At 33.9% G+C, this 66,542-nt stretch overlaps 3 protein-coding genes across 6 annotated transcripts; all 3 read right to left on the bottom strand.

Moving 5' to 3' along the window:
- Window positions 1–6,022: 6,022 nt before the first annotated feature.
- LOC100245256 (probable xyloglucan glycosyltransferase 5-like) lies at window positions 6,023–10,548 on the bottom strand. 2 transcript variants are annotated; one of them, XM_010650535.3, is made up of 7 exons: window positions 10,085–10,548; window positions 9,908–9,972; window positions 8,694–9,758; window positions 7,833–8,141; window positions 7,448–7,738; window positions 7,090–7,203; window positions 6,023–7,013 (listed from the first exon to the last, which is right to left on the bottom strand). In XM_010650535.3, exons 3-7 carry the CDS (start codon window positions 9,414–9,416, stop codon window positions 6,366–6,368), a joined length of 2,085 nt encoding a protein of 694 aa, XP_010648837.1. In that variant the 5' UTR covers window positions 9,417–9,758; window positions 9,908–9,972; window positions 10,085–10,548; the 3' UTR covers window positions 6,023–6,365. The 2 variants fall into 2 exon arrangements, with proteins under 2 accessions (XP_010648837.1, XP_002271933.1); XM_002271897.4 differs by having other exon boundaries at window positions 8,694–9,748.
- Window positions 10,549–21,114: 10,566 nt separating this feature from the next.
- Window positions 21,115–31,993, bottom strand: LOC100250381 (UDP-galactose/UDP-glucose transporter 7). 2 transcript variants are annotated; one of them, XM_010650534.3, is made up of 8 exons: window positions 31,345–31,891; window positions 30,845–30,950; window positions 30,465–30,710; window positions 25,953–26,063; window positions 25,700–25,858; window positions 22,398–22,541; window positions 21,968–22,154; window positions 21,115–21,758 (listed from the first exon to the last, which is right to left on the bottom strand). In XM_010650534.3, exons 1-7 carry the CDS (start codon window positions 31,386–31,388, stop codon window positions 21,990–21,992), a joined length of 975 nt encoding a protein of 324 aa, XP_010648836.1. In that variant the 5' UTR covers window positions 31,389–31,891; the 3' UTR covers window positions 21,115–21,758; window positions 21,968–21,989. The 2 variants fall into 2 exon arrangements, with proteins under 2 accessions (XP_010648836.1, XP_002271869.1); XM_002271833.5 differs by lacking the exon at window positions 21,115–21,758 and having other exon boundaries at window positions 21,820–22,154; window positions 31,345–31,993.
- A 6,072-nt stretch (window positions 31,994–38,065) lies between these two features.
- LOC100246913 (ubiquitin carboxyl-terminal hydrolase 18) lies at window positions 38,066–56,849 on the bottom strand. 2 transcript variants are annotated; one of them, XM_002271804.4, is made up of 11 exons: window positions 56,311–56,849; window positions 47,971–48,172; window positions 47,801–47,889; window positions 47,537–47,622; window positions 47,271–47,433; window positions 47,058–47,181; window positions 45,152–45,309; window positions 43,942–44,026; window positions 43,461–43,673; window positions 42,615–42,676; window positions 38,066–39,935 (listed from the first exon to the last, which is right to left on the bottom strand). In XM_002271804.4, exons 1-11 carry the CDS (start codon window positions 56,628–56,630, stop codon window positions 38,615–38,617), a joined length of 2,823 nt encoding a protein of 940 aa, XP_002271840.2. In that variant the 5' UTR covers window positions 56,631–56,849; the 3' UTR covers window positions 38,066–38,614. The 2 variants fall into 2 exon arrangements, with proteins under 2 accessions (XP_002271840.2, XP_059592284.1); XM_059736301.1 differs by lacking the exon at window positions 43,461–43,673.
- Between the last annotated feature and the right edge of the window lie 9,693 nt (window positions 56,850–66,542).

Below are 66,542 nucleotides of genomic sequence, written 5' to 3'. Positions count from 1 at the left end.
TTATTGAAAAACTTTTTCAAACACAACAATTTTAAACAAAATAAGGAACAAATGTAAAGAGATTGAGTTAGTGAGAGAAAACACAATTTTATAATATACTTGTCACTTAACTTGATTTTAAACCATTAGCAAAATTAACCATGATTTGTTATTATCAAAATTTTACTTAAGGGTACCCTTGAGCTAACATTATCAACTTCTCAAGATTACCTCTATAATGTTTGAGTCTTTGATCCTCTTATTATGTGATCAACTAACATGCTCTAACTCACAAGAAGCATATCCCAAATTCCATGAAAGGAATTATTACTGCCACATATTATATGATTACACGTTCCTTAGGATCACCTTAGGGGATATACTATCTTAAACCTATGAGATATCATGGTGCTTATCTTTAGAATATCTATTGCTATCTGTCTTAATCAATAGTGACCTATAGTCCATAAGAAATATATGACCATCCAAGGTCTCACCTAGTAGGTCAAAGCTACTATAGACCTTATCACTACCTCAATATTCTCTCAAGGTTGACAACTTATACAACATGGTAGCTTGGTGAGATCATGACTACCTAATAGCCATTGTCATAACCCTGTTATGATAGTCTTTAAAAATATGATATGATAAAATAGATTTGAAATTCATTATTTATTAAATGATATTCTAGTTTCACTTTTATTTATCCTTATTCCATATATTGTACTTTATAGCATTCTTGCATAGCATCTTTTGTATTGTACATGACTTGGGTGTATTAGGAGTTGCACGAAAGACCTAAGTCATGGGTTACTTGCAAGTAGACGATTTGTTCACAACCAATTCATGAACTTAGACAATTCATTAGAGGTTGTAATGCACTACCTCCGAATTAGAGGAATAATTGGTCTTGACCATCATAATGAGTTTCTCATAGTGAGTGCACTAGTGTGTATGGTTACACATTGGAATGACTTATAGTGAGTTATAACATAAGATTATCAAGTAGTTATGACTTCATCAAGTTATTTCATTATGTTGTTTCTCAATTATCAGAGAAAAAATTGAGGTTGTGATAAAGTTAATATTGGCTTTTACCTATAGGTGAGATCGTAAACTGATCACATATTCCCTATGAATTGGGTCACTATTGATGGAAGCAGGTAGTAATAAGTATTCTTAATAAAGACACCATAATATTTCACAGAATTGAGACAGAGTGTCCCATTGGGTGATCCTAAGGAGGAGTGTTCATGTAAACTATGACTATAGTAGTTCGTTAAGTGGAACTTGACATAAGTTCTTTAAGAGCTAAGATATGTTTGCGAAACACACAATAGGAGGATCTATAAAAGAATAGTAAAAGTAGTCTGGAAAGATTGATAAATTTCACCTTGTTAAACTACGGACACTAGTTCATGGAGAGATTAAACACAATGGATAGCAGGTCATGGACCTAAGCACTTAGTGTTTCATTGTTATTTATATAAGATATTAAAGTTTAGTTGATTTTTTGTAGTGCGATATTGAATCAAATTTATAATTGAATTTTGAGGAAACTAGTACTCCTATGGGCTACAATGGTCCCTATTATGAGCTTATATACCTTATTAGCATGAGTTATGAGGGTTGGATTAATTCTAGGTTCACTTTTGCGCATAAGGGCATTTAGGTAATTAAGTAAGGTTACACAAGGGTAAGTAAATAAAGTCTCGAAATTGAGCTAATTGATTAATTAATAGGCCTTATTAAGTTAATTAATCAATTATGACCCACATTAGGTTAGATTAAGTGACTCAAATCCTTAGTATACTTCAGTCACTTAAGCCTAGTGAGGAACCCTATAAATATCCCCTTGGGGGTTAGGGTTTTTATAACTTTTTCTTGAGAGTTGTCTTCCACCTCCACAAAGAAAGAGAGTCATAGCTTCTTCACTCTCTTCCATCCCCATTGGAATTGTGTCAAGATCAAGGTTCGAGTCATTGGGTGGAAGACTCCGGGTATACGAGACTTTTGTGACTTTGTTCTCTACACCGCATGGATTCGGTTTGGGAACATCTGAATTTAAGGTATGTTTTTCATTAGCACTTTTTGAATCCATTTTAAATTTGAATATGCAATTTTTCCATTATGCATAGGATTTAGAAACGCCTAGGATAGTCAAACATGTTCCTAACCCGATATGGGCTTGGGAAATATAGATATCTAAGTTTTTCCTATCAATAAGTGCCCAAACCTTCTCAATCTTTGGAATGCCTCTAAGTGTGGCATCGAAATGTATTCCTTTGTATCGAGACTTATAGAATTTCATTTCAATAATAGCCCAAACTTTCTAAACCTTTAGCTAGATGCAAAGGGTGTGTTAATTTACATTCAATAAAAGGCATCAAGAAGCTCTATTTACAATCATATATAAAAAAAAAATGATACCATGTAGTGCTCATATTGAATTGAAAATCAATAAAAGCCCAAACTTTTTATACTTAATCCAACATTGACTCTTGTAGTAGATGATGTATCAAAATAGGTTTGAATAAGGGGTTAAACCTTCTGTATATCATGGATGTTGAGTTCTTTTGTTGGATTGTTCTATTGAAAATTATGATAATGCAACTTGATGTATCAAATGCCTTTTTTTCCTTGCTTTCTTCATCTTTTCTTATGAATTCAGGCTTCTCAACCTTGTTTCCATCATTCTTAAATCTTCGGGTTGCTATGCATTCATCTTTATGCACATTTTCTCATTTTTTTTGTTGTATTATTTACTAGATTTAAACATCAGTCCTCTAATAAGAACTTAGCATATATTTAAGTTAAAAGATAATTACTTGCACTCAAATGTTATTCAAAAACCTATTTTTATATATGAAAAAACACCAATTTTAAGTGTTAATTATAGACCATCATGGCTCATAAGAAAATACTAATTCCTTTAAAATCAAATTCTGAAGTTGACTCAATACTTTATTAGAGTAAGTCAATTGCACTCTAATACCCTATAAAATTACATTTGGATGAATACTGACTAAATCTAATTTAATCAATTTCACAAACCAATGATGTACTCTCTATTGCATGCAGACTCCCAAAGACTAATATGTTTTATAAGTAAGCCTTTAATATTTCTCATGTGAACCTAATCTTACCAAAGAATTGAGTTAGGATCATCAAAAGGTTGGGATTTGTAGTAATGTGGTTTATATCTCTCGAGTTTGGATACTCATTGGTATCGCATGCAATTTCTGGTATAGCTGGCATAATAGATAATTGAGAAAACTAAGAAGAATCTTGTCTAAGATTGTACCAAAAATGAGTGAGATTACCTTAAAAGGAGAATTGCCTTGAAATTGTCCTTTAAGTTAGGAAGGCCTTGCAAAAGACCAGCCAAAATGATAGTAGTATTGAATTATATAGTCAATCTTGCCACATAGTTAACATTGAGGTTTGTTTCCATCCTAAAAACCTTTTTCTACAGCCACCAAAATGACCTCAACCACTACTATTAAAGCCCCTACAATTTTGAAAGTTTCCTTAGCTATTGAAACTCAAGACTTACCTTAACCAGAAAAACCATTAAATCTTGTTGAACCCAGATAGAAATTCTTGTTGTCACCATAGTTTCCAAAGTAGCTATGTTTTCCATGCTAGAACCAACAAATCCAAATATTTTAGATTTTGTGCAATATGAATTTCTTGAGCTAAAAGAAGGGCTTTAATATCATCTATGGAATATGGTTCAATTCAAGAGTTGACAGAGATAATAAATGTCTCATATTTAAAGGGTAAACCTTCAAAGATTACATCTATATGGTCTTTTGCAAAAAGACTATTACCAACTAAAGGAAAAAAAATCAACTAAACCTCTAATTTTGATCAAGTAATCACTGACAGACAAAGAGCTCTTCTTATTGTACCATAATTATATCTTAAATTAGGTCACATACATATTTGGGTGGCAAAATATACCTCCATTGTAATAGATAAAATAAATAATTTAGATATTTATCCTTAATATTAGTATTTATCTATTTATTATTAGTTTGAATTAAGGTAAAATATAAAGTTTGAATCAGTGTAGAAGTCTACTAAAATAGAATATAGAGTTTGAATTAGAGTAGAAGTTTACTATTAGTTTGAATTAGAGTATGAGATACAATTTGAATTATAATAGAACTCAATTGTATTTGTATATAAATATTCATCTTTGATGAAAATAATGTCATATTTTATTTCTCTACTCTATATTTGAGCCGAAGAATCACAATTGACCATGTGATTAAGGACCATCTAACATGGAAGCAAGAAGCCAAGAAATGAACAACTAATCTTGCCACTCCCAATCCATAAAATTTGGATTTACTTTGCCTAGAGCTTCATCAACTTGAGAAAGAAACTTCCATGGATATTATTATTTTTAAATTTTTAAGAAGTGAAAGAAAATAATGTTTATCTAAATAGTTTTAATAATAATATTTAAATTTTCATGCTGAAATTATTTTAATTTATGTTATTGAATAAATTAAGAATGAAAATTTAAATTATGATAATTTTTTTAAATAAAATTAAAAATAATGGATATCTGTTAATTTTTTATTTTTAAAAATGAAAGTAAATAATGTTTATTTAAATAGTATTGATAGTAATATTAAACTTTTATGATGTTTTTGTCCAATAAATTAATATTTTATGACATTTTTAAATTTTAATTTTTTTTAAAATTTTTCTCACTTTTTCTTTTCTTCTACTTATTCTCTCTATTTTTTTCTCTCTCAATTTTTTGGAAAACCAAACATAGCCTTAGGTTATGTTTGGTTCCCGAAAAGTGCTAAAGAAAGAAAAAAAATACTAAAAAAAAAAGGAAACTATTTTTCTCATACTTTGGATGTATTATTAAAATGTGAAAGAAAGTAAATAAAATTGAAATTAGTGAAAAGTTTACACATTTTTTAAATATAGAAGGGTTAAAAAAATGTGAAAAGTGGTCGAAGTAATATATAAAAATAATTTATTACTTTTAAATCTATTTTTTTATTTTTTTTTTCACGTATTCTTTTCTTTAACTTTTCTTTCCTTTACATTTTCTTTTAAACTTTCGGATAACCAATCATAACCTTAAGGAAAACTCATAATAGAATTTTCTAAAAATCAAATTTTAGAAAATGACATTTTTCTTAGAAACAAATTTGGAAGTGTTTTCAAATTGACTCAACGTGCTTAATTTATACTCTCATTAGGATTTTGATTCCTCTTTTCTACAATTACGATTCACCACCATTCTTATCATGTTCTTATTAGGTGCATCCATTGCTGCTAGGCTAATAGGGCACCCTTGCATGAGCCCTTAAATTAATTGGGGTCCTGTACAGCTTTGGCATTATCTTTAAGGGACTGTGAGAAAGATGTCCATGTGATACTGCTGGTGGCTTGTCAAGATCGTATTCATACCAAAATTTTCTTCATACCCTTAACCATGACAAATTTTTAATGCAGTGGACCCATTCAAAACAGAGAAAGGGCAAAGGCCCAAACCCTAAATCCATCTACTCTCCACTGACCACACAATAACAAATGAAAGTACTGTGACCCACAATTGATTTTATGGCCCCTCAATTATCTCCAACAGATTTCTAATTGGAACAATGAGATCCAGGCCTCACTCCATTCCACATTCCACTCCATTGCTCTCTTGTCTTCTTCCTCTTTCCTTCGTTCTGCCTGCCGACACTTTCTTTTCTTCCAAACACCAAGTAAATTTGCACAAGAAATAATGGGCAACACAGGTTATTTGTTGCATTGGATGAAAGGAAAAAAAAAAAACAATTGCAAATGTAAAGACGAGGCATTATACATGTTCACATCTAGGCCTTTTTTGGAATCTGAAAAACCAGAAAGCAAGCTCACATTTGGGCCTCATTCAAACTTTGGGATTGGAGTAATACAATATGGCCTTGAGTCTAATACCAAATCACACCAAGCAAGAAGAGGAAGCCATCTATAAAAGGTAAAACAAAAAAAAAAAGGAAGTAAATGAAGACTCTGAGGCTGATTCTAACTATATAACAACCAACTGCATTCAAGACCTGAGGTAGATTACAATGAGAAATCCTATGTGCTTAAAAAAAAAATGCTATCTGGTATGGAGAATGATCAATAAATAGAGAAAATCCTATTGGACACTTCAAATAAGATATTTAAAGGGAAAAAAAAATGTAAATTTATTGAACTAAACTCAGGCACCCCTTTGCTGCCATTGGCCAAGGATAAAAGGATTGTGACTTCCTCAACTGCACCACCACCACAATCTTTTGCTGCAATCATTCACTTCAGCAGAGTTTAAACAGGTGGGTATGTCTGGTGTCCTCTTCCTTTGCTTCCAATTCAATGCATCACTGACTCATCTGCTCTCCAATTAAGTCAAGACCCACAAGAAGAAAGGTCACCCCTTGAAAGAGCAGGAAGTAGAAATGGACTCCCTGGGATGCTAATAGGCTCCTCACAGAGGCAGTGAGTAGGAGGAAGGCCAGTGTGAGCTCTTTCCTATATATCTTGTTGATTTTTTTAACGGCTGGAGGAGTTGATTCTTTCTGCTCCTTCAAACGGTTCAGCTCAGAGAGTTCACTCTCAGAAGCTCCTCTGTGAATCAGGGGTTGGTTCACTGTCTTTGAGTCCCTCTCTGCAGCAGCTAATAAGTCAGATTCTGATGCTCGGCCGGCCTTCTTAGTGACAATCCACTCATATGAGCTACCCAACTGGAACAGTCCAGAGACCATCGCATTGAATTTGGTCACTGACATGGTGTTTTCAAAGAGGAGGTAGGGAACAATGAAAGGGAAGGATTTTGGGGCAGGGAGAATGTTGAGGAATGACATAAAAACAGGCACATAACAGATGACCCACACAGGAAGTTCTGCTTCAGGAACAAACATGGTTAAAGGGAGAATTATGCAAAACAATGTAAAAGAATAGAAGGGAAGGATAAGTTTTCTCAATAGGAAGAACAGTAGTAGCATGTTGGCTTTCTTCCATATTGATATCTGCAACAGTTTGGCAATACAAAGCAGCATTAGAAATACACAACTTGATTAAAAGGATGGTGATTTTTTAATGTACCTTAGAAGTTATGACAGCTGGGAGACACAATCGGAAAAGTTGCATAGGCCCAGAATGCCATCGATGTTGCTGCTTCCTGTAAGCTTCATAAGATTCAGGAACTTCACAGAGGACCTGAAATTCATTTCCATGCACAGTAGGGTAAAAAACACATAAGAACAAAAACAATGGGACTTTTCTAAACAAATGGAAATGAAATTCATCAACAAATTCACTAATTCGATAAAACAGAAAAGCATGGAGTAGATTACTACTAAAGTGACCTTATCTGGAAAACAAAGAATCATTTCAAATACAAAACAAGAAATTGAGTGAATAGTTTTCATCTTGCGTCAACCAACTGCCTAGGAAAGATTACCTTAACATCATTGAGGAATATGAATTTCCAACCATTCAGATGGGCTCGAACAGCGATGTCCATATCCTCTACAGTAGTCCTTTCAAGCCAACCTCCAGAATCCTCCAAAGCCTTGATTCTCCAAACACCAGCAGTTCCATTAAAGCCAAAAAAATTTAGGAATACCCCATTAACCTGCTGTTCCACTTCAAAATGGAAACACAAATTAATGTTTTGAAGCCGAGTCAACAAGTTCTCATCCTTGTTAACAAAAGCCCATCTAGCTTGAACCAACCCCAAGTCTGGATTGCCCTGCAATACAGGATCCAAGAGGGAAATAAAGTAAATTTCTGGATCTTCTCCCACTTTGGGACTTTATTAAAATAAGCTGTTTATTCTTGTTCACCTGAAAGTGTGGAACCGTCTGCTTAAGGAAATCTGGGTTTGGCTGGAAATCTGCATCAAAAATCGCAACAAACTCATAATTCTTCACATAGTCACAGCTCATGGCAGACTTCAGATTCCCGGCTTTGTAACCGGTTCTAACCAAACGATGCCGATAGACTATGTTGATACCCTGCTGACTCCAGTTATAGACTTCTGCTTTAATTAGACACTGAATGCTCTCATCATCAGAGTCATCAAGAACTTGGATCAGCAAGCGATCTTTTGGCCAATCAATTTGGCAGACAGCAGAGATGGACTGCTCATACACCTGCATGAAACCATTGCAGCAAACCTTATCAGGGTTGAAAAAAACCAACAACAATTGACATATAAGTATCTAAAAAATTGTGACGTCCATATTACGCTGTATTTGAATTGGGGGCTTTATTTTCAATGGTGTGCTAAATTGACAGATCTGAAAATCTTGACTTATTTCTTCAAATTTTCTATGAAATTACGTAATCTACCTTGCTATCTAAAATTTGATAATAACTGAGCAATGCACTTATATTATGAATACTGCAATGCTTCCTACATCACTCACAAAATACTAAATCTTTTGACGTATTTTTCTCCTTTTCTAGCATGCATCTTTCTCCAATCCACTGAGAAAGTCATCCTTGAATTTTTATTTTCCAGATTAATTCTCAAAGCTCTGTTGAATGGTACTTCTCTTTTCCAATTCAATTCTAAATTATTCCTAGCACCAAATAATTCCAAAATGCAGAGCCTGACAACGGTAGGAGCCATGTGCCCGAATCTATGAAAGAAAGGGGGAAAGGGGAAAAAAAATGACGAAAGGTAAAGTTCAGTTTGTTACCTCCCTCTCATTACACATTGGGATTTGAACAAGAACCATGGGGTACTCATAGCCAGATCCCTCAACATCTTCCAATTTGAATGGATCCCCATCAATCCTTGGTTTAATCTTCTTGTATTTGATCCATAAACAACCTAAGCAGAGCACCATTCGATCCGCAGACTGGATTAGGAAGAGAGCAACACAGAATTTAGAGAGAGCTTGAATTAGGGGGGCAATGTAATCAGCCCGAAGAGTCAACCAAGCAACATAAACCATGTGGAGCAAGCCCTGGAAATCTGAGGTCCGAGGAATGTGTAAATTAGGATTCCGGAAATAATGCCACCCCTTCAAATAAGCAACCACCTCAAAAGAAAGAATTGCCAAGGAAGTGACTAAGAAGACTTTGATGATTCTAAACAGCAGTTTTCCCTTCCCCGTCTTCTCACTCTCCATAGCTACTCCTTGCCTAAAAATCAACCTCTTCTTAATGGTTCCCAGCAATGCCCAGAGAACTGTAGCAAGCCAAGCAACACAACCCACGGCACGATGAGCCTTTAGAAGCAAGACCCATGTAACCTGCTTGGCATTCTTGCCCCTGCTCTTTTCGACCGGCCGGAATGCAGAGTCTGGGCCATCGATTTCTACAACTGAGTAGTTGGGGTTCTCCATTGTCACTACCACCGGCGTGCCCTTCCTTGTATCCTTTCCCCACAAATCCGAAAAATCCAATCTTGGAGCCATTTCCTCTTATGGTGAACTAGTATCAAACGCACAAGAACTAACCAAAAGTATCCCCAACCCACCACGCAAAACCTCAAAAACTCGAATATTCTCAACAAATCTTCACAACCCAGATCACAAAATCAAGAAATGAACTCCCATTTGAGAAGCAACCGCAAAAAAACTAGATCACCACAATCAGAGTTTCAGCTCTCCATTGAACCCCAAATGCAGCAAGGAAAAAGGCAGGGAAAAGGAGAGTGGGTGGGAGGTTCTTTGCACTCTCTCAAAGGCTCCCCACGAGACATTCAACATGGGAAAGCACCATTATGAGGAAAGGTATCTGTCCGCTACTGTAAAACCCTAACAACAACATGTGGGTATTAGTCAAAAAATCTAGACAAGCACAACCATCATTTTTTTAACTTCCCAAAACTTACCGTTTAATGGATTTCAGCTCATAGATTTGTTAACAACATCATAAAATAAATAAATAAACCAAATTGGACTACCTGAGCAAACACAGTACAGGCTTGTTGACTGGAAATGGACACTCCATTCTTTAGTGGCGAACGATCTAGAAAAAGAGTTCAGGTGTTGACCGAGTTAGTAGAAAGTTGAGACTCACGAAGATGAGAAGAAACAACAGCCAACCAGGTGATTAGAATAAAAAAAAAAACATCACTAACCCAGGCGACAATATTTATTAACAAGAACTGACTAAATGAGGCTGAACACATAGCCACAAAAAACGGAGATCCCAATGCTCAAGGGGTCCTTGATCTCCCCAACTGAGCCCTACAATGGTGGAAAAGTCCCATCATCACCTTCATAGATTCTACACTCGGATTGCTTCAAAGGGAGAGGGACAACCAATCCACTTTCACTTTACACAAACAAATACATAAAATAATGCAGGATGGGTAAGAATTTTTCTTATTTTCTTCCTCAAATCCAAAGGGAAAGAACTGGGATTGAAGGAAAATTGTTAAAAAATGAATCAAAAGTACATATTTATATTATAACTCTGGTTCCTTCACAAAGATGAAGTAAATTGAAAAGGCGCCAATGGCCCAAAGAAGAAGACATTTGGAAGATGAAATCATAACTTTGTTTAGAAATAAATCAAAGAATTTTATTAGCTCGATCACTTGAATGGGTTGGGTGCCATTTTTGTTAGTGGTAATTATTGTGTAATTAATGATAGAAAGATGGTCAAAACGAGGAGATTGGGAGGGTTGAATTTGAAGACTTTTTCTTTCCATAAAGGGTTACTATAATTAGAGCTTATCCCTTTCCATAAGCCTAAAATAAGTAATAAATTGCCACCCCTTATTTAAGATATTTTTTATGTAATAGATGAATTCAATGTCAAAGAAATCATTTTTAATTAAATATTAAAAAAATGTATTTTTCTTTTTGTATAAATTAAAAATGTTTCTCTCTTAAAAGTAAATTTTTCTAATTTTTATATTAATAAATTATTTTTATTTCTTTTTAGTTTATTGGTTAGAGAATTTTACCTATAAAATTTTATTCAATGTTATTGATTGTGGATTAATTCATTCTTAATAGAGAGTATTTTGTAAAGTTTTTCGATTAATTCCCGCGGTGAGACTAAAGAAATAATTGGTTTTTGGAATAAAAATAATCCTATAACAGTGACAAAGAGAATTGGTGAAACACGTTATTGGCGAGTAATTGACGAGCGATTGACGAGGAGATGAGAAGTCGCTCACCGACAGTCCAAGTGTCTGACCGACACTTTGACTCCATAGGTGTCTCATTTAAAATTTCTGGAGGAGCATTCTACTACATCCGTCAATCTCTTTAATCTTTCCAATCGGTTAGCTGTCATATTCTGATTAGCTTACATTGCTAGATATATAAATATATAAGACATGCTATTTTTTAAATTATAAAACAAGTAATTACATCTAGTAATCATATATAAAATATTTATAAATTAATTCATTTTCCTAGTATTCATGAAATATAAGTCTTATAAATTAAAAAAAAATCAAAATTTAATAATTAGGTGTGTTGCTTAAAGACTTTTTATTTTTGAAAAAAAAAATATATATGAAAGTATTGTCTAGATTATTAAAATAATAATAATAACTGTCCTATAAGCATAAAAGGAAATTTTGAGCTTATTTATGAGGGTGGGGGTGCATCATTTGGGAGGTTATGTGATTTTGGAATTTATTGAGAGCCCATGGGCATTCATCATCCTTATTATTTGTTGACTTAAAACTCATTATTTAATTTTTATTCTAAGCGTTAAGATTATTTTAATAAAATTAATTTAAAATTTATTCTACATTATCAAATTAACATATCTATAAATTATAATTAAGGTAAAGAAGATTAAATAATAATGGAGATTATGAAGTAACAAAAAAAAATGAAGATAATTAAAATAAATTAAGATAAAAATGTAAAATAAAGATAAGTTAATTATTTATGTTTATTACTTAAAAGTTATTTTTTATTTGATATATCGTTAAGTTATTTTATCAAATATATTTAATTTATTGAATAATTTAAATTAAATTATTAAATTAGTTTACTAATACTCAATTAATTTCAAATAATTTCCTTATTAAGATATGTAATTAAAGATATTGCTTATGAATATATAAAAAAAAAAATAGAAAAACAAAAAAAATCAACTTCAACCCTCGTCTTCTCCCCTATATTATTTTCTCCACTCATATACACAACTCAGGACTAAATTAATGCTATGTAATCTACTGCATTGTTGGTTAAAATAAAAAAAATCCCTTGAGTTGCTTTGGATCTGTGGTTGGCTTTCAATTATTTTTGGAATGTGTTCCTTGCACGTGGCATCATATTGACGATGACCTCAAACTCAACTCCACCCACTTGTCATCCTAAAGTTGGGTTTTACGGCTCTCTCTTTCTCATTATTATGTCTTTCTTCATTAGAATCATTACCATAATTTTTTTTTTTTTTTTTTACTAAAGTATAGAATATAATACTGTGCACAGTTGCACTATGAATAAAGAAACAAAGTGGATTCGATCTTGGGAGGATACACGTACTCTCCTACTCATGAGTAGCAGCTCAGAGATGCTTGATTTGCATCTCCGACCCTTTTTTTAGTCATTTAAATATACAATTATAATATCTTATATATATATATATATATATATATAAGATATTTGTAAATTTTTTAAAATCATCTTTAAATATTTAAGGAATTATACTTTGAGTGATTCTTGAACAAAAAAAAATCATTTTTATCAAAACATTTTCCGTTTTAGTTTATACTTGAACAATAAGTGCTTCTTTTTAAAAGTGTTTATAATAAAGTGTTGATGATGTATTAGTTAAAATTAAGGAATTAGTTATAATTATGACATTGTATCACTATCACAATCAGGACACCAATTTGTCTTATGCTTTCCATATCGTCTGAGTCATTGCTTTGTAGCTACCATAATTAGCATTTAAGGGCTTTTAACTCTCTTGTAACACCTCTTCATGTATGTATGTAGATACTTGTTTACTAAATTGAAAAAGAACATACTACCATTCTATTTTTCATTCCCTTGTCGATTGTCATTATTATTAGAAAAATTAAGCTAATCCAAACATATGATAATCACCCTAAAGGGGAGTGAATAGGATAATGGTCTTTTTTTATAAATTTAAACTATGTGAATGTAAAAAGACAAATATATAATAAAATAATGTAAAGACAATTGCATATAAAGTAAAGAAGTAGGGAAGAGAGAATGCAAACACAAGATTTTTATAGTGGTTTGACGCAACCCGACCTACATCCACTTTCCTCTACCTTCAATTCCAAGTTTGAAGTTCCACTAATTCAAGGCTTCCAAACCAAGCCTTCAAGCAATACAATTGGATTATGGTTCCAATCCACCTTCTTGGACTTTTAGCTCCAAGCACCCTTTACACTTCTGAAGAGATACTCCACTCTTGAACAACCCCTCAAGTGATACTCCACACTTGATAATCCCTAAGTGATACCTCACACTTAGATTCTTCTTCTCAAAGATATACAAATAATTTCACAAACTTCTAGTACAAAACTTTAGCTCAAATGATACAAGTAAACTAGGATTGAATGGTGCACTAATAATATGCAAGTTTTAGAACAATGGTGCACTCAAAACACTCTCCCAATGCTCAAATATATTCAAAAAATGTTTAGGAAGATTAAACTCATGAAACAATGAAGATTGAAGCATTTTTATAGAGGAAAAAAACCAAACTAGCCATTAGGGGTTCGACCAGTCAAGTTGGGGGTCGACCCGTTGACTAGCCGTTAACATTTAATGTTTGGCAGGTGACCGTTGGACCTTGACTGCCCCTTGACCGGACCTCGACCGGTTGAGGTGGGGGTCGACCGATTGAGGTATAACCTTGATCGGTTGAACAACCGTTCCAAAAGAGAGAGAAAGTTTTTTTGCACCTCTTGACCAGTTAAGGTGGAGGTCAACTGGTTCCTCATCCGGTTCAACAACTAATTTTTTCAACTTAAAACCTTTTAAACAAGTTTGGAAAACATTTGACACAAGGTTTTAGTTGAAAACATGAAATCGTCAAATTTTAAAATATTTAAAACAAAATAACTCTTGGATGATTTTGGTGCATAAGTAAATAATGTAACGCATGAAAATCCTAGTGCACCAACAACCATACAAATAGATCTTATGAAGCTTAGGTCTTGAAAAACACTTCTCTTTGAGGTCTTCTTCTTCTTAATGATTTCTCTTTGGCTTGATTTGTCTTTGTAATTGTCATTTTGGAAATCATCTTGCCTAATCACACTTGAAATATAATCATTAGTTCAAAACCTTATTTTGTTATCATCAAAACCGAGATTAACCAAACATTGGTTTCACAATTATGTTATATGGTATTAAAATGTATTCTCCAACGAAAATACAATCCTCTCAACACCTATGGCCTTTGAAAGTGCAAAAAGCATAATTCAAACATCCATTATCGTTCCTTCTATAAGCAACCAAAATAATTAATCCAACCTTATATCCATAAATGTAATCACTCAAACACTATTAAAACTCACATTCTCAAATTATAGTTCATGGAAAGTCAAATTCCATTTGCTCCTCATCAGCTATGATTTACTAGGTTACATAAATGGGACCTTACCTTGTTTTGAGCCCTTTCTCACTAAAAATAGCACCACCAAACTGTTAGAATGAAGTCCTTAAAAGTATGACATGATGTAATAAATTTAACTTTATTTCAATTTCACTTTTATTTATCCTTATTTCATGCATTATATCTTATGAGCATTTTGATCTAACATCTCTTGTATTATACATGATTTGAGTGTGTTAAGAGTTGTACAAAAAATTCAAGTCATAGGTTCTTTGCAAGAAAATAATTTGTTTATAACTAGTTCATAGACTTAGACAATCCATTTGAGGTTATAGTACATTATATCCTAATTTCAAGGATAACTGATCTTGGCTATCAGGATAAAGTTTTTATGGTAAGTGCACTAGTGTGTATAATTACACATTAGAAAAAACTTACAATGAGTCATGACGTAAGACTATCGAATAGTCATGACTTCACCAAGTTGCTAGGTTTGTATTGTCTCTCAACTTTGAGAGAATATTAGTTTGTGCCAAAATTTTCAATAACTTTGACATGCGGGTGAGATCTTAAAGTAATCATATATTCTCTATAGATTGGATAATTGTTGATAGAAGTTGATAGCGACATATATTTTCAATAAAGGTACAATGATATTTCATGAATTTTGAGATAACGTGTCACCTTAGGTGATCCTAAGGAAGTGTGTTAAGGTAAACTATGGTAAAGGTAACAAACATAATTTGTAACTCAAGGACTATAAAGGTAATCTTAAGAGACTAATAGCCTTCACCTTACTAAATTATAAACATCAACTTATGAGGAGATTATATGAAATGATAGCAAGTCACGGACCTAAGCACTTTGTGTCTCGTTGTTATTTACATAGGGTACTGAAGTACAATTAGCTCTCGATAGTAGGATATTGAGTCAACTTTATAATTGGATTTTGAGGGAACGAGTATTATCTTATCAGTTCCAATGGTCCCCACCCAAACTCATATACCTTAATGTGGTTTATGAGGTTCAATTGGTTTTTGGTTTACCTATGTGCATAAAGTCATTTTGGTAAATACGTAAGGTTGCACATGGGTTAGTGAATGGTATCTTTAGATTGAATTAATTGATTAATTAGGACTCTTTTTTCGACTAGATTAAATGAAATAAGCCCCAGGTGAGCTCAAGTCACTTAAGCCCATGGGAGACTTACAAATACCCTTTTAGGGTTTAGGACTTTAGACTTTTGTCATTCTCCTTTGTGTTCCAATGAGAGAACCCCAATCTCTATCTTCCAAATCTCCATTATTCATGTACCAAGATTCCAAAAGGAGTCAACAGGTGGAAGATAGTCTATAAGATCTTCTACAACTTTAAGGTTTTCTACACCAATAGGAAATGATATGGTAACAAGCAAATCTTGGTAAACACATCTATACCTGATTTTCTAGATCTAAAATTGTTTTTAATAGCAATTGTTTCCATTATGCATAGATCTAGAAAAGCCTTTGAAGATATACATACACCTAACTAATCTAAGGCTAAGGAATAGAGTAATATAGGATTCCCATCACAAACCAAATCCCTTTTATATTTCTAGAAAAGGAAAACTCATTTTTCATGTCATTTCTGCATCAATGTCCAAATATGTTGTTTCCTTTGTGTCCCCTACAATAACTTGTCAAGACACTTGGGATTGGTTAGTAATATGTTCCATAAATTGCTTTCGTTCAAGGATCATATATTTGAAAGGAAGATTTACCTCATTAACTCACGGATCAAAACTTATTGTTGGTCATCAATAAGACCTTCTTACAAAGTTCTTTCTTAGAAAAGTTGTTTGTAGGGAATACTTAGATTGCTTCATTCTCTATACCAAGACTAGTTAGGCGCATGTATAAACTTCCTTAGCTTCTTGATCTATACACAACGAAAAACATAGGTATAAAAAACAACTTAAATTTAAAGAATAGTGTCACCTTAGATTTGGATATTCTTAAATCAATTTGTCTATGTAGAATTCGTTAAATCCATAAAAGATCTCGTAAACTCAGAATCTTCTGCCTAATGACTTTTTCCAAATCTTGTCATGAAGGGTTGGTGGTTAGGTTTCTCCCTCTTTGAGTGAATGGAAGGCAAGAATAAAACCCTAACCCGTAAGGAGGGTATTTATAGGCTTTTAATGAGCTTAAGTGACTTGAGCCCATCTTGGGCTTAGGTCACTTAAACCAGTCCACATAAGTCATAATTGATTAATTAATTTAATTGAACTCCAATTAATCAATTAACCCAGTCCAAAAAGACTATTCATAAGATCTTATGCAATCTTGCATATTTACCAAAATGTCCTTTATGCACACAAGTGAACTAAGAACACAACTAACCCTCGTAAATTGTGTCATCATGGAAATCGAGAGGGCACCATTAGGACCCATAGGCAAATAGTGACTCATTTTTTAAATTGACTCAATATCCCACTATAGAGTCAACTCACTTTAGTTTCCTATATAAATTACAATTAGACTAAAATTGCTCAAGTTTGTGATCTATTATCCATTGTATGCAAATTCCCTATGAACTGATATCCATAATCTAACAAATTAAATATTATTAGCCTTTCAAGATTACCTCTACAGTCCTTAAGTCTCAAATTCTCTTATTGTGTGATAAACTAATATACTCCAACTCATAAAGAATTTATCACAAGTTCCAATTAAGGGACTACTATGACCATAAATTCTCTAAACACACTTCCTTAAGATCACCCAAGGAGATATATTGTCTTAATCTTCATGAGATATCATAGTGTCCTTATCAAGAATACCTATTGTTACTAAATTCTATCAATAGGAAATATATTACCACCTTAGGATCTCACTCGTAAGTCAAAGTCATTACATACTTCAACACAAACTCAATATTTTCTTAAGATTGAGAAATCATACAATATAACAGCTTGGTAAGATCATGACTACCTAATAATTTTATGTCATGACTCACTATAAGTCTATCCAATGTGTAACTATACACACTAGTACACTCACATAGGAAACTCATCTTGATGACTGAGATAGTCATTCCTCCAATTAGGACGTAGTACACTAGAGTCTAAAATGGATTGCCTAAGTCCATGAACCAATTATCAATAAATTATCTACTTGTAAGAAACCCATGATTTGGATCTTCTATGCAACCCCTAATACACCCAAATCACATACAATGCAAAAAATGTCAAGTTCAAATGCTCATAAGTGTTAATGCATGAAATAGGATAGGTAGAAAAAGGAAACTGGAATCTTATTATTAAATAATAAATATAAATAAATGTTACATCATGTGATGCTTTTAAAGTCTCTATCCTAAAAATATTCATGACTCAACCCCTTGGTTTTGTTGATTATTCTAATTCATTTCATGTTTATCATCTCAAAAAGTGTTATATGGCTTAGAATGGGCTCTAAGAGTCTAATATAAGGAACTCAAATAGTTTCTTCTAGTCTACAAATTTCTTAATTCTTGATTTCACACTTCCCTATTTGTATATCGTAGCAACTCTACCACCATTTATTTCCTTATTTATGTGGATAACCTTCTAGTAACTAAAAGTGATTTGAAATTTGTCGTCACCTTTTTAATTGCTCTCTATGACCGATTCTTACTGAAAAGCTTGGGTGCTCTCCATTACTTCTTAGATGTTGAAGTTACTATTATATTTCATAGGCTTCTACTCACTCAACATAAAATATATTTGGGATCTTCTCACCTAAATGAACATGTATGTTGCTAAAGAAGTTCATACTCTTCTCTCCACATCTTAGCCCCTTGTACTTATAATGGTGCCCTTTTAGCCCCTTGTGCTTGATAATGGTTCCCTTTAGTATCTCTCTCAGTTGCTTGGATATAGCCTACTCCATGAATAAATTGTCTCAGTTTATGCACCATCCAATTTCTTGCCATTGGATTGTTGCTAAACAATTATTGCATTATCTCAAACACAACATTGATCATGGTATTCTTTTTTTCTCCAAGCAACCTCTCTTGTTATATGCATATTTCAATGCCAATTAGGCTAGTAATAGAGATGATCGAACTTCTACTACAACATATAATGTTTTTCTTGGTGGAAATTCTCTTTTGTGGTCATCTTGAAAAAAAAATAAAAAATTCATTACACACTCATCCATAGAGAAATTGAGTATCAAACAATGTCCACCAATGTCGTTGAACTATCTTAGGTTCGATCCTTGTTAAGAGAACATGGAATCTTTGTGCTTAAGCGTCCAATTATTAACTATGATAATGTGGGTGCCACTGTCTTTCATTCACATATGAAACATATCTTAATTGACTTCCATTTTGTGTAAGACATGGTTGAGCAAGGTTCCCTAAATATCTCCTACATCAATACTAATGGTCAACTTGTAGATGCTCTTATAAAACCATCATGAAGCACCAAATTTAAGCTACTTTGTTCCAAGGTTGGAGTCTTTGACGAGGGCTCCATCTTGTAGGGGCATGATAAGCAACTATAATTCTTTCTTATCTATCCACTAAATATCTGCTAAAATCAATGAATTAGCTATAACTGTGACGTTGTATCTCCATCACAACCAAACCAACTCACTCATTTTTCTTATTATGTCCACATAGTTAAGAGTCATTACTTTGTGATTATCATATATAGCATTTAAGGGTCTTTGACTTCTCTTATCACATTTCTTCATATACGTGTATAAAATACTTGTTTACTAAATAAATTAAAAATAATAAGTTGTCATTCCATTTTCATTCCCTTGTGATGGTGTTATAAGCCTTGCTAACAAAAACGCTTTTATTTAACAAAAAGCACTTTTAAACGAGCTCTAAGTGAATACAAAAAAGAAATTAGAATTGAAAGGTCAATTCTTTTTGGCATAGTAATAATGTGGCAGCCGCTTTAGTTGAATTTATTTGTTTTTGTGCTGTTGCCAACACATAATAAATAGTAGATTTTTCAAAAAGTTAAAAAGAGGCTAAAGGGCCTTATCTAAACCCATGAATCTTCCTACTATATTCCATATCAGTTTGCCTCCCACTATATTCCACTATGTGATAATCCAATGAAGTTTTATTTATTTATTTATTTATTTGTTTTTACACATGCAATAAATGATTTCTTTACATATTTCTAAATTTATTATGAAAATTTTAAAAATGTCAAATTGTTATAGTAAAAATGTACAAATATGAGTACACATTACCTATTTAAGTTACTTAACACATGTATCAATCAATATATGAAACAAAAAAGCAACTCATGTCGCCTCATAAACAATATTATATAAGAATATCTTACTCACAGTTACAATTAAAAATGGAAATTAATAATAAATATTTGAGTCAAATGTCACGATCTATTCAACGTGAGCTTAAGAAAAGCCTAAATTCATCTGACTGTGGGAGATGAGGGGAAAAAGAGAGACACATCAAGACCAAAAGGCAAAAGAGAGGTGTGGGCAAAGGTATAAATTGTTGACACAAGTACTTTGATTATTCCGACGGTGTTTTCAAAAATAAAAATTAAAAAAAACAATGAAAGAAATTGTGGGATGGAGGTAGACAGAGAATCAGCTGATTGTTTTATAAATATTAAAAGGACAAACAACCCATGTGAAATTATGCATTCAAACTTGCTCTAAAATTACGTCTCTTCCTTTGCTTTTTCCATTTCCATATATATATATATCTCCATAGGTGTTCTCATTGTGTTTGAGAGCCTCAAAAATGAAAATAATAAAAGGGTGAGAGAAAAAATCCTGGAGAAACTAATTTGTTGAGGTTTTAATGGAGTGGGCCAAGCATCCAAAAGGAAAAGGACTGTTGAGGGGCAAGCGTGGGTGTTCCAACAGCGACTTGCCCACATTCTCATATTTCAAATGAGATGGCGAGTGTCGGCAAAACCACCCAGGTTTGATACTTGGGAATAAAAATGAAAATAGAATGTGAATGGAAGAATAGGAGAAGAAATGCGTCCCCATTCCTATGCTTTGTTCCAGCATTTCAAATTTGACTTTTTAAGTTTTAAGGTACACGACTTATTCAGACAACTTCATCTCTCCCCTTTCTGAATGCTGAGGAATTGTTTCCAAAAAGAAGTTTCCATTGGCTTTCACGATTTGAAGGTCATCTGAAAATGACACGTGAGTCAAGTTTACTAGTTACTGGTTGGTCGAAGCCAAGTTATGAGATGAAGTAGGGGGATGCTGAAAATAAAGGTGGGAGGTGGGCAGTGGGCAGTGGGCAGTGGGCAGTGGGCAGTGGCCACACGTAACATGATGAAGAATGTTGGACAAGCACAGCCTGAGGCAGTCAGCCACGGAAGGCAGCCTTTCATTTTCAGTCAAAGTAGGAGACAGATGCACAAGGGCTAAGTAGTTAGAGCCCAACCCTTTCTTGTCCTTCGCCCCTCTCACACATTATGGGCACCCTGTCCCACCCACCCATTTCCTGTTGCCTCTTCTTCCGCTAACCACCCCATCACTCTCCAAGACACAACCATCATCCCCACCACCCCAATTTTAGCTCGCCCCATCTATCCATATATATATAGAGAGAGAGAGATACATAATTTAATGCCACAACACCCAAAATTTGATAGTCACAGAAGCTTGTTATAAGCCTCAGAAGAAGCCCAGAGTAATTTTAATACAAAGTAAGTAGGCACATGGGAATGAACAGTAGGAGTCTATCAATACCCAAGCTACCTCATGTCTTTTGTGCCAAAAACCTACATATCTACCTAAATTTCCAGCTGCCTCATGACATCCCCAAATCCAGGTACCATGCATGCAAATAGAATGGTTTGGTAAATGTCAGTCTTAAATAATTTTGAAAGGCAATGGCCTCTACTCAGGGCACACAACAAAACAAACCCCTTTCACTATCATCTTGTACCCATGTCCCCCCTCCCCCTCTTCTGCAATCTAAATTTATCCATCTTCTCCTTTCTTTCTTCAATACAGTTCCAACATTTCATTCCTTTTCCAGAAAAAAAACCCAAAAATCATGCCCCCTTTGGCCGGAAAACATGAAAAGAAGAAGATGATGATGATGAAGAAGAAGAAGCAGCAGCGTTGCTGAAGAATTATATATGGAGAAAAATAGAGATTTGAGCACCCAATTTGAAGTTGTTTGTTATAATGGCAACTCTTGTGACTATACTTGGAAGGAAACATCAGACTCCACCAAAGACAAATCCCCATCATCTACAACAATTAACAGTTGTCATCATAATTCTATTCGACCAACTTTTTGAATGTGTCACTCTTGTCGTGTAAAGGGCGATGTCTTGTATTAAATCATGTTTAAGGAACCATCAAGAGATCATTATGAAATGAAAGACATGTTTATTACTTCATTAATGAATGATACAATTCATAGAGATGGACTTAAAGAACCAAGAATTAGTAACCACCTGAAATCCTCTATTATTGATTTCATTTCCTATGAGCCTCCAAATCAGACATTAGCTTTGGTGGCTTGCTCTTCTTTTGCTGATATTTGGCATATGAATACCACACACCACCAGCTGTGTTGATAACCAATCCAGTCACATTCAATGCATGTACCTTCACTCCACCCAGTAAGACAAAACCAAGGGTCTGGACAGAAAAAAGAGAAGAATTGTGGTTTGTCACTGTTGGATTAAATAACATACTGAAAACTGTCAAATTGTGTCATGCTAACTTGGGTGGCTGCAAAGATTGAAGAAGGTGGAAGGGAGAAATTGGAAATTTACAACAATATGCTGTAGGAAGGGCTGTAAAATTCCAGAATGTCTTTCCTTCCTACAATCTTCTGGGCAGTAAGGAAATAAACAAACATAAAAGATGCTTTACACATACCGTGGATCCAACCCCCTTGAGGACTCCAACAATGGTTGTTGTTAGAGCAGAATTGACTATTGTACATAAGAACATCGTGTAGTTCAGAGCTATACCCATCACCAATGAAAGAATAAGGATCACCAAAAATGATAATGAATTACTCTGCCCAGTCAAAACAAATTTCATGTTAAAGCCAGCTTTACATTATAGTGAAGTACTAGCATATAGCAGAATAGATAATTTTATACCAGCCACAATGGGTATTATAAATTAATTGTGAAATCAATGAAAACTAGTCAGAAAAAGTTGCCTTCTAATTCATCAAGATTATAATGTCACTATGGCATCATGGACAACCCAACAAACTGGCTCCATTTTCCATTCTTTTGTATTTTTGCCCCTTTTTTTCTTGGTTTTCAGGAAAAGGGAGGGAGGAGAAGAAGGAGCTTGATTCTTCCGACATATGTAGCATAGGTATATGCCAGTAAGCAGGGCACACAGGTTAGCATTTTCTCTAAATCAATAACAAGTAAAATGAGCACAAATCAATTGGTAATCTAACCATTGGTGTTTTCTTCCAAAGCATGCTGCTGTTGTACAGGAAATTTATTGATTTAAATTTAAACCATCTGGAAGTTCTCCAAATTGGTTCCCACAAATGAATTTTGTTCTCCCAGACAGTCCATTTATTTCCAATCCACCAAACATGTTAGAACATCTCTTAGACAGTTTCCCAAAAGATGCATGTGGAACTGAATTTCGATATTTTTGACAATTGTTATTTCAAAATTCCATCTAGATGCATCATTGAAAAGGCATGTTTTCATGTAAGTTATTTCCTTTCAGTATGGGAGTTCACCCTGCATACTTCCTATCCCCGCAAGAATGTAAAAGAAACCAGTCTAAAAGATGCTCATCTTTAGCAAACAGCCTCCTACATCTATTTAAAAGTTTATTGGATTTAATCTTCAGATTAAGCCACGGATATGCCCAAGGGGGCGCCCCTTGCATGATATAGTAACCAAATTCTGATGACCCTAAATCTACTTAAAGCATTTTGTCTGCAGTCAAAGTGGTCCTTCTCTTCCATTCAAATTTAAATTAAAAGGACCCCAGTTCTTTTAAGGGACATTCATTGCTGAGCTTGTTGACTCAAAGATTTTTCTTGTACTCGATTAACCCTCTGAAAATCACCTTATGTTGAGAAAAAAGAATAAGAGGCAGTGGGAGGACTGAGAAAGGAACTCTCAAGTGTATGGACTCATACTTTAATGACTCCCTAGTGGCCATGGAAGTGATAGCTTTACCCTAGGAATGTATAATCTACTCTCTCTAGCTCTCACCTTGACCTCAAACATTTCTTTAGCTCTTTCACCTACTTGATATCACATATGCCCTTCTCTTTGGTCCATAGCTAGCAACTCACCTGCCATACCAAGAGCAATAGCCTCACCTCCTCACAATCAGAATCCTACCTTTCGATATCTCAGCCAAACAACCTAGGTGGGATGAGACAGGCATGCTCAACAGATTCATTGAATTGATCAACTCAAAGCTTCAATTAGATACGAAAAAAAATGTAATCATAGTTGATCACCCCCAATGGCTAGACATGAAGGAGTATTTTGAGGGCAAGAAGGAAATCCCTTTTAAGAAGGATTTGGTTTCTCTCAAACGAAGGAGGATAGAACATCTTCTACTCTCTTTACAAGGTAATAAAATGTGGCAAATTCCCATATCCATTGGGGCAAAAGTAGCACATTAGTTATTTGTTAAAAAAAAATTATGATTTGTTTTTATCTATTTTATTTTTCAATTAACCTTTTAGAATCCAATTGATAAATAAAAGAAATTAATTTCTATATAAAATGTAACAATATTTTCATAGCAAATTGAATAGGCACTAAAAAAAAATCTTCTTTTCTCTCAACTTTAAATTTTAATTTAAAGAATGATTAATTGGAAAAACTTATCTTTTATATTTATTGGTTTTTTAGGGAATCATAAAATCAGTGAATTTTTTTTCCCCCTCAAGTTTCATGCCATTTTTATTAAGAATGCAAATAAAAAATATTAACAAAGTCAAGAGAATATTTTTCTTCTCTCAATTCTAAATTTTATGCAAAAAAAAATTAATTAAAAATACTTTTCATATTTCTTGAATTTTTATTTTTTTGAGATCAAAGAAATTAAAAAATTCTTTCAATATTCTTTTCATTTTTTTTATCAGATTTAATATTCTTTTCATTAGGAATACAAATTCTACATATGTTTTGTTTTTTGTGTATACTTCCTATATACATAGGGTGCACTCCCTTCCATTAGCACTCTTTTAATAGATTATCTGCTTGCTTATTCAAAAAAAAAACCTACATGGCTTGTTTGCCATGATAGATTTAGGTATTTTCCATTCCTAATACAAATTCCACATGGTATTCTTTGGTTTGTTTTTTCCATATACTTCCTATATGCATAGGGTGTGCTTCCTTTTCATTAGTGCTCTTTTAATAGATTATTTGCTTGCTTATATCCCAAAAAAAAAAAAGAAATCCACATGGATTGTTTGCTATGATAGATTTAGGGATTTTCCAAGTACCATTATACTATAAAGAGGACAAGAGATGACCTATCCTCTTTTGCATTGGACAGGAGCCAAATACTCTATTAAATTGTGCAGCACAAGGTATATCCTATAATTATTTTATTTGTAACTGAATACATAATATTTAAACATACACTTAGCACTAGAAAGTGAACAAATTCCATGTCAGCCTAACAATATTAAGAAAATGTTATATTCACCTTGATTAAAATGAATACCATGCAGAATTGGTAGACATGATTTGACTAATGAAGGCAATAACTCTTGAATCTGAAAATGAATTTGCATATCATGTATTCAGGTTGACAGCATTATTAACTCTATCTGGTTCCTTGTAGTATTGACTATTTAATGATGTTATGAAATTGCAAACCTTATTATCAATGCAATGAAAGGAGACTCTCATTCTTAACTTTACAGTCAGTGGATTTGCATAAAATCACAGTTCTATAATATAGTAATGACACAGTAACTTCCCTATTTTTTCTCTTATACATTTAATGAATGTTTAACAACTCAATTCCCAATTTTTAACCAATTCCATGTCACATGATTCTAAAATCTCATTTTGAGTTATCAACTATGGAAAAGAGCATTTAAACATATAAAATCCATTTCAACAATACAAGCATTTATCTCAAGCATTAAAACATTAAGGCTTCATTACTGTGCAATATGACAGTATTCTAATATAATGAAAATGGATCGAGATTCTTACCTTTGCAACTAATAATGACAAAGAATTTGGAAATTCTCCAGTAGCTATGATGAGAAATAATAGAAATGGAAGAGACAAAAAACTGTTGTAAAACATGATCTCAACTGATGAATGCCCATCCTCTGCACCAGACTTTTCCACCAACACAAGGTACATGGTCTGTGTTTGCAATTAAGCACTTGGATCAGAAATGCAAGCATGATTACGAACTGAACAAAACTCAGAATCAACAATAGAAGACCTAAGATATAACCTGGAAGAGAACAGAAGTAAGGGCCATGCTATATCCGAAAAGGTCAAAGGAAAAGTCTCCCAACGCAGCTATGATAACACCAGCAGCAGTCAAAATTACTGAAAGTGATACCTGAAATAAGACGTAGGAACACATATACACTTTAGGAACCATTTAAAATCTGTCTACATGATGCTAGTTTCTGGAATTTAGCCTGATATTTTGGTGTTGAGCATGGTAAACATTGTAGGCTTAAATCCTAGGATTTGGATCCACACTGTATATCGTGCTCTAAATAAACCAGATTTTCTAAAGCTTATGCTTTTAGGAAAGTTCATAACCCAAATATAGTATTAGAGCTCCAGTTAACTGAAGATCTTAGGTTTAGGTCCTTCCCACACCTTATTTAACTGTCTAATTATGCGTGATCACAAAATTTGTGAGCTTACTGCTATCTGTGCCGATGTATTAAAGCATGACATATATTATGGGTCCAAATTCTAATAACTCAAGTTTTCAGGAAAATCGGTAATTCAACATGGTATTGTTAAAGAATGATATACATTGTATGCCCAAAATATAATCATTGCATTTTTAAACAACAACCTTCATGTGATGGTGTGCATTAAACTGACCAACAGGCTAATACCAATCTCCGCTAAATTCATAGGATTATATACAATTTGGGAGCTTTTAGATTAGAAAAAAATGCCTTTATAGTCTGGAGTCTGGACCAGAAAGCTTTTGTCAGATAACAAGTAGTTGGGACAAGAAGAGAAGATGAGAATTTATTATTTCAAGAGAGTTTGACCAAAGAAACTTTAAATTTGAATGGAAGACATAGCTTCATGGAAGTTAGACAGATGGGTAAGCTGGTACAGCGCTTGACAAGGAGAGATGAAAAGAAGGTAATGAGAAAGACTTGGGTGCAGAAGAAACAAATTAGTCAGCATGGGGTAAACTATGAATGCAATCTTATTCTCAACAATCCACTTTCAGAATAAGGATGAATACATGGTGGGAGCTTGTAGGTTATGCACTTATTAGAACTCCCTTCAATAAAAGAAGGAAAAAAGAAAACAATAACTGCAACAGCCATAATGAGATAACTTTTCCTCCAGAAAAACCTTCATACCTTAATTTTTGTAAGATAAGGCAGTAACTAGATACAAAGTCTTTGAGCGCAAGAAAAAGTAGAGATTTAACAAAGAAAAAAAAAGTGTGTTTATTTGGGATTTTCTTTTTGTACTAGGAATATTATAATATATGCATGAGGATTTACTTAGTTTAATTAAAAATTAATTAAGTAGTCAATATTACTAGCTTTTATATCAAATAAGAGCAATAATTTAGCAGGTTATTTTAGCAGTTTGTGCATACCATCACTCATACTACTATTGCAGTGAATTATTAGGGCTTATTTTTATTTCTGTTCTTCAGTTTATACAGTAAGCTAACCCATTAGTTGCATTTACAAAATGTCCTCCTTTCAGAGAAAGAAACTGAGTCCTCAAACAACCTCTAGAATTCCCAAAAGGCTCCCATGCCCTTCCTCCCAACTATCCAAATTTATTGACCACCACTATTCTCCAGAGCTTATCACATTCCCCTAAAGATCTCCAGGGCTGCTTCCCTTAAAAATCTCCAAAACTACCACCCTCTTTAGAAGTGTGCACAGATGACCATTTAACCAAATGAGGGAGCCTACCCATCCACCATGCACAGGAAGTCCTCATGTAGTTTCCTTTAAACCCAAGGAAATATTCCCTCTTCCACACTACTGGTCATTTTTTTGAAACATAAACCACTGGCCTTCACAACTCTAGATTTCGAAGAAGCACTTTGCCTTGATATGGAAGCCAAAGCCTTAATCTCCTCTGCTTGCCATGCAAGCTTGCTGACCTTGTACACAGATATGGAAGCTAAAGCCTCAATCTCTTCTACTAAAGACAGGGAAATAATCTCACTGTTGGAAAAGTTGATCCTTCAGTCAAAAATGGCTTCAAAACATAAAAATATGCACCAAGAACATGACAACTGAACCCCACTAGCACCACAAAAGACAAAAGAGTATTGTCAACGAGCAACTTAGGATGTATCTCATAAGTAAGACCTTCTCTATATCCCATCCTAAAATCATAAATTCACTGCACCACCACCAACACCATGATAAAGAATCTATCAAATCTACTGAGACTAGAGCCCATCATAAAAAATCCCAGTGAACATAATCATAAGTTTTCTCTTATTCAACGTTCAGACTAGCTCCTATTGAACACTCTTCAATTAACAATCAAGAATGAAGGATTGGTAGCTTCTTAGTGATAAAAATTGGATCAAGTATTCGTCTACCTTTGACTAATGCATTTTGAGAATTAGAAACAACTTTCCCATCACTTTCTTCAGCTCATTAGCAAGAATTTTTCCAACAGCTTAAAAAGAACCCCTCCACTAAATTGCTCAACTGAATCTCAAACATCCTTAGCTCTCTCCTTCTCAGGGACCAACACCAAGAAGATTATACTAGGACTACACTCAGAAGATCCAGCTGAATGGATTTCATTAAGGCATCTTATCCCCTATAAGAGCATCATGATTCATTGCCAAAATGCAACAAAGAAAGCATTAGGATTAGGGGCTTCATCCATTCAAACCCCACTAAACACAACCCCAATCCCAACCCCCAACAACAAAATAAGAAGAAAGGCATCCAAAACAATAGATTTAAACATATCCTCCTTAAGATCTGAATATGATGACTTAAAGAAAGACCAAACCCCTAAATATCAAATCATTAAGTTTTCACAGACAAAATTCATCAACATTGTGCCTAGTGATATAATAACCTTTCATGTTGTCGAGAATTGTTTCAAAAAAATAGATATCTTGCATTTCAATCACCTTCCCTTAGCCACAAAGCAACAAAATACCTCCAACTAGTTTCCCTGAAATGTGCTCCATGACTGCATTCCCTCGTGGCTTGAAAGCAAGATCCCACCTCACTCCTAATCTAATCTAATACTCCTGCTCTATTCCACTTTTTTAATCCTGCTTCAAAGCCTTAAGATTGCATGCCAAGAAAAAATTCAGCAGCCTCATTCCCCTGACCCCCAACACACACACCCACCCACCCCCACACCCATACCATCTCTTAATTGGGGCCCCAAGACTATCCAATTTCAACCACATATTCTCAAACTTACCAGACATTTCCAGTTCCCCCATTTACTATTTGGGTATTAGGTTGAATCCCCTGTTTCAGTCTTTTTATGCGTGTGGATAATTAGCCAAATTTTTAAGCAGGCACTCCTGATATATACATAATTTTCACTATTAACATTTATGACAAACATTTAATGCTTAATGTGAACCCACATATGCACATGCATTTCATCTTCTTGACTCCCCTTTTATTAAACAGCTTCACATAATGTTCATATCTTTCTTTGTAGCAATATGTCTCTAATGTTTAAAGTAAGGGCATTCAGACACATAAAATGCATTCTAAAGGTAAAGTTTTATAAAAGTTATCTCTATTTCATAATTTTTAATAAACACTGTAACGAAGCCCCAATCCAATAGAAGTCTAGAAACTGTTTCTACAACATCTATAACATTATTAATCAGTCCAGTGCTATCTTTTGATACCAGGAAAAAAAAAAAAAAAAAGCGCTTCCCCTCAGTCATTCCCTGTGCACAAAATTTCAATAGTTACATGCATTGAAACATGCACAACAATTGGTTCAATCTGTGTCCAGCTTACTGCTTGGATCTCTAAAGCTATAGCACTGTTACAGTGATGCAGGCACAAGGACACCTAGATCAGCAATTTTGATGAATAGATTAGACCAAGTTCTTTTGTACACAGAAGATGGATCCCAAATATATGACAAATGCTGTTTAATTGTCGCATACATGGGCCCATGCAGCATTGGCCAATCAGTTCAAAATCCTTATATTGTATCTTTGTTGGTGGTAACTTGATGATTTGGATACATTACCATCATCAAAGCTCTTCAGAAACATCAAATTCAATATATTTTGTCCAATCTGGCAAGTTTTGTGATTTTCTGTATTTGCACATCCATCCTAGGCCAAGTTAGCTAACAGAAAATCACCAGTCATACATTTCTAAGTGAGGCAGCTTCAGTATTAGTGATTTACAGCCAGTTCTTCTACAGAGTTGTATGCTTCATTTTTTCTGTCTTCTTTTGTTTGATTCAAGTTGTAATAACAGTTTATCAGGATGAATGATATAACAACTACCCATGCAGACAGTTCAATAAATTTATCATACATAGAATGTCATGCAACTATAAGCAGAACTTCATCATAAAATCTGGGTCCAGAACATTTACATTTCTGTCACAAGGAACAAATTAAAATCTAGTAGGATCTAGATATGAAAAAAAAAATATCAGAGACATTAAAATCATAATATCACAAATATAACCTTTTACATTAAAAAAAAATGAAAATTTTTAATGGAACTGATCAAATAATAAGAAAATCCTGAAAAGGCCAACAACATACCTGTGTTGAGGGCCTCCCCTTTCCCGAAAAAAATCCAGTTATCAGTACAGCAAGAGGTGTAAGTCTTTTAATTGCAATATACATTGGAATATTAACTCCTTTCAAGCTTGCCAAAGCAAATGCCACATTTGCATTATAGAATAGTGAAACAAGGAAAAGCCGTTTTGCACTAGCCATATTTATCCCTCTAGCTCTTGTGTAACCCATCACTCGACCAAAGTGTATTAGCAAGGCTGTCGCCAATTGCTTAAAAAAAACATAGAAAATAAAAACCCATATCAGGAATTTGAAAAACCAAAAAAACAATTATAGAAATTGAAAACCAGAACAATGTTTCTTCTTTTTTTTTCCCCTCCTTTTTCTCTTTATCAACTAAATACCTGAACAGTGAGAAGGGTCATCGAGGATGAATACTGCATGAGAACTGCCTTGTTGATGAACACCATGGCCATTGAAGCAACCCCATATGAGAAGGCAGAAGTCAAACTACAAATTCACAAAAACTAAGATTAATTTGAATTGTCAATCACACATTTGATTAAATGTATAATCATTAATAGATCCATTGATAGAGACCCAAATAAAACAGCCTGAAAGCAATAGTGCAAAAAAAATACATGAGTTGTGTGTCATAGTCATAAATATGCATTGGTGACAATAACATATATCATGCAGTTGATCAAGCTTCAATAACCAAATTTTCAACAAAAAAATTTCAAAAGAGAACACAACAGAATCAGTCAGAACAAATTAAATTTAGACGCAAAAATCCAAACAAATTTCACCAAAGCCCCAAAATAGAAAAGCCGTAATTGCTAAAAAAACATATCAACATTTATAGTAGCCGAGGCAAAATCAAGCGATCCAAAATAGAACAAACCTCAAAAAAGGACTTGGTTCCGCATCAATACTGCGACTTTCCATGGTTGAGAACGAGATAAAAAGCAATGAAAAATACCCTTTTCAAGAGCAATTTCAATCCCACCACTGCAGCCCGATCACATAGCCAAATCCAAGAAAAATCCTTTTATCTCCTCCTAGTACCCAATTCTCAAACAAGACCCGGCAAACGAAACAAACCCAAATCACAAAATCATCAATAAAACACAAACAACACACCAGCTGAATAGAAACTGGAAGGAATCAATAAAAGATTACCAGATAAATGGAGGGGGAAAGAGAAATGGGTGGATGAGAAGACCACAAGGGAAGTGGAGGAAGTGGGGGAGGTGCGGTGTGTGGAAAATAGAGAGAAGCAATATAAAAATGAGAGCCAAGGAAAGAAGAGAGACAAAGCACATGAGGAGGTGGGGATTTTCGAAAACAGCTGGCGTGGAATCGTTGAAAGCAATTGGATTGCCATCGCCATCACTTTGTGGCGCTCACTGTTACTACAATCCCAATCCCATCTCCTCGGACGCTCCCCCTCTTCGGACACTCTCTAGTTTTTCACATTTCACAATCCATCTAACCATATATCTATACAATTTCCATGGAAAGAACTCAAAAGTTTATATTTCAAATATTCTATCAACTTATGACATAAGATTTGAAAGAAATGAAATGGAAGAGTCAAGTTAGGGATTCATTACATATCATTTTAATTTTTGAACCTTTTGGTATATAAAAAATAAAAATTTTAAAAATTAAAAAATTAAAAAAGAATTTAAGGTATTGATACCTACGAATTTTTAATTTGTATTATTTAAAATGCAAAAAATAAAAAATAAATAAATCAATTAGATGAAGGTACAAAAAATAAGGGAAAAAATAGGATTTGATTCACTAATATAAAAATATAAAAAATATAAAAAAAAAACCTCAAAATTTTAAATTAGTATTATCTTTATCAATTTAAAAATAGTTTGAAATACATCCATTTTTTAATAAGTCATCTAATTATTCCAAAAAAACATCTCTTTATTGTTAGGACATTCAAATTAATTGACAACTACGTTATTCCATGTAGATGTTTCTCCTTTTTTAGATATTTTTTTTTATTATTATTATTATTATTATTTTAGTTTCCATTAGGAAATATTGTGCGAAAATATCCTATTTAAATAGGATTAATATTTTTTTTTATTTTTTTGAATTCTAAAAGGAAATATTGTCCTACTTAGTTATAATTACCAATTCAAAACGTAATAAGGTTGTCTATTAAATAATAAATAATAAATTTAATAATATATCATTATTTTAATTATTATTAATTTTTTAATATAAAATAATTATTTATCTATTTATTTATTTTTATACTATATATCAAATTACAACTATATTGTAAAATATTTTATATCTGAAAAACTCTTACAACAAATATTATTTTCTATTATATTAAACAATTATTAATATTATATAATAAATACAAATTTATTATTGGTTTATTTATTGTCAAGGATATGAATTTATTTTTAACTTATTAATACTAGAATAAACTCTCTCTTTTTTAATTCTTACTTTATAATTTTTTTAGGGAAAAAAATTCCCGAATAAAATAATAATAATAATAAAATATTTAAAATGAAGGGAAACATTTACATGGAGGAGTCTAATTGTCAATTGATTTGGATGACATGACAAGTAAAGTGACATTTTTGAAAATAATCAAATGACTAAATAAAATGCATGTAAAATTTTTTAGATTCTTTTATCCATATATTTTCATATTAGTGAATCAAATCTCACTTTTCCCTAGAATAAGAGTAACTATTAATTTTTAAAACTAATTTGAAACTATAAAATTGAGCCAATTAATGTCATAAATTTATAAATCAAAATTGGTGTGGTAAGTTCATATTTATTTCTCCTTTGCTTATAACTATTTAAATTTTTTATTAAACCACAAACTTCAAATTAAATGAGAATTAATACTTTTTATTTGGTAATAAGTCTCATAGTTTTTAAAAACAATTGTGTAATGAAAAAAATTGATTTGTTTATAGATTTAGAAAAAGCGAATTGTATTTATTTTGGTAACTAATTTTAAATAAAATATTATTAACTATTATTATTTATTTATTTTTATCATTTTCTAATGAAATAGGGTTTTTGGCTTTATTATAATATTAAATTTTATATTTGATGAAAATTATAATTATATTATCCATTTAAAAGAGTATTATTTGTTGGTACACGACCAACTTCTTTTAAATGAATGTTTATGCAATAAGGTATGTTTGGATGGTTTTTTCAAACACGCACCTTCTAAGCTTAAGTTAGTTTTTGAAAGAGAAGACTAACCTTTTATAACTTTTTATAAAAATTATAAATTTTATAGTATTAATATTAGTTTAAAAATAACTCATGTGCTATGAAACTTTTGAAAATTTTAAAATGTTATTATCCCTTTTAACAAAAAAAAAAAAGTAAAATATTAATATTTATTTAAAAATGGACCTATGAGAAGGCAAAAATCAAGCTATACATCCACAAACAAGATTAATTTAAGATCAATTACACATTTTTTTGAAAGTATAATCATTAAAATGAGGGATTTTTAATGGCATGTAGATCCATTGATAGAGACCCAAATAAAAGCAATAGTGAAAAATACATTAATATGTATTGGTGACAATAACATTAATTATGCAGTGGATCGACCTTCAACAACAAATTTCAAATGGGAACAAGATAGAACCATTGAGAACAAATCCAATTTAGACAATAAATAAATAAATAGTAAATCAAAATTGTTGGATGAAGTTACAAATAATCAAAATTGATGCAACTCTCTTGTCTAAAAATATTTATTTTTAATTTTTTTACTTAAAAAATATTTTTAAAAATAGGAAAAATTAGTTTAAATATTTTTAAACTTGATTCATTTTTATATTTAAAAAAAGTGGATGCATTTATTTTCATAACTAATTTTAAATAAAATATTATGAACTATTATTAATTTTTAATATTAGTATCATTCTTTTTATAAAAAATAAAATAAAATTATAATTCTATTATTCATTAAAAAATTTATTATCCATCTATTTCTTATTTATCTCTTATAATTTTTATAGTATTAGTACTCATTTTAAAAGATTTATGCAACTTTTTCAAATATTTTAATATATTATTGAAAACTTTAATATATTAATATCCATTTTAACCAAAAAAAAAGGTATAATATTAATATTATTTATAAAAATGGACAATTGGAGGATTTTTTTCATTAAAGATAAAGATGATTTTATAAAGTGAATTTTCAAAATAAGAGTGGAGCAACTTTAGAATTATGGGTGTTGAATTATTAATTTATCATATTAAATATTCCAATTAAATTTTATTCTAAATTAATTATCAATTTCATTAATTTTCTAGGATTTTTTTTTTTTTTTTTTTATGTTTTATAACTTTAATTAATTATCTTAGGCAACTAAGCTATTGATCCTATACCTAAGTGATTACCTGCAAGAAACCAACATATCCAATGGCATTAATCCCAATACGAAACTAAGCCCATCATGATTAGCATACTATAATTCTAGTTAACTTAATTAATACTTACATATAAATCATCACATTAATTTATATGGATGATTTTTTCTTTATACTTTCTCTAAGATTATGTTTGATTCCTAAAAAATACTAAAAAATGAAAAAAAAATATTGAGAAAAATGATTTTCTTCTATTTGGTTGTCTTCTAAAAAATACAAAAAAAAATATATATAATTAAAATTAGTTAAAAACTTATATGTTTTTAAATTATTTAATTTTTATATTAATAGATATCATAAATTAAAATAAGTTAAATGAATTTGAAATAGTAAATAAAAATAATTTTTTAACTTTAAATTTTTTTTTTTTTTTATAAAATTTTTCAAAAACCAAATATAGCCGTGATTGTCCACTAATCTAATGACTACAATGATGATTTTCAATGGGCAATTGAGGGTTATAATTAGTGGCCAAAATCACTTTTTCCCCCCTCAATATCATTTACATACAAAATTGACCCACACCCACTAATGGGATCTTCTCATTCTTCTATCTCATAGGTTTTCAATTATGATATTTTGTCTCCTTTAGGGGCCTTAATTCTTCATTTGTGATTTTAAGTAACAAATAAATTGAAGTTAATAAAAACTTAATCCACTCTAAAGAGCTAGTAAAATCATGTGTTTTTAAAAAATTTATTGACTTCTATGGGGGATTAAACCCATGCAAGGTACATCATAATAGGTTCATAACAAGACTTTCTATTCACCAAATACTTTAAAATAATTTTATTTTATTGTTTGAAAATCTATATCTACATCTATACTATATATATATAAAAGTTCAAAAATTTGTTGGGTTGCATTTGTTTTGGAAAATATTTTCTAATTTTTATGTTCTATTTTCATTTTTTGAAAACAATTTTTATTTTTTATTTTCTTATTTTCCTGAAAATGTGTTTGATTAAGAAAAATGAAAACACTAGGCTTGGATTTATGGTTTCAACCAATACATTAAGCATCTTCTACAAATTTCGATCTTTTTCTTGAATTAATGAAGAGCAAAAATCAAAGGAAAACCTTCCCCTAGAAAAATGCCATGAATCAAAACAAAATCTTCCCTCCTCCTTCAAGAATGCCCTTGTTGAAATCTTCCCCCAAGAAGATATTCTCCCTATCATTTACCCAAGACAAGTAAAATATTCCCATCTCTGATGAGTTGCTGGTTGTACAGTTACGTTCTCATTGTTCAAAGACATGTTCGTACGTGTGTGGGCAATTTAGGATTTGTAAATGCTTCAATACAACCAATTTAGGGTTTGTAGTGAAAACACTGGTGTGTCTTCTTCTCTTCTTGATGTGGTTAAAGGTGAATGAGAGGTGCAGACCCACAAACTTGGTCCACGAGGGATACCCTTTTTTCAAATAATAGGAAAAAAAATTAATTAATAAAAATATAAAAACTTAAATTAATCTATGATACTTTTATGCCATAAATTTATTATTTTCTTCAACAAAATTTTATAGTTGAATAATAAAATTATCGATGATATTGAATATTTTTCTTGGTATATATAAGTAATTAAGTTATTATTTACTAATCAATTTATGATTTTATTTAAGAAATTTTAATATATTTAAAAGTTTATGATATAAAAGCTAAAGAAAAGGGAAAAAATGAAAATGATAATATCAAAATGGGGAAAAAAGTGATGAAAAAACAGGAAGTAGGAAGCCAACATGTCCACCTCACTCGTCATACTGTCTAAATCACTTCTCTCATACCGTCAACTGTTTGCATCCGCTCTCCCAAAGGTTTTAACTTTTATCTCTCCCTTTCATTCATATTCATAGACAATACGCTGTGATGTGTCGTGCAGAGAAAGAAAGACAAAAAAAAAAAGGAGAGAAAGGGGAGGAATCAATAGGTTGGGAACAAAACTTTGCTAAAGATTACTCCGTCAATTCATTTTCTAAGATCATTCGACAAAAGGGCATAGCTAGAAGTGGTTCACAAACATGGACCACGCTCAAAGCGGAGCTCAGCCAGCACAAGGCCAATTCTCGCTCAAGACCAGTCTGGGGTCGCCTCAATTCAATCGAGGTTAGCCAAGAACCCTGCAGGTGGAGGCAATTTAAAGGGCTTTAAGGCCACGACCTATTGCTATAAACAACATGACCCAATCTTCAACCCCTCTGTGTCCACATCAAACACCAATATCTCTTGTACCTCACCAACATGCCACCGCCAACTCCCCGCCCTGCTCCACTACCACTTGTGTTTACCACTTATAGTACGGCTACCAGTCCTACTCTATTAAATTCTTTGCTTAAGATAAAGCTAACCTTGACTTCCACCCATGGTTTCAATAATTTCCTATTCGGTTGTGGTGAATACAATGGTGGGCAATTCCATGATGTATCCCTTGGGGGTAGGGTTGGATTCGTCCCGTAAGGTTGCAACTAGAATCATCATGCTGATGAAGATGAAACAAAATCTTACATATATATACGATGGGTGTATTGGTCGGTGTAGTAGTGAAGGAATGTGTACACATGATAGTGACATTAACGTAGCTTATGGTTATGCAAGTCAAAACACATAGGCGGAAATCTGTGAATTAAGAGGTGTGGGTGAAACTTCTTTGCTCTGAATCTTGCCCCAATTATGGAATTAGAAGTAAAATTTTGGATTTGTGCGAGGCAGTAGCTTTAGTAGGTGAGTAGAGTTCAATCCAAGCTTCTTTGCTTGTTTGTTGTCTTTATTAAGCCTTGAAACTTATTCCTGATCCTGGGTAGTTGGTTCCAACACCTATGACAATAGAAAAGTAGTAAGATAAAATAGCATAGGAACATCGTATCACTCCTCATCATCCATTCCATTACTTTCTGTAACTGCTAATAACAACGATCTAAGGCATGTAATATGCCATTTCTCCTCATCACACTTATTTTATGATAGTAACAGAAAAATAAACCAGTCAGATTTCTCCATCTTGTTCTCTCTTGCATTTTATTAACACTACCCTGGATATAGTGACAATAAAACAGGGGTTCCCACCATCATTTAGGCCTTTTATTCCCCAACTGATCACTACTACTCCTAAATATTTGCAATCACAAAGTTATATTTTTCCATGGTTTCAGCAGTCATGAATAACAACATAGAGACATAACAAGTGGTATTATTTAGAAACGGGTATTCCCCCCACAATGTCCAATGACATCTTTGCATTGTCAAAGTTAAACGAGTTTACCTAAAAATGATACATTAGGATCCAAGATTTCTACAAATAATGAAACCTCAGACAAAAATTGACCGGCTCAGCCTTCTCCTTAGTGGTGATCGGATCATTAGAAAGTATAAATAAATAAGAATTAAAAAGTAAAAGAAAAAAAAAATGCACCTTCATTATTATAAATTGTCACAAGTCATGTCTGCTCTCTTCCATTTGAACCTCCAGAATATAGGAACACCACTCCAATTCAGCTAACAGCAAGTCCACTAAGATAACATAGCTCTTGCCGCTGGCATCTTTTTTCACGCTGAACTGAAATATCATTAACTACAAGGTTCTACCACAGTCAGGCTTCTGCAAGTCTATTACCAGGAATCATCATGGTTTCCAGAATCTTCTCCAATTCAATCTCAAAATGAATAAGACACTTCCAGCAGAATGGTAACCTGTTAATCCTTTAACTGTGTCCACAACAGGTTACAGCCCTCGTTCAGCCAGATCTTTGGACTTTGTTCCCATTACTCCAGAATGAGTGATTGCACCCCCTTCATGAACTTCCCCATCAATAGCCAATAATTTCTCAGCTAATGCATTATCAAGGGAACAGATAGAGCCACTATTAATGGAGCAATCTTTGTTTCGTCCCTTGCTTTCTTCTGCACCCCCCATAGTAATGTTATTAGAGCTCTCATTGGCAGTAACAAAATTACCATCTTCCTCACAAGGAATAACTGACTCACTAAATTCAATGCTGACCATCTCATCCTCATTCAGACTCTTCTGGGGTTGTTCCCCAACAAAACTAGAAGAGGGTAAATTATTGTAGTTTGAAAGAGCTTGTGCCTCATTGTTTAACTCACCACTCCTTTGATGAGGAAAACCAGGTTTGGCAATTCCATTACAGTTGCTGCTCACCTTGCCGGCAGTAGCAACTTCATGGCATTCTTCTGAGGCTTTCCCATCTCTCTTCGTGGATTTATTCCGGGGTCGCTTCCCAAGAAAACCAGGAGAAAATAAAGGCTTTAGCTTTGTGTCAGAGGAAGAGTTCTGCCCTGTCAATTTTCCCCCACCATGATCAGTACAACAGCTAGAAGATGGTACATCCTTTCCCCATTTATTCCTTTCCAGATTGTCCACAAAGGAAATTGCCAAACCTTCAGAACTAACAGGTTTTGTTTCATCCAGGGTTCCTTTAACTGTGCTTCTAGGAGCAGCAGAAACTTCATGAGACGTTTCAGCCCTTCCACAGGCCCCATTTTGAGTGGGGACAGAGTTCTCGGTTGAAGATGCCAATGACATAACCTCATCCACACAAGTGCTCTTGGCTCTGCCACCCTCTTCAACATCAGAACTAGAGACTGATTTGCATTTTGGATAATGAACTTCAGTTGAAGAAATCTCACTTGTAGAAGCAAAACCTGAAACCATTCTAGGGGTATGGTCAACAAGCACAGCAATTTCTTCAGGATTAGAATGTCCATTGTCGACAACTTCATTATCCCTTGAAACTGGTGAGCATAACTCAGGATTAATCATATCCACGTCCTCTGAATCTTTTCTTACAATTTCATAGTTAGTTCTGAAAGACAACTCTTCACAGTTAGAAACCTTTGAACATGCATTACTCTCAGAAGGCAGGAACCTGGAACTCTCAACATGATTACTCTTTTCTGCTTTAGTGAAGCATTCAACTGGTTGTTTTGAGCAAGGCTCCACTTCTTGGGCCACTTCCACCATTTGCTCATTCTCTTTTTTAAAAGGTTCCGTGGTCTTCAAACATGATGATCGAACACAAACCCTATCCAATAAAAGAAAATATCATTTACAAGCATCCACATGTTTATCTAAAAGCAAGAATCAAAATACAGGTATTGACAGAAACATGACCATCCAGACACATGATAATATGAATAATAGTGTATGCTGTGTGGAGCTAAATCCGTGCTTGATGAGTATGCCCACAATGTATTTTTATTAACAGCCCATATAATTGAACATTAAAGTGTGTCAATAAATGTTCATCTCTTGAGTATGAATAATTTTACACAGCATAGGAAGAAAAGTACAAAGAAATAAAGAAAGAAGCTCTGGAAATTTAAATGTAAGCTACGAAAATTTCGAAGATATGTTAAGGATATTTCATGAATATCTCCACACATGTACACACAAAGAAAAGAAAGAGAGAGAGAGAGAGATGATGATGACATATTTGATGATATTGTGGAGAGAGGAAGTATCAGTGATATTAAGGCAAGAGACATGCCCTTTATATTTATATCAAAGGCCAAAAAAGACAGTTTGTGGATAGTATTGTTTCTTTTTCCTTTTATGGAAGAGGAAAAATAAGGTGTGCTTTAACTGTTTGAACACATAGAGGCACACACAATAAGAACTACTCTCCAGCCAATCCAACATAAGTAGAAAGAAATAAAACACACATCTGCATGTGCGTGGGTGTGAAGAATCCCAGTATGAAATCGTCTTATCAAATCCCTAATTATCTAATACAGAGACCAGAAAGCCCAAACTTCTTTTCTGTTATACACGTACACGTGTCTTCATGTATGAGACTCTGTAACTTGGAAAGATTACACTGACAAGAATGAAAACAGAACTTAGGAACATTATTATGGAGGTTCATCATTCTGCCAACTTGGGGTGTTGTTTTTCTGCTCAGAGTGCAGATCTGCATTTTGAGAACAGATGTGGGCATGAATTACCAGTCTGCATTGATTACCCTAAATTCAAGGAACCATTTTCTTACCCCAACTCTAGTCCCAAGCACAAACAATTTTTGAAACCTTTTTGTCACTAGATATATTGACACCAACCAACAACCACCTTAAAACTTCAATACAAGATAATTTTGAAAATTTTTAGTTGCTACAGATATGCACTGACAAATGACCATAGGGAAGTATCACTACCCATATAGCTCACAAGTGTTTTGTTTATTTTACCCTGTACTTAATTTTGGGGGTGAGAGTCTCCATGTTAAGTATTAGTACCAATGGTTTAAGGTCGTTTTTATAATTTTTACTTTTTATTATAACTTTCCTGGAACTGCTGGACTAGAGCATGATAACCAAGACAACTGAAACTTGACCCTAACTTGGCTGATTCAAACAAAGTACAGAAAATTAAGCTTACATTAAACTAGGGTTAGACATCTTGGGCTTATAGTTCTGGAGGTGCAAAACCCACCTCAGTGACAAAGGTATCATGGAGCCTAAGCACAAGGCACAACCCTAACCACACAATTGAACAAAGTGAGGTACAACTTAAGGAGCATGTTAATTTTATAAAATATTGTAAATTTAGACATGCAAACATTTCTTACACATTCATATATCACCACATATGATGTAAATTTCAGTCTAATCAACAAAAGATTCAAAATTCCAAGCATTAAAAAGAAGCATCCAACAAAAGGCAATGCAAATTATATAAGATTTCAGTAAACAGTATAACGATAAAAAAGAATCTAAGAATAAAAATGTGAAAAAAATAATTAACATGTTGTTTAGATACACTTCCTATTTTCTATCTTTAAAAACAAAAGAGAGTAGTGACTCCTATTCAAAAAGCAGAAACTCTTTTACAAATAGTAGACTTACCATAGTAGTTTTCAAAAACAGTTTAGAAAAAAGTACTAAAAAATTTTACTACTACAAACTTTAACAGTTTTTAACATAAAATAAGTTTCTACTTTTTGTATAAGAGTCCCTTCATTTTATGTAGGAGTCACTACTCCTTTATGTTTTCAAAAAAGAAAAAGAGAAAGTGTATCTAAACAATGCCAAAATGAATAAAATGAGGTGGGTCCTTTTGGATAGGTGCACCCCTGCCACCACAGCTGGGGCAGCTGGGGAGCTGCTGCACCTTGGGCCTAAGCGCGTAAGGCACATCTTTAACTACCATGATTGGGCTGAACAGAGCTTCACATACACGGCCTTTGAGACAGCTTGGACTTGGGCTGACTTGTAAACCAAACCAACCCACCTAAGGTTAAGAGTTAATTCAATAATACTCAATTTTTCTAACTGCCAAACCTAAATGGTATTCCTAGCTTCTTGACTTTTCAAAACATAAAATTTGTTCTTGATCTTGTGGGATTACATATGAGTGGCAGGTTCATACTGATAAGAAAAAGCTGTTACAATCAACTCAGATTCTGAGCTAAAAGACTTGTTTCCCAAACCATTCGTGTTTTCCCTTTGGATGTCAAACTGGTGATCTGGCTGTTGGCTTTTCCCTCTACAGAATTTTTTATTTAAAAAAACAACCACATTTTAATTTCCTTAAATGGGTAATTTAACAGAATAGGTTTAGCCATTAAAAATTCCAATTTAAAGACCATGTATCACTCTGAGGCACCTGGCTACTGAAATCCATATGAATGAAGAAGGTGGATCGCATGTAAAGTGTGCAGCTATGGATGATCTGATATTGCTAGCATTTGGATGCAAAGATTTACCTGCTATATAAGAGCATATAAGCCCCCTGCGAGAGCACATCGTCCAATTCAACCCTTGTAACCTGAGAAAAGATGCAGATTAGGTCAGAAGTAACTAAGAATTCAAGTACATGTATGCATACATATGTGTGCCCAGGTTGTAGGGAGGGTTACGTCTCCATCCAGTGTAAGACTTGCAACATTTTAACTCATCAAAAAGTCTATCTGAGACCCATATTCACCAAGGCCATATATCTATTGCAGTTTCCACAAATGTGCCTTGATCAGACATCTGAGCCATCTTTATATTAAGCTATACATTATTTCAAAGATGTTTGCACTTCAAGGATGTTTGGAGCAATGGAATACAAAATGGGAATGGGAAATCCATTCCATTTTTTCTTGTATTTTAGTTGTCTTTGGTGGGAGGATTTCTCATCCTTCTTCTTGTACTTCTTTTTATATTAATACATCTGTGTGGCGTTTCCACTCAAAAAAAAAAAAAAATCCATTCCATTTCCAATTCATTAGTGTTGTTTGGATGGTTCTATAGAAAGGGATATAGGAATCAATAGTTCATTCTTATGGAAACAAAATCTCACTCTTGCTAGGATTTTGATTCTGCTCTTCCACATGGTATTGTAATTCACCTTCATTCTCATTCTATTTTCATTCCTATTCTAACGTACCAAATTCACCCTAAGTGTCACCAATGTCCAATAATATGTGAAATTCGGAGGCTATGATGTCCATGGGGTACAAGTTTGATATAATTGTCAGATTCACAAAGCATATTTCTTAGTTACAGGAATCCTAGAAGTATAAGAATACGAACTCTTAAACTAGGTCAGAAAGAGAGAACTTTACCTTACAGTCATCAATCCTGTACCAGTTTCCACCAAAATCCTTGGTGTAGCAAACATAATGGCCAAAAAATGATGCATTTAGCATGTCCAAATGCACAACAACTGCATATAGCTTGTAAACATCTGTACCAACAACTGCCTTGCTCATGTAAGGGCTAAGATCTAAAGTCTCAGGGAAAGTGACTCTCTTGTTAAGTTTCCCAAACCTCCCACTCTGGAAAGAGTCATAACAACTTTTTCAGAAATCATACAAGAAACAATAAAAGACATGTTCATTCAAGCATTCAATTCACCAAAAAAATCAAGACCAACTTAAGCTGTATTTGATTTTTTCCTTTTTCTTTTTTTTTCCAAGAGATCCATATTTTTTACTATATTTTGAAATTGAAGTTTAATACAACTAAACCATTTTAAACTATAGCAGGAGCTTGTGTAATACACATAACACATATAAAATAGCAAAAAAAAAAAAAAGCTCAAACCTGAAATCTTTTTAAAGCAATAGTAAGAATATTTGGAGCATGTCGAACAGTAAGACGCTTGGATGCCTTCACATAGTCATTACATCTGCAGACAGTAGATATAAATCACATTCAAATATGAGACAATAAGCTGCCACAGCAAGCACAGAACTTTGATGTGATATATCAATGATAAATTCAAAGCAATCACAACATTTTCTTTTTAGGATCCTAAATCACAACATTAGCCCAACTAAATTCCCCTAAATCTGACCAGGGTTCAGGACTAAACTGGAGAGTATAAAAGAAAAAAAATGGACCAAAATTGGCCTTCTTTGGACTGTTTGCAAGGACATATGTATGGGACATACATAGTCAAAAGGTCAAACAAGGACAGCAGAGAGTAGTATTCAGGCTAAACACATATAATTACCAAGAATGCATAAATTCCTTTGTCTTGCCAGTTTTGTTGATTGTTTGTCAAGTATCTCCAAGACAGATCTTAGGACAGTGGTTTCTGTTCAATAATTTTGACATCTAAAATACCAATTTAGACACTTTTTGATCTCTGTAAATTCGGAATTGAAAAAGAGGGATATAATTGGTCATAATTTTTTAAAAAAGGAGCCATAGGAGAGAGAATGAGGTGTTTTCTTTCTTAGATTAGAAGAGACAAATTGAACCAGTGGATTGAAATTGGTATTTTGAGTATTTAAAAGTTTATAAGAATATGACCCTTGAAGAGAGATTATAAAGCATTGACTTTCTTAATATATAGAGATGTGAATAACTATCTAAAAATTTAAATGGTTATTCTATATCTTGTAGCAGTAAGTCTACTATTTTCCTTAAAATCCCTGCCCACTAAAATGAATTTTATTTTTTAAAATGGTTAATTTTTCAGTTATACCATTTCCCTAATTGTCCAAATAGATAATGGTCCAAGTTAAATTTACTCCTTCAATCACTGTCTTTGATAGAAATGAGGAATAACTGGTGCATATAAAACCTCCACCAGTTTTCCAAGTTCTCAGGATAAGACAAATATTCTCTCCTCAGATACAATCAATATGAGAGAGTAAATCCAAGTTCTTAGAAGCACAAGATATGCCAACAATGCAACTGTGAACAAGCTAAATATCTTTTTCTTTTCTTTTTTTCTTTCCTTTGGTATCCAAAAAAAAAAAGGTTCCCTATTTTTGAGGTGTGACAGAAACAAAAGCACCCATACCCGTCACATTTGTACATATTTTCTCCATGAAGCCACTCTGTGACAGTGAATTGGTCTAGGCATTCCTCCAAAGATGCAGCATCACCGTGAATTTCAACAGTTAAATCCATCATATTCTCATACTGATTTGATATCTTACTGCATTTTGTACATATGACCTGAAAAAATAGGTTCACATACTTAGGAGTCGTGTTGAAGAGAACTTAAGAGGGAAAAGTAAAACTGGAAGTAATTTATGTTTCAACATTTCCATTAATTCAACAAAGGCTATCAGCCAAATCTCAAGCTGACAAATTTGTGACTCACTTATGGGTGTGATAGGTAAAAGAGCATGTGAGAAACATGAAGAGAAGCTAAAGCAAAGGTAAGAATGTAAATAATTTATATTTCAATGTTTAAGAATGTAAATAATTTATATTTCAACGTCTCCTTTTAATTCAATGAAGGCTATCGAGCAAACCTCAAGCTAACAGAAGAGCATGAGAGAGACTGGTACTTGACTTCAAAACAAGGAATCCCTACTCAAATAGCAGGCTTAGTAATACGTTCAAGGCCATCATCCTACCAACAAGACACAATTGCCATTACACCAAAAGGAATCACAACTGCCCGTATTATAGACTTATAGCAAAATCAAATGATCCAGAATCTGTTCATTAACTTCCCATCATTCATTCCTATCTTCCAAGGAATAAATACCTTCATTACAACAAATTTAATATGTCAGGCATTATTTAACCACAAGAAGCGTGTCTAGTCCAATAGTAAAGACCTCAAAGGAGAATCATAGTCTCGAAATGCTTTTGGAAGTTTACACCTTAAAACTCAGCTCAACACTAAGTTAAAGGGAAATGTCTCAGGGCACAGCAATGAGGCATCATCACCTTAATATCATGCCACAAGGCCTAAGATACTGCCTTCATAGCTTGAGGTTTGCCTTCTCTCTAAAATATAACCCCTTTGAAGGAATATGAACAGCTTTTATCAGGGGACTTAAAAATTAATTTCTTTTTAATTTGCTAGTTGTATGTTCATCAACAATTGTTTAACATATTTAGAGTTTTTGAACTCTTAAGACTTCTGGTTGGCCTTAAGACTTTCTAAATTAAAGTCTTAAGGAAATCTATAGAACCATTAGCCAATTATCTGCGAATTCTAGTTGAAATATATAAAGAATTGTTAGATTATAGTGACTCTGCGTGGAAAAAATTCGAGAATCATGATGGTTGCTCCAAACACCTAAAGGGTTAGCTACCATCTCATGGAAGAACAAAGAACTTCAGTTCATCCCTCATTATAACAACTAAATGAAAATATTAGTGAATTTCCAAGTATACAGTGCCAAGATAAAATCAATACCACACTGAGGTAAAAAAAAATAGACATCAACAATGAATTGAGTAATCCCTACAGTAGTGAAAACTTCATTTCCTACAGCAGAGGGAAAATATGGAAAAACATGAAAAGTATTCTTCATACATGTATGAGTTGTATTTGTATAAAGCAAGAAGGCAGCTACTAAATCAAGCATGAGTGGGTGAAGTGCAAAAACCAAAAATAAAAATAAAAATAAATAGTAGTGCCCTGCTTGAATTGGTTTTTTAGAAGCTAAAAGCACCTTTTTAAGCCCAATAAGAACTTACAAATAAACAAAAAGCATACTTAGACTTTAAAACTAAGAATAGCATCCACTCTCTTCTTTGAAGTGATTGATTAAAAGAGACATACAGTGTATTCACTTCTAAGCCAAATCAGAGACCACACCGGGCCCCAAGTAGTGGCATACCAAAAAATCTATGGTGCTGCATGATATGCATACAGATGATAACACAACATTTATAACAACAAACGGTAACACAATTTTTATAACAGCCAATGACACAATTTTTATAATAGGAAGTTTAACCTGAGATTGGAGGTGGCCACCAAATATGTGTTGAATGAGGGTCGTTTCTTGAGAGCTTGGATGAACCGATTTTTCACCTCCAAATTCATCAAGGCAAACTGATTGCATTGTATCGATAGCAAACCTACAAAAGGCAGAAAATTATTGTCACATTGAACCAGAGATGAACCCTCCTTATAATAAAGAAACACAACTAAATCAAGTAACAAGAACCTCATAAACTCATGAGCATCCTCTTGTTTTCCATAGCCTAGATTACCACCAATAGAAGGTAACCTAGATAGGATATTGATTGGTGAAAAGGGTTGAGGACTGTGGCTTGCTCTTTCAACATGGACTTGAAATTCACAAAGAAAACACCAATCATTCCGTCTACCTGATGAACAAGAAACCACAATCTTATGGGTGAGCAATGATTGCACACCTAAAAAACAAAAGCTGAGTAGTTCTAAACTATGCATTCTAATCTATGTATTTACACTGTCTCCGGTGGCCTTTCTCCAACAAGTAGGCAACAAGTGGCCGAGTGTATGCAAGACATTGCAGAACTACATTGGCAAAGCAACTGCACAAGAAAAGAAATTTTGCATAAAAATTTCTGTACAAAATCCCAATATGAATATGTTTATGATATGTTTGGGATGGGGTTTGTGCACGTATGGTGTGCATGTGTAGGTTCCAAGACTGTTAAAGCTCCCAACAGGTGAAATTATAACAAAGCGTGAATATGGTAAATATCAAACCTGTTTCCACAATTTATAAGCCCACAAGGAGGGAATCCAGGCTTGTCCCAGTTGAAAAATTCAACAAACTCATCATAGGGGAAAAGAATCTGAAAATATAAGTATGCATTACTGATTTCTGATAGAGTAGTTACCTGTTAATAAAAAATAACATTAAGAAAGTCATTTACCTCTTTCGACTGTTTAAGAATCTTAGAGGTTCCACTACTAGGAACAAGGGCAATTCCATTAGAATTATTAACCCCAACACCAGAAGCTTTTCTTCCAGAGTGAGTAGTGGAGTCAGCCAAATTTGCCTTGCCTGATAACTGAAAATCCTTGCATTTCGTCTTGTGCCCAGATTTCCAGTGAGTGGCTTGGCATGTTTGTGAGCTGGACAAAGTGAGATAGAAAAATATTAAATGTCTATCAAATAAGAAATTGCCAATCTAAGCAATATCATAGCATGAAACAGCAGCTAGAAATGAAACTTCACAATAAAAAAGAAACTGAGGTAGAAAAACATATATAATGATTGTTTTAAGTTATTTGAATGGCTAGGATTATAAGGCATAAGCAGTGGTTCAAAGTTCATGAGTTAGGAGCTCACATACATATATGAACACTGACCACATGACCACCATGACACAGGATTAGTGATACCTTGATTGATTCTCACAGGTCATGTCATTAACAACACCACTCCAATTCTCACAGGCCACATCATGAATGAGACCACTTTTATTACAGTGTCACTTGCTGCCATTACTAATACCTATTCAAATTTCTCTCTCAAGCATAAAAAGGATATTCTCCACTTCTCCCACCAAGAACACCAATGAAGCACCTACATCTATATCATTGTAGATACAATGTTAATGCCCTCCCAGGGCCACTAGTGTTGCAAAAGGAGACCTATCATTGACCTACTTACTGTTGAATCTTTTTTTTTTTTTTTGACACTACTCCAGGGATGTTACTACATATCAAGGCTATACCACCAGTATACTATTCTAAAAGCCTAGAGGCTCCTACTACCCTGATGGTGCAAAAGAAAAGTTACCACTGCCCGCCAATTGTTGTGGTTATAATTTTGGCACCCCATGTAGAATTATTAATGGAGAGCCACATATCATTCTAATACCAAGTGGCTTATGCAGCCTTTGCCTCTTGTTTTCCTCCCTCATGCTAGAACACAATGGCAACCAGAGGAATGTCTACTCCATGAGCATATGTTCGCATATTGCAGATGCTCACAAGAGTGGATGCTTATCAGTGATAAAAGCAAAAGGAAGTTCTCCTATCCATCTCAAGCAGAACACATCTACCTCCTAAGTTGAATGAAAGAATAATAGGTCACTTCCCCACATTCATTTGTTGGCTTTGGTGCTTTCTTATCAAAAGGGTATCCCAACGGTTGTCTGCATACCTCTTTGAGAGGAGACTCACTTAAGCATCTTCACCTCACATCAGTGTATCACCTATTGATGGGGAGATTGTTATTTAATTACTCAATAAAAATTAATTTTATCTTTTTTTAGAATTCTCTTATGGATTTGCACTTCTTTTCCTTTTTTCACCATAATCAATCATTAAGGAAGAAACCCAAAATTCATGCTGCCATGAGACATCCACCAATATAATTTATCAACACTACGGGAAAGTAGACATTTAGCAATATTACAGGATAGAGTCAGAGGAGATGTTAACCACCATCAGAGTTGTGGATGTCAACCACCATCATGCTTGCTAAGAAAATTGCAAACAACTCATGAGTCATGAGGGGTCAGCTTGTTTCAAGAAACACATCTCCTAGGAGATTGGAAATGTTATTTATGGAGGGAGAAAATACCAAAACCTTAAACCCTTTCATAGGGATGTAGAAATTTCTTTTATATATATATATATATATATCCAATTTAGGACTCCAGCTATACAAAAGCAACAAAATATAGAGAAATTTTTCAACAGAGATAAAAGTACTAAAACAGACATTTTCAGTTATATGACGTGGACATTCTTGGCACAAATATGAAATACCTCGATAAAAAACAAATGACTAAGCAGCTAGGCCTGGAAAAAATATAGGGGCTTAGCGAGTGGTGATTGAGAGAGAGTAGTAGCATCATTCACCATAGAGGTGTGACATGTCAATGGCCTAGTTGAGTTGTTTGATAAATAACGCTAGTATGGTTCCTCGTAGCCGCCAATCAAACAATTGCTTCTTTCAAGTATGGATTTTCCTAGAGTTTCAGAGGTCTTCAGCAAGGTAACCCTCGCTCCTCTTACCTGTTTGTGCTGATTGTGGACCCTTAGTTACCTCATCTCCAGAGCCGTGTAAGGGGGTTTTATTAGTAGTTTTAAAGTAGAATGCAATGAGGAATAACAATTGGAAATCTCTCATCTATTGTTTGCTAATGACTCCTTACTCTTCTATGAGACAGATATGGAGCAATTAAGATATTGGAAATGGGTGTTGCTTTGCTTTGAACTCGTGTCAAGACTGAAAACTAACTTGCAAAAATGTGAGAAGATGCTTGCTGGTGAAGTAAACAAGGTGGATAGGTTGGCATATTTGTTTGCTTGCAGGATTGAGACCCTCCCTGCCACCTATCTTGGATTGGCTTCAGGAGCTCCTCATTAGTCTAGTACTGTATGAGATCAGGTAGAGAAGAGGTCTAATCGAAGATTGGCCTCATGGATCAAGCAATACTTGTCTAAGAGGGGAAGATGAAGTCACATTAAGAGCATCCTCTCAAGTCCACCCAAATGCTTCATGCCTCTTTTTAAAATTCTCAGAAAAGTGAGAACCAGATTGGAAAAGTTACAAAGTGATCTCTTGGGGGAAGTACTGGTTGAGGGCAGGAAGTTGCACCTAGATGGTTGGAAGACTGTGTGCATGGATAAAAATTTGGGGGCTTAGGTATTAGAAAATTTGATATCCTAAACAATGCTTTATTAAGCAAATGGTTGTGGAAATATGAAAATAAGCGTGATAGCCTATGGAGCAATATTGGACAAGTTTGGCAAGTTGGAGCAAGGGTGGTGCACATTAGCGGCAAGAGGGGCCTTCGAAGTGGGTGAGAAGAATTCATCTTTAGATCTTCTATTTTGGTGATGGATGGTTAGAGCATTCTAATTTGACATATAAGTTGGATACTGCTCCTCAAAAGAGGATTTCCCATTGCTTTTCATGCTAGCCTATTCCAAGAATGATAAGAGTGGCATACTTGTGGGCAAGGTTGGGGATGGCGTGTAATGATCCATTCAGCTAAAAAGACTTTTTCAAGATCGGGAGATCGGAGAGATGTTTTAGTTTATGGAGTTGATCTATTCCATGAGTTTAAAGCAAAGGAGAACACATTACTCTGGACAGAGTTAAAAAAGGGAAAGTTTCAAGTAAAATCTTTTTACAACTTATGTGCTGAAAATTGAGAGTTATTGCCTACAAAAGAAATTTGAGGCAATTGTGCCCGAGATTTTGTTTCTTTGCTAGGAAGGGGGTGTCGAGGAAGATGCTAACTATCGAATCCCTCATGGTGAATGGATGTTAAATAAATTCATTCTTTGCAAAGTCAGCGAAAATCCAGCACACATCTTAATCTATTGCGCCAAAACTAGAAAATTGTGCAACATGTTATGAGATCACCTATTGGGACAGAAGTTTCAGGAATTGGATAAGGGGAGGTGGAAGGTTTGGGGAATGACTCTGTTTTGCTTCTTTGGTGCATGTGGAGAGAGTGCATTAATCAAATTTTCAACGAGGAAGTGCTTCCCGATCAAAAATTGAACCTCATTAGATCCCTTGAGGAGTTGGAGAACATTACATTGATGGACTTTTTAGATAGACTAAACAATGGTTAGCATAATTTAACTATTTTTCGCCTAGATGGTCCTGTTTTTTCCCCCTGTTCTCCTGGTGCCTCTTGTATAACCCATATGTAGGTAGGGTGCACCTCCTTTTTGTTAGACATTGTTTTATATATTTGTTTTTGCCGATAAAACACACACATACATACATACATATATAAGGTTACAGCAAAGAAAGCATCATTTACACCTATAAAGACTACTAAATACTAATAGATACATTAGAACATTCAAATGGGGCTTCTTGACTCATTGGAAAAGCAATTTTTTATTTATTGAGTGACCATATGTAACTTTAATTTAGGGTCATAGAACTATAACGAACAAAGCTATATTGTCTATTCTATTTATGAACATAATAAATCTTATGTTTTGAAAGTCCAACACACAATTAAGAGTTATAATAGATATTAAAGCTCCATTTGGAATAGCTTTTTGTTTTTGGTTGCAGCTAGAGTTCAAAGTAAAAGTATTAATTTATCAAGAGGCGATGTTCATATTTGAAACGTTTGATTAAACATGAAGTAACCTCCTACAAAAGCTAAAATAAAGTTTTTACAAGAAATTAAATTTTCTTGGTTCCATATTAAACTTTTTTTAAAAAAAACATAAGCCCTTTTAATAAAACTATTAAAATAAATACAAGAAAAATTATTGAACATAAAAAATAGTTTTTAGCTTATCAAAAGCCAAAATAGAGTAAAGTACTATTATCATGCAAAAAAGCAACTAGAGATAAACGATATAACAACTATTTTGAGTGCAATATTCAAGGTTGCCACATGATAAATCTAAAGATGATTTTGTATCTATCAATAATTGTACATATGAAAACATTATTGATATATGCTCATTTATTTATGCCTATATCAACTTTTAAATTTATATTATTAGACCACTAGCTTAAGTGCAACATTTGAGGTTGTTATATTAAAAATATAGGGATGACTATGAACTTGACAATAGTTATAATAAAATGAATTAATACCTTTCATGAGTTAAATGATTTTAATTGCACATACATATTAAGGGGTCAAAGTCATTAGACTATCTATGTATTTTCTCAATACTTCAACTTATCTTGAATTTCTAATTTTGATGTGATTATTAGTCATATGACAATGTTCTCTACTTAGGTTAAAATATTTACAAGTGTTAAAAGTGAATGGTCCCTTGTTAGTAATTTGTTCCACTCTCATCCAAGAGGCATCAACTGTCAAGCTTATTACCCGCGCTTCTTTTTCCTTTTCTTGCTAAGTAGGTTATTAAGAATATTTCCATCTTTGTTTATTGTGAATAGTTCTCACTTTCCTCATTGTGATCAGCAAAAAGAGGACTAAACTGACAAAATTGGCTCATTAGCAGTCCACTTTACTCTCCAGCACTTGAAGTTTGAAAGTGAAGCTATATCTTGTGTGCCAGAAGAACAAAGGACAAGGAGAGTAGGATAGAAAGAAACTAGTTTTTCTGTCATGCCCACCATCATCTTGAAGAATCTACTGCTAGGTCCTTGGACTGATGAAGCACCATTTTGTAGCGGCTCTTTCTTGTTTTCAGATTGAAAGATAACTAATCCTTCTTGTAACCTTTTTGCTATTGCTGTTCAATGAAATGACCGTGTCCCACCATAAAAAAATAAATAAATAAATATCCATTTTACATTGGTTCCATCAAAGAAATCATATGATTCCTTTCTATGGTTAGGTTTTTGTTGTCTCTATGTCATGTATCTTGGTTTTAGCAATGTACTTCCTGAAGGTGATTCCCTTGATGCTAATATAAAAAATAAAATAAAAACTTAAAATAATTCCCATCATCATCAGATTGTTTTTTTTTTTTTGATAAGTAAACAAGATATGCATTAGAAAGGCTAAACGCCACAAAGCATACAGGGAGTATACAAGACAGCTATAGCCTCAAAAAGAGAAAAAGGACCAAAAAGAACTACCTCCCCTCAAGTGGAAGCTATCCACTCCAAGAAACCTATAAGGGAGAAAGACTCCTCACCTAAATACACTTTGGCTCAATTCCATAAATTACAAACAAAAGAATTCTTTAATCTCTGAACATTCACCGCACCCCCCCTAAAGGCTAACCTATTCCTCTCCTTCCAGACCGTCCAAAAAATACACAACGGAATGGATTTCCAAATCTGTTTCCTTTTCTTCCCTACAAATGAACCCCTCCAGGAGGTTAAAGCCTCCTTAACAGTTTCTGGGAGGACCCACTTAATATCTATCAACCCAAAAATAATATCCCAAAGGGCTCTAGTCACTATACAGTGTAAAAGAATATGATTTACATTCTCTTCTTCACAACCACACAAAAAACAACAATTTGGGATTTGCACCCCCTCTTATCTGGAGTCTATCCAGAGTGAGCACCTTCCCCCATGTAGCCTCCCAAGCAAAAAAGCGGACTTTAGTTGGCACCCTATCCACCCATATTCTCCTTGCGGGAAACACTGTGGCATTAGGCTTGTCCAAAATCCTGTAAGCTTCTTTAACCCTGAAGAGACCATTTCTTCCTTGCCTCCATTTAACTGAGTCATCCTCCAGGGAAGGCCTATGACCCCTCAAAGTATGGAGCAGATCACCAACCATATCCAACTCCCAATCATTGAAGTCCCTCACAAAAACAAGATTCCAATCTCCTTGGCCCGAATGTTGGTCCCACATCTCCTCAATCGTGGCGTCTCTGCACAGCAAGGACAAAAAGGTGGTTGAAACATTGGGACAACGGAGTATCAGTGCACCAACTATCTTTCCAAAATTTAATTTTGGAACCCTTCCCAACTAGAAAAGCCAAATTTTCCCAGCACCATTCAGATTCTTTCATAATCTCCTTCCAGACCCCAACTCCAGCCGCCCCACTAGCCTTCTTAGCCCTCCAACCATGTTCCTCTTGCCCATATTTCGTAGAAATCACTTGTTTCCAAAGGTTATCCTTTTCACACGCAAACCTCCAAGTCCACTTGCCCAACAAGGCTCTATTCAGAGTGGCTATCCTCCTTAATCCTAGCCCTCCATTGAGTTTTTCTGTGCAGACCACATCCCATTTAACTAGATGAATTTTTCCCTCCAAGTTTCCACCCCCCCATAGGAAATCTCTTTGGGTTTTCTCCACTCTTTTAGCCAAGGTACTTTTTATAAGAGTGATCCGCCCCCCTTTGGAAATGTACTGTCTTTTCCAAAGCGCAAGTCTCCTCCTGACCCTCTCTTCCACTCCATCCCACATAGAAGAAGCCCTATTGGGGACCCCTAAAGGGAGACCCAAATATTGGGAGGCCAGAGACCCCACCTTGCACCCTAGCTCAGCTGCCAACTCAAGAATCTCCTCCACTTCTCCAACTGGAATGATTTCGCTTTTGGCTAGGTTCATTCGAAGACCCAAAGCCGCTTCAAACCAAAAGAGAATCCAGCTTAGATGAGAGACTTGTTCTTTGCTCGCCTCACAAAACACAATTGTGTCATCAACAAAAAATAGGTGGGAGATATTCAATGAAGTTCTACTACCACCCCGAATGTTGCATCCTGAAAGATATCCCCCCTCCACCGCTCTCCTGATGAGAACGTCCAGAACCTCCATTCCCATAACAAAGAGGTAAGGGGATAGAGGATCCCCTTGACGAAGCCCTCTAGTGCTAGGGAAAAACCCAGCTGGCACTCCATTAACAAGAATAGAGAATTTTGCAGAAGACACACAGCTCCACATCCGGGACCCACTTGTTCCCAAAGCCCATTTTTTGAAGGACCTTCATTAAAAAATTCCAATTAATGCTGTCATAAGCTTTTTCTATATCCAATTTGCAAATAAGGCCCTTTTCTTTTCTCTTCTGCCACAAATCTATCACCTCATTAGCAATTAAGGACGCATCCAGAATTTGTCTTCCCATTACAAAGGCATTTTGAGCACTAGAGACCACCTTACCAATCACTTTTTTTAGCCTATTAGCTAAGACTTTAGCCAAAAGTTTATAGAGACCCCCCAACAGACTGATAGGTCTAAAGACTCCCAAATCCTCCGCCCCGCTTTTCTTAGGTATCAACACCAAAAAAGTATTGTTGAGGCTCCTAACAAAGGAATTATGCTCATGAAATTCTTTAAACATCTCCATGATCTCCTCTTTGGTAAAGTCCCATGCGTTTTGCCAGAAGGCTACAGTCAAACCATCTGGGTCAGGGGCTTTATCCCCATTCATCTTCATCATCATCAGATTGTTAACAACTGTTCAATGGTTTTCAACCTTCACACTATGCCATATAAATATTTCAAATGAACTTTTCCTATTTGCTTTGTTGCTTTCTATCGGCTTACTGCTTGATTGCTTAAAAAAGGAAAAGAAAGCAAACATTGCGTATCATTTAAAATTTTGCAAAAAACCAAGAAGGTCAAAAGTCAATATCAACAGACAGTTTTATGTCATCAATGAGCAGTACTTATTTCACTGTTTGTTTACCATTTAAAACTACATGATCAACTAAACATTATCAGTTTAATAATCCTCTGTTTCCATTAGTATTATTACCTGTTCTAGTTCATCTTTCATTAAATTAGTATAATTTTATCCAGTTCACAATTTGCCAACAATTAAAAGTAGTCAATCATTAACCAGCAAATCATCTTTTCCAATTAAAGATTCAGCAAAACTCAATTCTTACCAATACCGAACGGCCTTGCACCCAGAACACTTCTTGGTGCCCAAATTTCCGCACACGAGGCAGGAATCGCCGGTTCCGGAGACGCCGGGCATGATGCTGGAATCACTCCGGCCACCGCCGGGCACCGAGACGTCACCAGCCCCAGCACCTCCTCCTTCTCCTCCTCCTCCTCCTCCTCCTCCTTCGAAATTGGCGTCGACGACGAAGTACTTCGACGCCGTGTTCTTCACCAAATGGAGCAGTCCTAAAGCGACGACGAAGGATGTGAATATGAATTGCAGAAACCAATTGAGATCCAAAGAGAATCCGGATACATGCATCTACGCCGCCTCCACCTTGATCGTTGAATCTTGAGTTGTAGGGTTTTTCATAGATGAAAATGCCCTAGCTCTCTCTCGCTATCTCCCTCTGGAATTAGGGTTTTGAATCAATGGCGATTCTCAGAGAAAGAGCGAGACTCCAGATATATGACTTTCTCACTTTCTCACTTTCTCTCTCCTTTCTCTCCCCTTTTTGCTTCCTTTCCGCGGAAGTCTCAGTTTTTGGCACTCTTATAATTTCGAAAAAATAATAATTTCTAATTTATAATAATACAAATTGTGGATAATTCAGGTTTGGTTTTCCTCCTACTTTCCCTCGATGTTACCCAAGTAATTTTTCTGTACAGTTTCCTTTTTTAAATTATTAAAAATTTAGAGTCGTATTCAATAATCACTTACTAATTCACAGCCTCCAATCCAATAACAACAAGATTTACTGTACTTTAAAAAAAATTAACATTATTAATATAAAAATATAAAATTAAAATTAAAATAATTAAAATAATCACTCAAAATGGTTGTTTTATTTATACGGAATTTGTTTTTTTCTTTTTCTCATTTTTTTAGTTTCAAAAATAAATTTATAAAAATTATGTTAATTATTTTCAAATATTAATTTTTCTCTTATCATATTTTTTATTTTTATAAAAAAAACATAAATATTCTATTTTCTCTTGGCTTTTTTTAGACATAATCTATTAATTATACTTTTTATTTATTTTCTCTCAAAAATTTAATCTTATATCATATTAGTAGCTAAAACACATGTAACACGTACATTTTAAAATTTTTGTATTTAATATTAAATTTTCAACTTAAAATAATAATGTGTTGATAAAAATCATCATTATAATTTTGCATAATAAAATATTTTAAATAATATGTGAAAAAGGAAAAATATTTATAAAGCTGTTACTTTTTGAATATAAAACTCTAAAATTTCCATATCTTATATAAAAATTATTATTATTATTAAAAACAAAAAAAAAAATGAACAGAACCCAAATGGACACATTAACACCTTGTTTGATAATTATTTTCAAAAATAGTTCTAAAAAATGGTTTTTGAGAATGGTTTTCAAAAACTATTTTATGATGTTTTATAAAACAAAAATGAAACTTGAAATATTTTTAATATTTTAAAATATATTTTTTAAAATAAATTTATATCTAGTGTTTTATTTGTAATTATTCTATATAATTATTTTGTAAAACAATTCTTAGAAAACAAGTTAAAAATAACTAAAAGATGTTTCTTTAAAAACATTATATTTTCCATTTTTAAGAACAAAAACAAAAAGAAAGGGTTTTCTAATTATCAAACGTGTTTTCCTATTCTTTATTCCAAATAATAGAAAACTATTATTGAAAACAGTTGTCAAACATTTCCTAGATGCAGAAAAAGTGAATTAATAATTGAAAATGATTTACAAATTTTAGGAGGAAAGTTATTGGTTTGATGAAAAATGAAAATGAAGAAGTTTACTTTAAAGTAGGAGAAAACAATATGGAAAAAAAATATATATATATCCTTAGCTTGGATTGTGTTTTTAATTGAATTAGTATTTTAGTTATTAATGATTGTTAACATGCTTCTCATTAAATCCTAATATCATACAGTGAGATGTGATTTAATTAGAGATATTTGATTGCAACAATAATAGGTTTCAAACTATTGTTGTTCGGATAAAAAGAAAATGTTCCCTTGAGATGACCTGCTCCATTAAAATTCAAAATTCGCTTCATTTGAGAGTCATTTTAGGGTCAATTTTTAGTCTAAAAAGTGTTTTTATTAAGAAAAAAAAAAGTTTAATATACTTTGCCTCCTCAACCTATCGTGTGTTTTGCACATTACCCCTTTAAGTTTAAAATTAAACACATTGCACCTCATGCTTCTTAAATTGCAACACTCTCCCTTAATTGTTGGATGGTGTTAGTTTTTGTGGACGGAAATATCATGTGTTGTGCACGTGATTGACAAATGAAAGGTACATGTGGAAAATCTCAACCCTAAAAAGGCCCCAAACAGAGAGCTTCGTCTTCATTCTTCATTTGAAACCCTAAAATCCCCAACAAATCCAAAGCCCTAGAATTTTAGAAGTAGAGATTTGTAAAGAAACGCAACTGCAAGAGTAATGAAGGATCCTCTTGTTCATTGTTATTGCAGTTAAGAGGCTCATATTATGACATCTTGGACTTATCTAAATCTGGGGAGAAGGTTTTTGGGATGCAATAAACATAAGGTAATAGTGTATTGATTTCTAGATTGATTATCGGTCATTTGTTCTTTGTAGACATCTTATTATTATGTGTTCAATTTTTGGTACAAAGATATGGAGGATGTGGATTCTTCATGTGGTACGATGCTCCAATGTGTGATAAGTCAAAGCAAATCATTCTTGGATTGTTGAATGGTCTAAAAAAGAAGGAGAATGAAATAATTGTTTATTGAAAAATTGTTAAATGCATGTTTTGGTTGATGATCATTCCATGGACAATTTGTTTGGCTCTTTTGATATCCTGCTACAAAGAAATGGTGCAAGTTCTTATGGGCAAGATTTGTACCCAATGTTACTTGGAAATTTGTAAATCCAATGAAGGCTCCATCCCAACTTGGTTTAGTTTTGTATTTTTTGTGAACAATTTGAATAGATGAGAAGTTGTGGTTGAGGCCTTGATGGAATTAAGCTATGAAATTCATGTCTTGCAATTAATGGAATGACAATATTTGAATTACCATTCTACAGAATTGGCACTACAAAAACCTCAGTTGGGATGTTTAATGTGTAATAGATTTGGATGTTGCACAAATATTTTTATTGTCAGCCACTTTTCATCATTTCCTTTAACCGTATGTATGCTACTTAAATGAAACAGGGGTTAATCAACATAAACCACTTGGTGTATTACCAAAACTATGTAAAAATTGTCCAAATGAACATAAATAGATTTGGATGTTGCTTTCTCTATGAGAATCAGGGGTTCAAAATATTAGAAACATAATCAAAAGTGCATTTAACTAGACCTGATAAAAATTGTCTAGCATGATGTTAAGAATCATATACAGTTTATTAGTAACATGACCCTGTTTAAAAGTGCCAAGGACAAAATATTTTGGCATGGTGTATCAAGATACTACCAAGGTTCTTTGTCTAAGCAAGAACATAACAAAATGAATACCCCTACTTCATGAAAAATGAATAAACACCACCTACTACAAAAATGAATACCCCTGCATCGGAAGACCGCCTATAATAGATCATCTATTTAACACACAAATTGTCAATGTGTATAAATAAAATGAATAAATACAAATGGCCAATGAACTACCATGCCTGTAATAATAACTATATAAGATTATAGTAGTCTTGTTACATAAGCAATATAACCTATAAAAAAGAGTCAACTATATAAGTATAAACTATTACAAAAGTAGGGCATTGCATGATTACAAAAAAAAAAAAAAATGTTTTCCATGTTGCCCAAAAAGTATAAGCATTAAAAAAAAAAAAAATAGTATCTTTTCCCATTGAGTATTCTTCCCATGCAATCCAACATTTATACCCATTCATAAAAAAGAAACCTAAAATCTATCCCATAAAATGAACTAAAATCTGCCTTTAAAACATGCTTAATCATATTACTTTGTGATGCTTGAGGTTGCACTTGACTGTTGAGTTTCATGTTCCATCCCTGCATCATTTCGACCTCTCCCTAATATGCAAGTTCTTTTATTCTAACCTTGGTTGTCACATGTTCTACAATTCATCACCAAATAAGTCCTCTTAACTTGCAAGCATTCTTACTTGGTTCATCAGGTTCCCTTCTTTTGAGTGTCTTCGGCCTCCCAGGTTGTTTGTGATATCTTAGCGGATATATTTTAGGCAGTCCCTATTTTAGCCACATATCTTCTCCATTCACTGGCTTTAGAAAGAGTCCATAAGCCCTTTTATATGCTGCCACATGATAGCATGAATGCACAAAAACTTTTGTTTCCATATTCCTATAAAAAATAATTGAGACCACATGTGGACAAGGGATACCAGTTAAGTCCCATATTCTACATTTCCATGTTTGATTGCCAAGATCAACAACATATCTATCACCATGCATACAATTGATTTCAAACTTCAATTCACCAAATCCAAGTAGGAATATAGCTTGTTGCCTCAACCTTATTCTTCTCCAAAATCTAATGGATATTCGAGCATAACAATTTCTGCCACTTACTCATATAAGACCTCCTTGCATTCATCATTTGCATCAGATATACCCTTATGTCCTTAAGCATATTCAATGTTAGTTTTTGTCTTGCTTCAACAAGAGTAGCATTAAACAACTCACACCAATTATTGAGTAACAGATCACACTTAAACGATGTATCGAAATGGGATCTTGACCAATTCATTGCTAGCTTGAAGGCTAACTAGTTGTAAGCATTTTCATGCTCTTCATTCATCCACCCCATGTCTCTATTAAAAGTAGGAACATTAAAGGCAATTGTTGTTTTCCATACTTTATCTTTCAATGCTATTCCCTTGAAATTTTGCTTAAAATTGTTGTACAAGTGTTGCAAGCAATATCTATGCTAAGAGTTCGGCAACAATTTCTCAATAACAAGCACTAGCTTGTACACATACTCACATACTTTAGTTTGTTAAACCAATAAGTTTCTCAATAGCGCACAAAAATGAAAAGTAACAATAGTGGCAACTTTAAGTAGATGAATGCATAGTAGAAGTATGTATGGATAGCCCCTAAAATCATACAAATATCTACCATTTATTTATATAAATTAGCCCCTGGAATCATAACAATAAATTAAATGTATCCTAGAATAATAACTATAATTTATACTAACAATTCCAAGCTCCCAATGCAACATCAATGTTTTAAGCAATCATTCAATCACACAAATCCAAATGGTAAAATATTGAACTATAAAAGATAGAGTGACATTATCATATTTAACACAATTAAGTTTATAATATTCTCTAAAAAATACATATACTTAATAAATATGTTAAAGACTAAATTTATAATTCTATACCTTTTGCTTATCACTAATGAAACCCAAGGCTCAAAATTGTTAATGGAGAGGTCTTCAATCAATAACTCTAGAAACCAAGACTAAGTATCTTTGGACTCCACCTCCACAATAGCATAACATATGGGAAAGATTTGGTTATTTGGATCAATGCTAACAACTGTCAATAGTTGCCCAGGATGTGGTCCTTTAATATGGCATCCATCAAAACCATCCAGACGCCTACACCTAGATAAAAACCCTCTTTTGCATGCATCGAAGTATATATATATCCTTTGAAACATGGCCTTATCTTCAACTAATTCAATTTTCAGAATCATTGTAGTCCCCAAATTTGTTCTTCTCATCTTAACACAATAATCTGGAAGCTTAGCGTATTGGTCAATATAGGTTCCCAAATTTATTCTCTTTCACAAAATTTCTCAACAATGAAAATGAAACTATAACTTTAAACACCTTAAATTTATTTTCCCCAAATTTTATCAGTTATTTAAACGAAACCCTAACCCTAAAGACCTAAATACTCAAAATCTTATGAATCATTCTCTTTGTTGATATTTTCTTAGCCATTAAAAAATAAATTGAAGCAAAACATTGGAAGAAAAATGAAATTTACCGTTAAAATCCATTTCAATCAAATTCTCAGCCCTTCAATGTTTGTATTGGGTATTTGGGGCTTTTAGGGTTTCGATGGGTTAGGGCTTTGAACAAAGATGAAGCCTGAGAGTTGTTTGGGAGGGTTTTTTAGGGTTAGGATTTTCCAGATCTACCCTTCATTAATCAGTCACATGCACAATACGTGACATTTTCGTCCACAAAAACTAACATCGTCTAGAGATCAAGGCAGAGCGCTGCAATTTAAGAAGCATGAGTTGTAATGTGTTTGATTTTAAACCTGAAGGGGCAATACACAAAACACACGATAGGTTGAAAGGGCAAAGTGTATTAAAAATAAAAAATAAATGTTTGGCAAAATTTAGGAAACATTTTTAAAATTTTGAAAAATCACCTTTAGTATTGAAAAATCACTTAGAGTGTTTTTTATAGTAATTATAGAAAGCGTTTCTACATTTTCTATTGCTTGAAAATTTTTATCTTAAGTGTTAGAAGGGGTAATAACGCTTTCTAAAATCACTATCAAACATGTTCTTAGAGTTCATTTGGTAATGACTATAGGAAGTGTTTTTATCTTAAAAAAGTGTTTTTTTTAATAAAAAAAAAAAGTATTTAGTAAATTTTAGAAAACACTTTTAAAAATATGAAAAATAATTTATAGTGTTGGAAAATTACTTACCATGTGTTCTAAAGAAACCCTTATTAAGAGGTCATTATCTTTAGAAACACTTATTTTTCAATTTTTTTTCAAATTACTAAAAAATAATTTATTTTTTTCAAATCACTTAAAGTGATTTTTCAAATTTTTAAAAATGTTCTCTAAATTTTGACAAATATCTAATATTTTTTTCAAAAAATATTTTTTTACGCTAAAAACACTTCTTAAAATTATAGTTAAACGAACTCTTAATTATAAGAATGAACTGTTATTTACGGTTTTCATAAGAACCATAACTCACCATTAGGGAGGGAAATAAATTAGCTTAAACAAGATTTTTATTTCAAAATTTTCGACCATATTTTGTTCACATTAGAAAAAAAAAAAAAACATAAGTAGGCTATAAATGCCATATAAGATTTTTGATGGTGTAAGGTTATTATTTATTCTTAATATCTATCATTATTTTGATATTAATATTATTTTTTCTTTGGGACAAAAAAGAAATACAAGAATGTTACTTATGATTTTTACATGAAGGTAATCTAGTTAAAAAAATAATATTTAAATTAGATTATATAGATGGTTTATTGGCAATAACAATTGTCTCCAATAAAAACTCATTTTTAAAAAGTATTATAAAAATTATCTCTAAAAAATATATTATTATTAGTTTCATCACTTTTATCAATTTTGTTTTTACTATATTTGTAGACCCTATTGGGGTGCGGACCCGGAGAGAGTGGATAGAGTTTCTTTTTATTATTTTTCATTGCATTCCTTTTGAAGTGTGAGGGACCCCCTCTCTTACCATGAAACCCGGCTACATGGGACGTGAAGCAGCAGGGGGGATGGCTAGCCATGATTGCTGATGGGTGAACAACAAAGTTGGTGATGGCTTGCCAAGGAAGATAGCAGCAGGAAGAAAAAAAAGGGGAGGGGGGTGAAGAGCTTCAAGGAGTTTTTTTTCTGGAGGAAGCCAAACACCCGGAGAGGGCAAAGAGCTTTGGGAATAAAGAAGATGAGGTATGAATAGCATGGGTCCCTAGATTTATTTTATCGATATATAATCTCTTTTTTTCTTGTTTTTTTTTTCTCTCAATAGTTTATGTGGATTGCTTGATTATATGCTTAGTTTCACGGATCATGTTTGAGTTATGGCTTATTTGTTAATATCCCCTTCACTTATTTGGGTCGTTTTGAGAGCAATGCGGTTCTGTTCTAAATTTACCATGCATTCACGGCTGCCCATCATTCTAACACCCTTAAAACTCACTCTTTCCGCCACCCATTTAACCCCATTGCAAACATGGCCATCTCGTGCCCATTTCTCTTGCTCCTTATAATCTCATTCAACACTTCCCAACTCACCCCGTTACCCACCATCTCTCAATATTCCCTAACCCATTTATCTCATTACCCCCTCCGCCATGCAACCCGCTGCCTTCATGTCCCATGCACATCACCACTTTCCCTCCCTCTATCGACTTCTTTCATGTTGTTTTCTGTGAGTTTGGAGCTGAAAACTGACACGTGATTTCTGAGGCTTATTCGATTTTTGTTATGCCACGTTTCATCATCTTTCAAGAGTGGTGGGACTTTTGATGCAAGGAAGGGGTGTTCTACAAACTGAGGAGCGTAGAATTAGAGGCGGTTGTAGGGACCCCTCCTCCTGATGACACGTGGCACGCATTTCTATGATGACACGTGACACGCATTTCTATCCAGATTAGCTCCATCCGGATTTCTCCCAAGGAGACACATGGCGCGCTTTCCCTATCCGGACACCCTCAGGGAGAAGCACACGACACTTGCAAACATCACATCCGGACAACCACCATATCATATCCGGACGACCGACATATCCTATCCGGATATGTTTGTCCGGATCGTTGACTAAAGTAAGCAAGTCTTACTACGTCATTCCGACAGCCTACCACGACCCACGTTCCGCCACCTGTAGAGTGAAAGGACAAGAATAATGGCAAGTCACTTCCTATGATCTCTGACAACTGCGGCGCCTCCCACGATCTCTGTCAGCCGCCCGTAGGGTGATAATGACCCTGTCACCACCTAGAGGCATTATGACAAGCCAAAATATCTCCCTATCATTAAAGAGGGAAACAAAGCTTCTGATACGATATATATGAACCTTCACACAAAGAGGAAGGTAAGTTTTGCTATACCTAGTAAAAGGCCAACTGATTTATCTCTCTAAACCATGGCTGACAAAACCATTGGAGGGTGTGTCCAGACATCCTGTCCGGACGCCTTTTGTAGGAACGACTGAACCAGGAATCTATATTAGTTAAGATCGTGCGTCCATCCATTTGGCAACTACGTGGATTACCAGGGACGCGAGGCCTCAACAACGGTGACTGTCCATTTAGTGATCAGTTTGCGTGATTGAGGGACCTTTTTTTTTTTTATCTGTTCAAAGCATGAGGCACCATCACCCGCTCCGGTCATGCAGGCGCTTGCACTAGCCGCCAGATCGCCGCCGCCGCTCCCCTCTCCATGGTGTCGCCGGTGGTGGAAGTTTCCTTTGAGGATGATACCCTAGTGGAGAGGCAAGTTGGTGATGAAGGTGGAGCCTTGGGCTTGCCCATGGAGACTTTGGTTTTGGGCTTAAGTTGAGGCACCCGGCCCAAGTTGGTGCTGAAGATGGAGCCTTGGGCTTGCCCATTGATGTCATTGGACTTGGGCTTAAGTTGGAGCCCAGGCCCATTTGCATTGATGAAGGCCTTATGCCAATTCCCCTTATTAAAGTGGCCCAGGCCCACTTCAAGTTAGCCCATTAGGCTGCCCAATTCCTAAATAATCATTTTTTTTTTTTAAAACAAACCTCTAATATCCATAATTAATTAATTCAATCATTCCCATTTATTTGTCATCTTATTTTTACCAATTTAGTTAACTCAACCTAAAGGCAATTAAAAGACAAAGTATTAAGGTTGAATATCTTTTTCAAAATTTAAACTAACTTATATCTCATCTTCCCTCCTCTAGTTAGGAATGACAATTTCGTGGGTTTTTCGGGTCACCCGCCCCGATTAGAACGGGTATGGGAGCATAGAAATCGGGGATGGGACGGGTTCAGGTTTAGTAACAATATGCCCCGCCTCGCCCCAAATATGAAATTACAAGTTTACCCCCACCTATAAATATTTGCTTCCTATCCTTTCTGGTCTTCCTCTCCCGTTTTCTCTCCCGTTTTCTCTCCCGTTTTAGGTTTTTTTACTCTCGTTTTAAGGTTCTCGTTCCTGGGGTTGTTGATGAGAACACAAGTGATGATGGAGACGAAGCTGTCCCGAATCACTTGAGACAACCTCATCATACTAGATTGCCTCGACCCCTTTCTGTACCAGTTTCCAGTGTGAAGAAATGGCTTCCGCAAATCCCTCCCATCCTCGTTCTCATCCCTGAAACTCATCCCTAATATGCAATCAGCAACTCAAGTGTTCGTCAAAATGCTAAAAGATGGTGTGTTTTGGACAGTTGGAGTACTTAATGCAGAAATCCATCAGATAATCCACCCGAAACTGCCATTTTCTCCATAGCAATCATTTTAGGTATTTTTTTTTTTGGAATT

This window comes from Vitis vinifera, chromosome 4, assembly GCF_030704535.1.
Source record: "Vitis vinifera cultivar Pinot Noir 40024 chromosome 4, ASM3070453v1".
Lineage (NCBI taxonomy): Eukaryota > Viridiplantae > Streptophyta > Magnoliopsida > Vitales > Vitaceae > Vitis > Vitis vinifera.
This window is presented reverse-complemented; position numbering and strand designations above follow the sequence as displayed.

Excerpts from the sequence above, each read along its gene's own strand:
- LOC100250381 (XM_002271833.5), bottom strand. The coding sequence starts at position 31,388 with ATGGAAAGTCGCAGTATTGATGCGGAACCAAGTCCTTTTTTGAG. Across the intron at positions 30,711-30,844 it reads TGACCCTTCTCACTGTTCAG|CAATTGGCGACAGCCTTGCT; the intron begins GTATTTAGTTGA and ends GTTTTTTTTAAG. Across the intron at positions 22,542-25,699 it reads TGTCATTATTAGTTGCAAAG|AGTAATTCATTATCATTTTT; the intron begins GTAAGAATCTCG and ends TTGACTGGGCAG.
- LOC100246913 (XM_002271804.4), bottom strand. The coding sequence starts at position 56,630 with ATGCATGTATCCGGATTCTCTTTGGATCTCAATTGGTTTCTGCAATTC. Across the intron at positions 48,173-56,310 it reads TGCAAGGCCGTTCGGTATTG|CTCACAAACATGCCAAGCCA; the intron begins GTAAGAATTGAG and ends CACTTTGTCCAG. Across the intron at positions 45,310-47,057 it reads GTGGCCACCTCCAATCTCAG|GTCATATGTACAAAATGCAG; the intron begins GTTAAACTTCCT and ends CTATTTTTTCAG.
- LOC100245256 (XM_010650535.3), bottom strand. The coding sequence starts at position 9,416 with ATGGCTCCAAGATTGGATTTTTCGGATTTGTGGGGAAAGGATACAAGG. Across the intron at positions 8,142-8,693 it reads CAATGTGTAATGAGAGGGAG|GTGTATGAGCAGTCCATCTC; the intron begins GTAACAAACTGA and ends GGTTTCATGCAG. Across the intron at positions 7,739-7,832 it reads AGACGGTTCCACACTTTCAG|GGCAATCCAGACTTGGGGTT; the intron begins GTGAACAAGAAT and ends CCTGTATTGCAG.